General features: G+C 33.8%; 1 protein-coding gene across 1 annotated transcript; it reads left to right on the top strand.

Annotated features, from left to right (window-relative positions):
- The first annotated feature begins 25,599 nt into the window (after window positions 1-25,599).
- LOC132717681 (serine/threonine-protein kinase SIK2-like) lies at window positions 25,600-52,766 on the top strand. Its single transcript, XM_060701215.1, has 9 exons — window positions 25,600-25,898; window positions 29,601-29,717; window positions 33,563-33,626; window positions 39,140-39,255; window positions 45,603-45,648; window positions 50,088-50,212; window positions 50,737-50,860; window positions 51,732-51,952; window positions 52,590-52,766. The coding sequence occupies exons 1-9, from the start codon at window positions 25,776-25,778 to the stop codon at window positions 52,668-52,670; spliced, it is 1,017 nt and encodes a 338-aa protein (XP_060557198.1). The 5' UTR covers window positions 25,600-25,775; the 3' UTR covers window positions 52,671-52,766.
- The last annotated feature ends 3,276 nt before the right edge of the window (window positions 52,767-56,042 follow it).

Genomic DNA, 56,042 nt, shown 5'->3' with positions numbered 1-56,042 from the left:
CCTTCCAGCCAATCACGCAACCTCCGAACGTTGTCGTTCCCAACGATACTCCCTGCGTCAGTACTTGGAGCAGAAAAAAACATTTTCCATATGCCTGTTTCTTCACACTGCATTGGTCCTGTAAAGTCCCCATTCCGCCAAGTTAGCTGGACGAATCGCAGACAGTCAGAACCAACCTAGAGAAGGATAGACGAAGTGTCATACTTCAATTCTTCCCTATCAGCTTCCTTTCCATGGTTTCCCACGTTGTCCATGCACCTGCCCCACCCAATCTCGTACCCTCGGCCTGTCTCTGTTCTCCTCTCCTTCCTACTTCTTGGACGTTATCAGGGGCTCGCCTCCAGTCTCGTTGCTGCTCCATAGATTTCGTCACCAATAACCTTGTCTTCCGAACACCGTAACCGACGATTGTCCTTGTGCCATGAAGAGCTCTCCGCCTGCTGACAGTCTCCTTCGTACCACGTTCTTCCATACGGTAACATCCCTCGCTTCCCGATCTGACTCATCTGGGAGTCTCTTAGTAAGCACCAATCCTTGTCTCGCCGTCGAATTCTTCTTACCATTAAATATGAGTTGTAGTTCTTTTTTCCCAGACAGTCCAACACTGAAAACTGCGTGGATCCAAGCCACTTGCGAAGATCGGCTGGTGATCTCCTAAGCTTTCTATGTAGCGACAGTAACCCATACAGCAGCATTGCCAGCATCACCTGCTATAAAGCATGCTGGTACCAACCAGCCTAACTTCCCACGTAGGGTCTCCGTCATCTTCTTCACCCGCTCCACCGCGTTCCTAGCTTCTTGACTGTCCTTGTTCTACAGGCTGCAATCAAACCCACTCCCAAGGCACTTTATGCGTCTTTGATGATGGATCCTCCTCTGCTTGTTCTGTACTCGGATCACGAATCTGTCTGTCCGTCTTGCCTTTCAGATAATGAGACCTACTTACGAGCCCTGAATTTCATTCCGCCCAGACGCCGACCTCCCAGTCTCAACATCCATCTACCGACGTGTTTTCCGTCAACGTAGCACAAATAAAACCCGCTTATGGCAGGGTAATACCTGATCGTCTTTGGACCGCGGTCTCTACAATGCGCAGCATTGAGCAGCACATCATCCCCATGACGAAAAGATACCACAGAAAAATACATCCGGTGACTAAACCTTCTCAACTCGCCACTTCTCAGCTGTCCACCAACAAGAAAACCAACTTGATCAGCCGGCAAGTTAGCTGGTGATTGATTTTCGGACATGGTTTCACTGTATCTGGAGCTGTAAGATCACTATAGGAAAATCCGTATGCGTTGGCAAGATCGAGCCCAAATCTACTTCAAGTCTTTCCTTCCCCGCTCTTCGCCCTCTTGAATTAGTTGGTATAGCGCTAGGTCTGCTCTACACAACGAAAACAGATTACTCCACCCTTCTGACTAAGTCGCAGTACCTTGCTCGTCAGCAAAGAGGTAAGCTTCTGCAGGGATACCAAAATATCTCCCTCCAACATTTAGTAGCAATGGTCCCGAACTGAGACTGGTCTTGAGTTCCTTTCCTGGCCCCTGAATATCCCTCTGGCTTCCTCCAGCTCTGTACTCCCGCTTTCCTCCAAAACCAACCTGAGGAGTCCAGCCTCTTCAGTAGAGTGGCACATCTTGACACTTTACGGATGCGTTACAGCACCAGGAGTAGAGCCCCATCGAGCCTTTCTTACACTCCTTCACCTCTCCCAAATGGGTTCATGTACCATGCGCTCTGGCATGAAGCAGATCTATCCCAACATCCTAGGCTCTTCTCTGTTACATCTGAATGCTATCATGCACCGTACTTCTCAACCTCTTCAAAGTCGTCATCTAATGTTCCTGAACCTCTTTGTCAACAGGATCTTTGGCAAATTTAGGTTGCTGTGAACGCAGCTCTCTTACTATTCGCCCCTCGCTTTCTCCTTTCGTCTCAGCTCGCCACGCAAGACTTCAACTGTGTCCAGTGTGTCACTAGTTCGGACAGCCCAAGCGCTGCACGCGAACTATCTCGCTACTGCATATCTTTCAGCTGGGTAATTCTGATTCTTCCCTCAGTCTCTATCAGGTCCTCCTCGCTTGGAGCCTCCTTGCGTTACGTTTCTTCAAATCCCCAAAACCCCTCCCTGCAACAGATATACAAGCGGTTGGAAATGGGTTAACTTCTCGTTTTTAACTGACCTTGCAATGGAATATTCGAAGATATTTCGATATTCCTTCTTCAAACTGTTCCCATTGCCATTCTCAGATGCCCTGCCACCTTGATCTGGTTCTTGTAGGCATTGGCTGTCGGTCCAGACGGCCTTCTTGCTCTTGGTTCAGCGCTCTAGTGTCCTGCGAGTATAAATTCAGTAGCTCTAGAGGTCGTCTTCATCCATCATTGGATCCCCTGCATCGTGCGCGCTCTAGCAAGTTCATCGAGTACTTGTACGGCTCCTGACGCGATACTCCGGGCTCTCACTAGCCATACGCATCGCTCTCAAATGCCTCACGCGCCTGCAACCAAACTTCCACTGGTGAATGCTAACCCTCGTTAGTTGCAGACTTTGCCACAAGGGCAAGTTACTGTCCCTGTCTAGTCGTAGTCGATAGCCACCGTTGTCTATTCCATAAAATCCGTCCATGGAGTCTTTCATCCTACCCCCCCTCCGGAAGACTCTGAGGTCTTTCATTAGTGAGTCTTAGCTTCTGGGGGTCTTCTCACGTAAGACCTGACACTCGGATGCTACCCCTATCCCCGTCATCTGTCCTGGCTCAACTAGTCCCCAGTTCACCAACTATTCCTTTGCCATCCAGTCTTCCTAGAATCACTGGTTAACCAGATGATCAATGTGGATAAACACTCTAAACGGCACCCTGCTGGATCTGTTCTCGACGCGATCTCCCGCCATCGTCAGCTGTGCCCGCCACATGTTCGCCCTATCCAATACATCCTTAATGCGCTGGCCCACTTTCTACGTGACTGTGAGTTAATCGCATCCAGCTGTCCTCCTCGCGTCGTAGCCAACAACCAGCTAGACCCCGCTCAGCAGCCGACTCAGCTTCTGTATTGCCCCCCTCTCGCCAGTTGTGCCAACACCTGTACATTCAATCTACATACAGATTGCCACAAAAACCCTCTAGCGCCTACCGCATGGAATAGCCAAGTCGCCAACCTCGGGGTCGGCACTGCTCAAGTAGTTCATGTACTTGCCTTCTCCTCTCATAGCCTCTTCACATCTCGTCTCCCAATACTCAACTCATGACAACGAGCTTCTCCCTGTCTCACACAGTAAACAATTCTTCGTCTCAACTGTCTGGACGATACCCGGAACACAACTTCTTCCAGATCTGGACGACATATTCCACCGTGCGCCGTTCAATTGATCCGATTTCTTCTTGAAGCTTCTTCTTCGCAGTTTCACCCGTCCACAAAGTCATGATGGGGCCTGCCTGTGCATTACTTCTGCGTGCCTCTTCTTCTCCCCCTCCAGCCAATCCTCCAACTCTCTGATGACGTTTCGTTGTCCCAGCACCGATATCGCCTGGCCAGTGCTGTGACAGGAGAAAACATCTTCCCAGAGTGGCCTGTTTCTGCACAGACGCATGTTGGTCTATATCCCCATCCTCACTAGTTACTGGAGCATGCATCAGGTCATGGAACGACCTGAGAGAAGGATAGACGAAGTGTTCATACTTCCAGAGTCTTCCCAGGTCAGCTTCTCTCCATAAGTTCCCACGTTGTCCATGCACCCGCGCACCCAACTCTACCCTCGGCCTGATCTCTTTCTCCTCTTCCTTCCTACTTCTGACTTATCAGGCTCGCCTCTCAGTCTTTGCTTGCCCATAGCGATTTTATTCACCAATACCTGTCGCCGACAGCCTTACCACCGACATGTCCTTGTGCCATGAGAGACTCTCCGCCTGGCGACCAGTCTCTGCGCGACCACTTCTCCATTACGCTAACTATCCCGCTTCCCGGATCTGCTAATCTCGGATTTCTCTTAGGTACACCAGTCTGTCTGTCGCCCTCTTGATTCTTCTACCCAGGAAGATAGGGGAGTTGTAGTTGTTGGTTCCCATACATCCAACACTGGAGAAACTGGTGAGATTCCAACCACTGCGAAGATGCGCGTGATCTCTCTAAGCTTCATGTTGAGCTGGGACCCATACAGCATCATGCCAACAGCCTTGTATTAAGGCATCCTATTACAAACCAGCCTTGAACTCGCAGTAGCTTGCTCGTCTACTCTTCAGCCCGTCTTCTACCTGTTCTACTAGCTTCTGACTGTCCTTGTCACTAGCTGCCATCAAAAACCACTTCCCAAGCACTTTATTGTCTCTGATGGCAGAGATCTCCTTCTGCTACCTCGGAGCACAATCGTCTTCGTCTGCCTTCTATAATGAGGACACTGACTTACGGCCTTGAATCATCGGGCCCATACGCGACGTCTTCATCTGTCAAACATCCATCTACCTGACCCGTTGTTGGTGTCGTCACGTTGATCATCCATAAAAACCCTCCGCTTGATTGGAAGTAGATACCTACTCGTCTTTAGCAGCGGCGTCTCTCTAATCAATCATGGATGAGCAGATTCATCCCCATGACGAAGAAGATCCACAGAACAGCTACATCCTACTATAACCTTTCTCCAACTTCTGCCACTCGCACTTCTCAACCAACAGAAAAACCGAAGGCTTATTCCGGGGCGGCGAAGAGCTTGATGATTCTGGACATGTTTCGAAACTCTGTAGCTGCTGGACCTGTGATAGAGCAGCTGCATGGCGAATAATCCGTCACTGCAAGCATCAAGCCCAAAACTACTGGTCAAGCTTTCTTCCCCCTCTTCACCCTAATTAGTTGCTGATACGCTGTGCCTCTACACAACCGAGAAACCATACTCCACCCTTCTGACAAGTCCCAGTACGCGTTGCGTCGTCAGAAAGAGTAAGTTCTTCTGGCCAGAGATAGCGAAGAATATCTCCCCTCCACATTAGTAAGGAAGATGTCCGGAAACTGAGTTGACAGTCATTGCAGTTCCTTCCTTGGGCGTGGAATATTCCCTCTGCTTCCTTCCAGGCTTCTGTACTTCCCTTCCTCCAAACCACTGAGAGTTTCCATAGCCCTCTCAGTATGATGGCACATCTTTACACTTGTACGCATTCTTAGGACCAGGATAAGCCCCATCGAGCCTTCTTGGACGACGTCCTTCACCTCTTCCCAAAATGCGTTCAGTCCTACCAGCTGGCACTCGGCATAAGCCAATCTATCCCGTCACAGTCCCTAGGCTTCCTTTTACATCTTGAATGCTATCATCAACTCTCAACCTCTTCAATGTTCTCTAATTTCCTGAACGCCTCTTGTCAACAAGTCTTTGCCAAATTTGTATGCGCTGCTGTGAACCAGCTGTCTTTCTGTTCACTGCCCCTCCCGGCCTTTTTCTCCTCTAGTCCAGCTGCCGCAGAACTTCAACTTTGCCGCCAGTGTGTCACGTACTCGACAGCCAAGGCGCTGCACTGACACTGCCGTACTGCTTCTTCAGCGTCTATTTTCTTTCCTCAGTCTCTATGCGGTGTCCTCCGAGCTTCGGCTTATGACCTCCCTGCCGTTTCGTTTCTCCAATCCAAACCTCTCCCTTGCAAAACAGAGTATACAAGTGTGAAAGGCGTGGAGTTAACTTCCGGTACTACTGGACTTGCATAGATGGATGATTCGAGGATGCATTTCTAGTAACCTCGTCAAACTTTCCATGTCCTTCTCACATCCTTGCGCCCCACTGATCTTGGTATTCTTCGTAACATGCGCTGATCGTCAGCACGCCTCTTGCTCCGTGTTGGCGCATGTCCTCCAGTAATCAGAAGCTCTAAGAGGGCGTCTTCACCATCATTGCGATCCCCGCGTGGCATCGTGGCCTGTCTCTTGATCGCGAGCAGTTCATCAGTACATTGGGTAGTCTCCTACTGGAATACTCCCGCGATACTCACTAGCCATAACTGCTATGCGCTCTCAAGTGCCTCACCGCTGGCAACCAGACTTCCCCTGTAATGCGAACCCCGTTTTTTTTTTGCAACTTTGCCACAAGCGCATACTGTCCCTGGTCTGACCTCGTAGTCGATGCGCAGGCCGTCATTCCATAAAACCTCCGTCCATGATTGAGTCTTTCATTCCTCCCCTCTCGGAAAGCACTTGGGGTCTTCATTAGTGAGTCGTAAAATATACCAAAAAGAAACCCCTGAATATTTGACCATAGCGTCTTATCCCTGTGAGGGGGACCTGAAATGCAGAAAAAAGTTAACCTACCTTCCAGATTTTATCTATATTTTAACTGGCATTAGATATTTGACAAAAGTAGTCCAATCACTGATGCAAGCAGTTTTGATATTATCCATTATTATTCACCAGTCCATTACACATATCTTGTTTCATGTTTTCACTTTTTTTTTTGTATATTGTATGGTTATACTGTTTATATTTTATATATATTTTCCGCGTTTATGATATGTATACCAGTTGTATATTTTATGGCTCTACACCAATATATACTTTCATAGTGAATGGTTGTTTAGTAAAAATTGTAAAACAATTGTATTATTTTCTACATCAAATGTGCTACCAAATATATAATTTCATCGTTCATCATATTACTGTGTAAAAATTGTAAAACAAATGTACACAATGCAACTATATTTTATGCTTCTACATTAAATGCCAAGACAAATACATACTTTCATCGTGAATAATTGTTGTGTGAAAAATGTGAAACAATTGCGTATCAAAATATGCTTCTGCATAGAAAAATATATACTTTCATAGTATGTGAAACTTGTAAAGCAGTTGTATTTTGTATGGTTTTGACAAATATATACTTTCGTCGTTCATGTTGTACAATTACTGTGTGAAAACTGTAAATCAATTGTGTATTGTATGATTCTTCATTAAACACCTAAAAATATATACTGTCTGTGTCTGTGTATGATTGTTGTGTAGTAACTAATAACGACTATCTATGACTTCTAGAATATAAAGCTATTGAAAAGGCATTGTCTGTGTCTATGTATTGCCAAATGTTATTTGTCGAACTTGGGATTGCAATTTCCCGTTAATTTAGATGTTGTAAATATTAACTTACAGCAGATAGCACCTTTTCATCTGCAAAAGTCAACGGAATTTTTGTATACTAGTGTATTAAGATGAGATAACAAGATTAAAGTTAAGCACTGAAATTTCTTCCCCAGATGCCAAGCTTCCGCTGGACAGATAACTGCCGAAGAAATGCAGTTAATGATTTTACATATTCTATATTCATGTATATTCATCGTAAGGTATCAATCGATCTAATTTTAAAAAATCTGGTAACAAAGTAATCTCTCAGAAGCATTAATCACAAAAAATTACATGAAAATTGCAGACTCGGTTTGATTGAGTCTATACATGAAGAATAATGAATGAATGCAACATCCCTCACGCCCCTAGCATAATGTCTTTTAATTTAAACTGATCTAATAAAGACTGTGATAATCAACTTGAAATATAAACCAATTTTATAACAACTGTGATATCGTACTTGATTATATTACGAGGCTCGTGCACTGGTGCATAAGAACAATAAAAACTACAAAATTATACTTTGCATCAATCATTCCTCTATTGACAGTAAAACAAATTATGACAAAAAAGCAAATGCCACTTTATAAGCAACAAAAACTAATGCAATCACAGCTGCAACGGCGCACGGTAAACGCATGACGTCCACGTAACCGTCATAATTTTACAGCGTCATACACATTTTCACAACTTTTCAAAGTATTCCCAATTACATTCGATGCATCGCCTTTCGCGCCAACCCACTTCCTAAATGTGACCCTGTAAAAGTCACTTAAATAGTACGAATGATTGCGAATACTGCATTATGAAGATCAAGAAGTGTTTCGAACTTCCGTCCCTTCAACCATCTTATTTATACTTTGATATTGTATTTGAACAGTAATCGATCCAATTAAGACTGTGATATCAAACAACTTATTAAAACTGCGATATTATCTTAAAGTATCAGAAAATCACACTTTCTTTAGGTATAAACTGATTCAGATAATCAGACTGTTATCTCAACCTGCTCTGCTTTAAGGTAGACCATAGGTAATGCATTACCTCCACTTTGAAGAGTATTCAAATAGGCTAGAATCGCTTGTAAACTACATTGAAATTGAGGGGCATGGGTTCAAACCCCAGAAGGGGCAACTTTTTTTCTTTCTTTTTTTCTTTTTAACATTATTTATGTATCTCTCTGATCCCTTATGGAAGAAAAAAAGTTTGATTTAAATTATACAAGGTTAGCTTTTAAAAAAGCTAGTAGCGACTCGCTTCGTAATTTTATTCCAGGGGTGTGTTTAAATGTAAAAATGACAGTTCTGTACCTGAAGAGACTTCAGCGAACATCAAAATAAAAGTGACATATAAAGTTACGGAAGCCAGTTCTCTCAGTTTAACAGAGGGGAATATGAGTATATATGAAGATGCATGTAAACAGATAGAATGAAGTCCCTATGTCTATGCACATTTACTATATGGCCTGTTGACCTTGACCAAAAAATGTTAGATAGGTAGAATTCATAAAAATGTCTCTTTATACAAAGTTAAGTTGTAATATGTTATTTAGTATTGGAATGAGTGACAGACACAAGTCCTATACAGGAATATATTACTGAAGAACTCTCTTGGGTGTGGGCGAATTTAGATTCATGGGGCATGATTATTTGATTTGTACAAGTTCTCAAGTCTCGTAAAACCCGGCCAAAATAGACCGGGAGAGACCGGAAGCGACCGGACCGGACAATAGTATATCCCAGTAAATACATACACAAAATACCGGAAAGGATAAAATTACCGGAAAAAAAGAAAAAGAAAATATGCACAGAACCAGATGTACACTTATGTTCATTAACCAATTAATTGTTAATTATTAACTTACTACAGAGAAAACAGGTGAAATCGCTAAATCAAAAGTCAGTGTAAATATGATTTATTGAAAAGAATTCATGAAAACAAATATTTTATCATCATTATCATCTTTGCGCTCAAAGCAATACTTGTTCCTTTTTACAAATGGCGTGAAAATTGATGAAAAATAGATGAATTTCTGGTAAAGCTTTATGCACAAATTCATGATTTTTCTGTGATAATTAGGGGTGTCACGTTCATCCGTTTAAACGGGTACGGTCGGTTTTTAGTTAAAAACCGGTTAAAAAAATTCAATAACCGATAGCTCAGGTTAGTATTTGACTAAAGGGTGGAAAAGTTTTAAATTGATGTAAATTTAAGAGAGTGATTTAAATTATACAAGGTTAGCTTTTAAAAAAGCTAGTAGCGACTCGCTTCGTAATTTTATTCCAGGGGTGTGTTTAAATGTAAAAATGACAGTTCTGTACCTGAAGAGACTTCAGCGAACATCAAAATAAAAGTGACATATAAAGTTACGGAAGCCAGTTCTCTCAGTTTAACAGAGGGGAATATGAGTATATATGAAGATGCATGTAAACAGATAGAATGAAGTCCCTATGTCTATGCACATTTACTATATGGCCTGTTGACCTTGACCAAAAAAATGTTAGATAGGTAGAATTCATAAAAAATGTCTCTTTATACAAAGTTAAGTTGTAATATGTTATTTAGTATTGAAATGAGTGACAGACACAAGTCCTATACAGGAATATATTACTGAAGAACTCTCTTGGGTGTGGGCGAATTTAGATTCATGGGGCATGATTATTTGATTTGTACAAGTTCTCAAGTCTCGTAAAACCCGGCCAAAATAGACCGGGAGAGACCGGAAGCGACCGGACCGGACAATAGTATATCCCAGTAAATACATACACAAAATACCGGAAAGGATAAAATTACCGGAAAAAAAGAAAAAGAAAATATGCACAGAACCAGATGTACACTTATGTTCATTAACCAATTAATTGTTAATTATTAACTTACTACAGAGAAAACAGGTGAAATCGCTAAATCAAAAGTCAGTGTAAATATGATTTATTGAAAAGAATTCATGAAAACAAATATTTTATCATCATTATCATCTTTGCGCTCAAAGCAATACTTGTTCCTTTTTACAAATGGCGTGAAAATTGAAGGTTTTTTGACGCTATGTAAGATTAAATTTGATTGGCTTAATTATTTTGGATTCCAGCCCAGACAGATAAATTTTGTAGAAAGCTGGAAGCCAAGCTTAGATTAAATTTTTGGATGTAGAAATATGACATTTGTTAACAAACAGAAAATATGTGCCATCGCTAAATTTTGCCAACAGATTGACTATAATCATTCAGATACACACAAAAGGATTAAATAAACAAAGGACAATTATCCTGCCATCAGGACACTTGTTTTTAGCTGGCGCAAGCAATTCAAAAACTGCAAATACAAGATCACTAACGAGAAAGGGCGAGGATGAAAGTTGGAAATTGACGGGACGTTAGTGACGTCAATTGCAAAAGCGCTACAAAAGAATCCACGGTAAACGGTACGCGAACTGTTTATCGTTGTTTGTATCTGCTACGGGTCTACTTATTCAGTTTTAACCAAAGTAATGTAAATAAGACATTTGTTATAAACACTTTTTATTGTATTTAACTAGATATACGCGCAATCAATGAATTTATGTAATAGTTAACGGTAATAATTAGTAGTGTTTCCGAAAACTTGTTTTAATAAACGATAGACTGTGCTAAGTAGAAAAAAATACTTTTCAATTGAGAAATATCCTTATTGTTCTGTATATAATCATATTGTTTTAAAGCATACGATGACATGAGTAAATCAATAAAATAAATTGATTTTGCTTTAACATTTTCAGTACTATTGAGTTCCAAGGTTACTCAAAAAACACGAGAAAACCCGGAGAATGGCCGGCTATCGGACATTTATTTTATTTTGTTTATTTTTGAAACAGTGGAACGAGAATGTGATCGCTTATTCTTGCTTCATCTCCACATATGAGGCAAAGTAAAAGTTACATGACTCATACACCTAGAGAAAAGGAGGACTACTTTCAGAAAGAATGACGCTTTTTACGATTTCGATTTATTTTACGACGTCATGAACGTCAATTATTGTATTGTTAGCGTGCGCCGCGTTTCGAACCCCTTGTCATTTGAAAATTTCACAGAAATTTCATCTGTTTACATTTTGTTTTGATTTTTTCTCAGTATATAGAGAACATGTTCCGATATTTGTCTCATGCAAATTTTTGTACGTAAATTTAAAAATGTGAACTGTAGAGCTGCAGTCCTATTACTTTTTGAACAACCCTCGTATATAATAAGTACAGAACTTAAAACTTTTCATAGATCTACGCCATTTTGTAAACGTATGCATGTGAAGGTTCATATCTTGCTCTCTGTTAGTCCTAATTGAATTAAAAGAAAGGATTATATTTTTAATAATGTTATTATATCTAAAGTTAGTGAGTTCAGCCAAGTGACTTTAAAAAAAAACTTAACATATTGTCAATATTTATAACTTTTTGGTTTGTATAACAAGTATATCCTGATGTAGTTCTCTTTGTTTCTAAAATGTTTAATTTGCTTCTGAAGTATACTTTGTACTGTACTAATATTTTGTATAAATAAAGATTAACCAATTAAAAAAAAAAAAAAAAAAAAAAAAATTTGGATGGATTCGGAGTTTTAGGTTGTTTCTAAGTAAAATCCTAACGTAATACCGGCTCGCCGTGGCGAGCCGGCATAATTATTTTAGGTATTTTTTTTGCTAAATAATGCCAAAATTTATAGCAAATATGATACCAGATATTTTCAAAGTTCGATAAAATAAAAACTACACGGTAAAAGTATTTTATATTTCCCATGATCAACTAATATACCTTTGAGAAAATTTAGGCAAACTTTGAAAAACAGACCCTCATTTCGATAAATTTTAGGGATATTTTGAATAAGGCATTTTAAATAGATAGGGAAATGGTAAAATTAGTGTTAAAAGTGGGTGGGGTAGGGTAACATTTTATACATTTTAAGAACATTTTGTTTAGAAACAAACATTTTGCTTGTGTAATGTGTTACCTGAATGTTATTATTTGTTTCTTAACAATAAGCAATGGAAAAACATTTTTTATAATGATGATAATACAGATTATTTACAGTTTCCTCATTTCTGAAAATAAGCCCTTCTAATGGCAAAGTCTTAGTTCAGAAATATATCCATAACTCATAAACCACACGGTAAATTTTATTTAAATGTTGCATACAGGTGACATTGAAGACATATAACTGTCCTATGTTGTCAATTTTTCAGTTCCTTATGGTGCCCATTACCCATGGTCTACCTTAATAATATGATTCTGATTTTCTGTAGGTCAATCTGGTCAGATGTCTTGATTCCGAGTTATTACTAAGAGCATGAGGTACACAAACGTACATGCGACTTATTTTAAAAAAAAACTATTTGTTCACTTATTTAATTAATCTGGTGAAACAAATTTAACATAAATTTACAAGTGCTCCAAGAATACACATAGTCTAGTCTAGATGGAATGTTTATTATGTTTATAATATGACGTATTTACATCGATGATGTCAAAATAAATTTTTACGTCACTTTATTATTAAGTCGGTGCTTAACTATTCGCTACCTAATTTGTTCGTAATTGAAAACGAAATAAAAATAATAGAAATGACATGTTGATTCGAGACTTGTAATGGTATGAGATAAAATAGACACTACACTTAACAAATCTTATAAGTGTGCATGCATATATGGTCTCATAGGTGTATCAATATTTGCCCGATCATGCTGAAATTTTCAATAAATACAGAAAAAAGGCAGGCTATTATTTTTATTTGTTTTCTTTTTACATTCAAGATAAATTTTAAGATGCATTTCTAAAAAATGTGAGTGCGTGTCGAAAGTCGATGTTGCAAAATGATGTTCTTAAACCGTGTGTGCCACTCTGACTGTGCATTACAGACTTGGAGCGTCGTCGCATCAATGTAACATACCGTTGGAGATTATTTTGGGGTCGGCGAGGAATGTTATAAACGCTGCCAGTTACTCTGTTATGAAGATAAGCCTTCTTAAGCCTTGTTATTACATTGCGGTGACCACCATGCGTTGCGCAACCTCCAAATGATATAAACATGTAATAAGTAAAAAACAAATATGCAATTACGTTCGTTTTTGGAAGGAACTGAATTTAAATGATTTTCAGCTTTTACAATGCAATGGAGTTTAAATAATTATATACACAAATTATTTTTACCAGTCTCTGATTGGTGTTCTCCAGCGTAGACCAATCCTAGGTTGAATAGATAATGTACCCATATGTTATGTTTTTCTGATATGTGGATCTCTGTTGTATTCGAAAATATCATTTGCAATTTTCTTTCACGCATTCACACAATTTTTTCGTGCATTGTGTGAATTTTGTACGTTCACGGTTGAACGCGCCGCATAATTAAATTTGACAAGTTTGAGCACGGGAAAAGTGTGGAAATGCAGCCAATAGTCAGAACCCAAAACTTTGTAAAAAAATATTGATGTACGAAAAAGTTATAAGGACATTAAAGGTGCACACTTTATGATTTGTTAAGTGTATATTTCTAAAGTGCTGAATTTGTTTCTATGTATCTCTCTTTTATTTTTAATTTTTTATAGAAATGACAAATCCAATGATAAATGAACACTTAAATACTTTAATTGTACAGGCATGAGCTAAAAGAGCGGATAATGAACATAATGAACCGATGGACAAAGATAAATGATGAATTGGAATCGGAAAACAAATTTCACATGTCAGTGAAATAGTAGCAAACAGTAGCATAAAATTGCCAAAAAGTCATTATTATCTATGATTTTCCAGGTATTTCATGATCATTTATAGAAAAAAATCATTCCGCGATAATATAATGCTTTTAGTAAAATGTTTTGTCCAGTAATGAATTTGTAGTACGTATTTGCACTTCACTAAGGTTGTATATACATATTAATGTTATAATTTATAGTTGCAAATGCCAGTAGTCAAAGTCAAAGCAACATACATCTGCAGATTCATAGTCTTGTCAAAGTGTTTTATTATACAGAGGAAATTGGAATATTACTATATATTAAGTGTAGCGATGGTACATGTGAAACCAAAGTTTATGGATGACCGTAATGTGCTTCTTTAGACAGTATTAAGGCTTCCTTTATTAGTATACATTTGTACATGTATAGGAATTAACAATCAAGGTATGGAGCGCATTGTCGAGAAAATTAACAATAAGGTTTTCGAGTTACGTATACCTACAAGTGACTTTGAAAATTGGAAAAAAAGTCTATTCAGCTCTTCTATATTTCATTGATAGTTACTATTAATGTCATGACATTTAATTATCTGATTATGACATTTAATATGTGGAAATATGTCTCAGTCTAACAGAAGATCTTATGAACTATAAATAGGAAAATCATTTTACCTGGATAATTCAATACTTTAAGATGACAACGTCATCAGCCTATTTTACCATTATATGTGTAATGCCTGCAGAAGAGTCAACTTCTGCATCAAATTACTCTAAATTGCAAGAATAATTCCTCTTTTATGCTTCCAACATAGTGATTTCATTTGTCCCGATTAAAAGGAAATAATAAGGTAGACAGACTATCCTCGGAAACAAATCTACTATCGTTACTATATAGATGTATCCCAATTCCTCTCTATTAAACAACAATTTGACAAAACTATAAATCTGTCGATAGTTTCATATATAAACTTATGTTGCTTTGACTTTGCATGCATACTGGTATTTGCAACTATAAACTAGATTTTTGACATTATACATTTCAATATTTGATATATAATTTAATACATATTTTAAAATTTTAATATTTAATATCAATTTGTATACATACAAAGTAATAGATTTTAGAGAAATGTCCTTGTTAAACATGAGAACTCGGCGATTGAATAAGAGTTGCAGTGAGCTCCAAGCGTAAAATCAGCCCGTTGCCTTGTTTTCCCTTAATATGAATCAATCCGGTGCCCTAAAAAATTTACAGGGCTGTCAAAAAATACGTACTACAAATTCATTACTGGACAAAACATTTTACTAAAAGCATTATATTATCGCGGAATGATTTTTTTTTATAAATGATCATGAAATACCTGGAAAATCATAGATAATAATGACTTTTTTGGCAATTTTATGCTAATGTTTGCTACTATTTCACTGACATGTGAAATTTGTTTTTCGATTACAACTCATAAAAGACCGTTAACAAACCTTATAAAGTTGTTAATGAATTCCTTAAACATTGCAATGTTCTGTGCAAGTAGAATATTTAAAGACTTAAAGATGTAAATGTGTTTATTTTACTTATTTCTTTACCTCGTCAAGCTAAAAATCCATTTTATCTGAATTAACCGGTGCCAACTAATCCAAATCAGTTCAGGAACGAGAAAATATTCCAAACCAGCCCGGAACGATTACGCACCGTGTTTACAGGGCATTAATGCTCACCTAAGTCATCTGATACCACAGGTTTAAAATAACTCAGCAATGACTGACATGGGCTCGGTGGACATGGAGAACTAGGGCTCTCTGTAGCCCTTTGAAAAATCATCCCTAAGGGCTTCTTCTGCAAGAAGAAATTACAATCAAATTGAAATATTCTAAATATAAGGAGATAGCCTATACTTAAAGCTTATGGTTTCAACTGAGGACAGTGTGAAAATGAGACGATCAACTTAAGACATGATGTGTACTGAATATAGGCAAATGAAACATTTTATAAAATGTAGACTACTTAATTATCTATACATTACACTTATTCTCCCCTTTGTTCTAACAAAATGCTCTGCTCAGTCTGTCTCTATTTGTAGGCTAAGGCCTTAAATATGTGTCCTGAAGAATAACCTAGACAACAACTGTTAATATTTCTATCAAAGATTTTCAGGATTGCTAAATTAGCTCTCCGTTCAGGACAGTGATATTGACTACTAAGTCTTACCTATATAACGCTTATTCTTTCTTCCTTCTTTCATAGAAAATACACAGCCTGTCTGTATACATACTACCTTTAATTTGTGTCCTATAGTATAATGTATCTACCATCCCTGGCCTTCATATTTCTATCTGCTTAAGCATCTCCATTCAGGGCAGTAATACTCACCTAAGTTATCTGTTTTACATGTTTAAAAGTACTAGGCTGACATGGGCTCGGTTGACATGGAAAAGGGCTCCCTGTAAATTTGAAAACTCATCTCTGGTACTTTTACCTGTAAAAACTAATTGCATAATTGAATGACTTGTAACCATCCATGGCTCAAGCGAGCTTGAGAAGTGAAAGAAATAGTTTCCTAATATCAACTAGTCCTAGTTTTCAGTTCAGAGAGACAATACATTACATTCAATACATAGGAGGGTAATGCATTTATAAAAACATCTTCCAAAATGGTACAAAATTATTTCCATTTAAATTAGCAAGGTGGTAAACTTATGCATTTCTCTCAGAAGGGTTGTCATAATGTTACTGTTATAAACTTGCAAAAATTTATAACAATAATTTTTTTTAAATGAAATGTTATGGATACATAATTTGCATTGGAATTTTTTCCAAATAGTGTATGAAATAAGTTTTTCTTTGCAAGTTCCAGATTTAATTCGTTGCGATGTCGGATGATTTGACTTAGATAAGACAGTTAACTTTGAATGTTCGACCTATCTGTAGTAGCATGTATTGTCTCCCTTTGTCCATTTAAATGCCTGCTTTGTGTTACTTGTTTTACTTGTTTGAATATTAAACAATCAATTGTTATTTTAATGATTTTCATATTAAAAAGCTAAGATATAGCAGGCAGCAATAAAGAACTTGGTATAATTGCATGGATGTTGAAGGCAGGCTTGGGTCTATATTGATGACCTTGGCAACCAGCATCCCCAGCATACATGTTTTAAGCAAGTTACTACATGCTAGTTTAATTAAATATATTTAACACATAAAGGTGTGTAATTTAGCTACATGTATAAAATAAAACCATATTAAATAGAGGATATTTGTTTGTTTGTGTGTATTTATTTGGTGATTTGTAATTTGAATGAATTGAAGTAAGTTTTCGTCTGTTTATTACTTTTGAAATTGAAGTTTTTTATCAAGTTCAGCTTTGCTTTTCTCTAAACAGCCGTGACAATGTCAGAATTGTCAGCAAACAATAAAATTGAGGTACCAAATGGTGAAAATCTTTTTTTTTTTAAAAAGTAGTGTCATTGAAAAGTCTGATTTCTTTTTTTTGATAATTTTCACTTTGAAATTAATTATCAAAATAAAATTTTTAAGGATAAATCTGTTACTAGAATCCACTGAAAAGCATAAAATAAACTAGTGTAATAACACTTTGAAGTGACAAAACTTGCGTTACATACAAACATAGGCTTAGGGTAGCGTTACGCTATAGGTAATGAAAAATGACTTTTTAATTGTAAATTGTTCTTAATTTGGATATGTGATGGATTCAATGCTAAATTGAACTGAATAAAACAGTATTGCACTCCTTCACTATCATCTTTTTATTTGTTATCAGGTATGCTAATAAGGCACTATACCTTTTAATTAAATCAGTCCAAGCGTCAAAAGAGTTTGACCCCACATCTTATTTGATATGGGCTGTCCTTCAGAATTGCGCAAACAAGCAAAACTTAAAATTGCAATTATTTAAATTCTAAAGCAACGACATATTTTAAATTCCTATATTTTATGAGTAGACCAATGTATAGTTTAAAGCATAAATGAAATACATGTGATGGAATATATTAAATTAAGCAAAAACACTCATTAGTTAAGAAATTTCCCCTTTTTATACGAGATATACAAACAACTTTGCAATCACACCTATCACGCGTCAAATTAATTTAGCTCGAGTAAAATCCTTAACAGTAAAATGTAATAACGATCACAAATGATACGAGTTCAGTTGTGTGACAAGGATACAGACACAACTATTGCGCAATTCAGAATGTTATAAAACGATTAATATAATATGTAAAAAACACTGTAAAACTTAATTCCTAAACAGTTCAAATGAATACATAATTATTATATCGTTTTTATTTACTTCCGTTTCATTTTACATACGTCTAGATAGGTGTGTACATTTTAACTAAAACGCTAACCTTTCACAAGTGGTATGATATCAACAGACATTATACATTTCCAAGGTAAATACATCATAAAAGCCTTAAAGGCGTCACTATGATCCGAAATACTTAATACAGCATTGTAAAAGTACAATGAAAACACAATTCAAAAGGTGAACATTATATACTGTTCTTTGCAGAAAGGTATTGTAAAGGACAGCACTCAAGTACCGACTTTAGTAGCTTGGGTATGTCAAGAACGTTGCCTTTGCTTTGCTGTTCCATATTCTCGACTTTTATGTAAATCAACACCGTCTTGGGTACTCTTACGAATCATCGAAACAGTTACATATTGTAATAAAAAAAATCTCGAATGACAAGAAAAATAAAATAATATAAAGTTTTAATTGTTTTTTTGTTTTGTTGTTGTTTTTTATTGTTTTTTTTTGTCCGCCCTGTCATTTTCACTGGCGGGCTTTTGTCCGCTTTGTCATTGTTGGACGTGAGGGCTTTTGTCCTTCACTCTTCGTAATATTATAAGTTACAGAAATAAACTGGTGTTTTCTTCTTTCATATTTTCTGACATCAGATGTTGTGCAATATTAACTTTTATGTTGTTGTAAACCCCTACTTAAAAGACCACATATCTTTCTATTTTTTCTCAGTAATACAATTAATAGCTCATATTGCTTACAAATAGGCATAACTATAGAAACATGTATAAAAACATACTTCAGAAAAATTTCATACTGTAAGATTCCATACATTTCAAGGCTATGATGAAAATGAATTTAAATGTCAAATCCGAAAACGATTAAGCAAATGATTTTGTCAATATGGTAAACAGAAATATGCCAATTATGCAGAGAGACAATTTTGATAAAGTGATAGAGTTACATTTACATGAATTGTGAATGTTTTAAACAAGTTAGTATTTATAGATCTTTAAAAATTAACGAAAATAAACAAAATAACTCTGCTGAATGCTAACAAACGCAAATCAAAAAACAATTTTTCTCAAATTTTTAACTAAAATTTATTTTAATCGATGGGAATTGTTCCAAATTAGAGATTAAAAGCTGACTCTTTTCTTTGTTCAGAAAAAATCCCATTTGTTCATAGTTCTCTTTTTGCACTCACAAAATATATTGAATTAAACTTCTACCACTGTTATTTGAGCTCAAGGCAAAAGGTAATAGTTCATCATCTCTTGGTATGTAGTACCAAGTTCGATACCCAGTTAATGACCAGAACACCTTTTAACAAGACAAAATACGTGGGGAAAATGCAACATCTTATTTAAAGTAGAACTCTACATCTAACAAGGATTTGAACGCTTTATAATGTTCACATCTAGAAGAGTTATTAATGTGATTATACCAGTCCTGTGTAAGACAATCACATGTTTAAATTTAGTAATAAATATAATGACATCACCCAAATCTTGAGACAACTATACGAACCCAAAACCAAACTTACAAAGAGTTTCTCGAACCTCGGTTGCTCATTAACGTCTTCCAACGTCATGTTAGTCTTCAAGTTTCTAGGATATCTATGACTCTGCATTTGCAAAGTAAAATAATCAACATATAATAGTAAACGAGTACATTCGCCTAGTGCAAAGTCATTGTTTGTTGGTTAATTAACACCCATAAAAAGGCTTACAGTACTTCATTTGAACACTCTCTATAATATCGGAGTAATTAAATCCCATACCTCTGATCCGTACAAAAGTATAGGTCAAACACCTCTAAATAATTAAAATATCCAAATTGTCTTCGATATCCTCCTATTCAATAGACAGATTTTGTTGCCAACTTATACTGTGCTTGTATCCATGGTGAACAGGAGGCCCATATATTTATAAACTGATGAACTTGGTGTTAATTTACGTATACCCAATATCTGTGTCTCTTGCTGTTTTAAAGGACCACCTCTACGAAATAATGTTATTTTTGTCATCCCTATTTTGACACTCACTCAAGCCGACCTTGTCAGAGAAAGACTTCATAGCTATAAATTGGCGTTGCAAGCTAACAACAATGTCAGCTGGGCTTGCAACAGTTAAATGTCCTTTCATTTGATTACTGTAGCACTCTTGACTTTATTGGGTAATTCAACAAGTTCTGCCATGGGGGTTGAAGTTTTGTATACTGCTACGTTTTATAAAAATGTTTCCTATTTCAAACCTTTAAAGCTCCCCCTCTCCCCTTTCTGGAATGCATTTTGTAATTTCTCTGTCCAGTTTCAAAAAGCTGGAAAATAACCTTCTTATGGAACCTGTCGCAGACAATAATAAGTTTGCGATGTTTAGGGAACTCTTTTACCAGATAACATTTTCTTAAAATAGAGAGAAATAAAGAATCCCTAACGTACATAACGACAAAGTTGAAAATGTTGCACGCTCGGTTTGATTTAGCATGTTCATGGACGGTAATGGAATGTGCAAGTTACCGTCAACGCACCCTAGCACCGGCATAAGCAGTATTCAATATTCAACATGAACTGTTAATTTTGGGATTTTGAAACATCCGCAGTTAATATGTAACCTTCAATGTGATACGTTAGAAAAGTAGCATATGGTTCCCAAGTAGAAAATGCGTTTTCCCTAAACGATAATACAATGGGCGGAACTAAATAAAATGGAATTTTGAAAGGGGATCAGAGGTTAAGACGTCAATATCACAGATAAAACGTCAAAAAATAAATTTAAAAAGCAGGCCACATATCCTAAGGATGATTCAACAGTATTCAACCACCCAACAAGAAAAGAACCGCATGGAAAGAACTAAAATACCACAATCACAACGATAATGTCGTGCTGAACGATCTTTTAGGATCGAAAATATAACATCCTTGATTGAATGTACGGGGCGACTTTTTACAGACTCCACATTGCACAAAAAAACGCTGGCGTGGCGATAAAATAGGAAGAAATAAAGAATTCCTAAAAAACATACAAAACGACAAAATTGAAAATGTTGCAGACTCGGTTTGATTGAGCCTGTTCATGGACGGTAATGGAATAAGCAAGGTAAGCCTGGGAAACAGAAAAAGGCCGCAGGGAGTTAAGTAAGGAGAATTTAGCGGATGGTTTACAACTTATTGTTTGTACTGATGGTCTTTTTGGCAATAAAGGGCCGTTTTGTTACCTTTCTGAAGCACACTGTTTGCAATTGGTCTCTTTGAGGCTCAAAATTGTGCACCAAAGTTTCATTTTTAGTCAGTTAGAAATAACTCAAATATCGCAGTCTTAGTATGTTTTCAGACGTTCTTGTACAGTCTTAAGACGCTGTTTCTTTTGCTCCTTAGTGAGCAAATGTGGTAGTCACCCCTTTCAAAACCCTTTTTTTTGACCCAAACACTTTAATTTTTCGCTTTGGTTAGCAACCCTTTACAATAGAGAACAACAGCAACAGATGGGTCCTGATCAGACGGCGGATGCGCAGGTGTCTGGGTCCATGTGGTCGCAAACCATTATGTTGGGGTTTTTTCGTGAGCGGCTCATAATAATTAACCTCATAATATTGCAGTTATTGTAAAACAGTTTTGCCATTATTTGAAATATTTAAAAAAAAACTGTGTGGATATTCATCTAGAGCAATGTAAAGTGCAGACTCGGTTTGGTACATGAGAGATAATGAAAGATGTAACATCTTTCGCGCCCCCCTTGTACCGGATTAAACAGTATTCAACCATCAACTACCGGAAAGGCCAACACTTGCCTTAAGTAATTTTCTTAGCTACAACGTATATATTAAAACAATAACTGGCACTTATTTCGTAGAGATTATAATCAACAAGATGGCAAAACAGGGATGTGCACAAAGAAATGTCAATAGCAATATTAGATTATATTACATTTTATATGAACACTAAAGCCTAAGGGCTATAAAGATACATTTTGTCATCATTTTGCTGTTTGTTAATATTTCTCTATAAAAAATAAAAATGTCTCACTTATAGTTCTTTATAATATGATAAAAAATTTAATTCATACATATTTACTTAGGCTCTCGTAGATACCTTAGATAATGTCCAAAATGCCAAAATAAAAATGCTGCAAGCTCGGTTTGACTGTTGATAGACAACAGTGGTATATGCAAGCCAAACACCGGCTTATATGCAGAAGTCAATATGAAAATGGCGGTATAATAATGGAACTTGGTAACATCATTTCTGTACTCAAATAACTTTGATTCATACATTCTTATTTCAGCATATTAAGTTTCTTACCACTTGTCAGTTACAAACTGATATATGATACATAAGGCATTAGTTTACCCTCCTAATTCCTTTACATATTAAACTTTTGTAAAATACGTCTAAAAATCAAGCTTTTCCTTACCATTTTAACTATAATTTTAATTATAACATCTTAATATATTTCTATGAATTATATTTTTCTTTATTTGCCGCTTGTTTCTTCTTTCATATTTTCTGCCATACACTTATTTTTGTTGTTGTCATCCGCTATTAAAAGACCAGGTATCTATCTACTTTTATCTCAGTAATATAAAAAATAATACATGTCGCTTATAAATAGACATAACTATAGTAACGTGTATAAAAACATACTTCAGTTAAATGTTTTATAGTATAAGTTATCTATATAAAAAAAATAATTGAAATGTCAAATACAGAAAATGTGTAATTAAAGCACAATAGTAAAATGATATAGTGTGTATGTGGTAAACACAGACAATGTGCCATCTCTGCAGAGAGACAATTTTGACTGAGTGGTAGAGATGCATTTACATGTATTGAGATTTTGCTGGTTGAATTTGATCTCAAATATATTTTGTTCCAATCGCCGTTCTGCTGATCTTCTACGGCACTGAACCACTCCACAATGTGGAAATTCCACTCGGATAGAACTGTAGCCGTGGACAACATTTTGTAGTCCTATTACAATGTACTGTTCATTGCTTGCTATAGCTTGTCAGCGATTTCTGGACAAAACAGGACTGCGTTACTTCTAACTTTCAGACAAAAATGTGTTGTATGCGTAATAAGCCAAATAACGCGGCAGAATTCTGATACTCACATCAAAACCAACTTTTGAATTAACATGGGTATTGTTCCAAATAAGATTAAAAGAAAATTTCAGTGTTCATAGTCAAATATAGGAAATTTTAAGAAAATAAATACATAACAATTGGTAACTGTACTTCTTTTTTGATGTTATTCATTCCGTAAACTTTTATGTCGTTTTTTTTTTCGTTATGAGCTAAAAAGTACAATACAGAGAAATTGGCGGAATCACATAAGTACTGACTGTCCGTCCGTCCGTCCGTCCGTAACAAAACTGCGGTATAACCTATGGGCACTTTAGGTTTGCCCTGTCTGTTCATCTGTCCGCCAGAACTGGGGCATGTGATAACTCAAAAAGTACTAAATACATTTTATCAATCGGTTATGTTTTACCAAAAATAAATAATATACATCAAAAATGTCACCAGCAGATAACTGCTTTAAAATACTTATAAAATACTTATTGGTGATCACTAGCCAATTATTATGATAAAGACGTAATCGTGGCTACTTCAGCAGAGAAAACAAAATTATCTGACACTGACAGTAGTTATCGTTATTGACAGTTAACATCTCCGTTCATTGTGTAAATAGAAAATCAATGTTTGGCTCCTAATAAGTCTAGATCCCTACTATACAGGCCCTACTTTTCTATTTCCTTGTGTTTTGTGAAACGAAATATCATTTACGTTTTAAACATACCAATATTATTTTAGATTCGTTATAAATACCGGTGTGACTTGATTTTAAAAATAAAAGAAATCCAAGTCAAATGAAGACGTTTAGATATATAAGTAACTTGACATTAGTCTAGTCTCATCTCCATGATCTCGGTCAAATTTATATAGATTCGTTTATTGACACGAGGTCGTCGATTAGTAAAAAATTGTCTGTTAAAATTCTGGCTTTAAATGGATCAACGAGAGCTCTACTGTTGGCACACCATTTGGTACAAAGGAACAAAATTATCTTGAGCAATCTACTATAAGGCTTTAACCAATTCAAGGGGCCCGGTTCTGAACATAAGTCCATATTTTCAATAGTTAATTAGAATTATATAATAGACGTAGACTTATAGCTGGCAATTTCATTAGCTCTTATATAATGTTATGTTTTAGATAAACAAGTAGCGACAAAACAAAATTAATACTACATGTAGACCAGTGCGCTTTGTACAATTGGTGGAAATACTGGCCTAGATCTATTTAGATCTATATATGGTCTAATGAAAAAAATGAAATATTTCCACACAATGAGAAGAGAATCCATTTAGAGATCTCCGGAGCTCTTGAACATGTCGAACTTCCTAGGGTCAGAACGTGAAAGGTTTTCCACTTGGTTCAAGTTCATATATCAAATAAGACAAAATATGTTTTGATCAATATCGTTAAAATGTTTTAATTTGTATAATTATATTCCTATTAATCTTTCAGTAGATATGCACAAACTATATTGTTCTTGAGCGCATTTTGATTCCAAACGTATTTCAAACTTCAAGCATTTTTGTTGCAAACATATTCAAGGTTATTTTAAGACAAATAGATCTACCAAACTGCAAAATGATTCAACGAAAATCATATAAATTGTTTATTAATTAATGTTGACAAATTTAATAATTGTGCTATTTCACTTTCTTTTACAAATTTATGCTATTTCATCTAGCTTTGGTATTTCTGGGGGTTCCCTTATTTAGTATATTCATTAGTGCCCTCTTCTGCATCTATAGGCCAGGAAAGGATAAAGCTAGCTAGGCTGCTTCAGTTGAGAAAATGTGTCATCATATTATGACCAAGTTAAACTGTCATTTTATCATAAAGATTTAATAACAATAATATTGTTGTTAAACTGCAGCGAGAGATTCTAAGCTAACTCTCTTACTATCAGCAAAAACATTGACTGTAAATCTACATATAGGATCTAAATTTTTAAAACTTGAGCGACAGTTTTAAATTGTATTGTCAATACCCACAAGAAACTTAAATTCATCTGTTTCATTTACAGTAAGCAATTGTTTAATTATATCTCTATATAGAAATCTAGATCTATTGTTAATTTTTAATTTACATAGGCGATAATATATAAATCTAGTCGCTAGAGGTTCTAGATTGTCTATTTGTTATTTTAATAATAAATCTGAACTTAATAGTAGCCGACTTGATGTTATACCAAAAGTAGATCTAGATCAAAATCTAGATCTACACCTAGATCACTTAAATATAATTCTTGATCTAGTCTAGATTCTTTTTTAATCAAAGGTCATTATCTGGTCCAGAATCATCAGACTTGAACGTTAAGATAGATTAAATCGAACGTAGAAGTTTCCCCCCTTTAAGTTAGTTTGTTCAACCTTGCGCTCAATAGTATTTGATAGTGAACACTGAACAACTTCATGTATTTGAACTAGCGTTTCCAAATGCGTCAAAGTACGTCACCCCCTTAGCAACCATCGGATGCGAAACTACAACACGAATCAGTGTTCCTAGCTTTACTTTAACTCTGGCGTAGTTCTGACGTCACGGGCACTATCTACATGTAGAAGTTATGTTGAAAACAGTGAAAAGTGATAGAAAACTTTTGAATGTCTGTGATTTGCAATATATGTCTTGGACTAGACCACCTAGGTAAACAATGGTCATGGCGGAGAGATCTAAGGCGCAAGTGCGGGTCGGATTTTATGAAATAGAACGCACAATTGGAAAAGGAAACTTCGCTGTGGTAAAATTGGCTAAGCACAGAATCACGAAAACTGAGGTGAGACAAAGGTGTAGTGTTATTTAAATCACGACAACCCATCTGTCTCGATAATTTGGCCAGTTCACATGCACATTATCGTTATCAGATAACAAAAAGTATGATCAGCATTATATTGAATTTTCATTGTATTTATCGTGTTTATTTTCTTTAAAAACCGGAAGTTGAATTTGAGTAAAAATGATGTTGTACATGTGAAATGTATTTAAAATCATATAAACTAATGAAGTATTTGGACTGATGTACCGGTGTTTGATTTATCTGCTTTATTGTTCTGTGTATTTCATTAATTCTTGAGTAGATCTACCATATGATAATTAAGCTTCTTCAATTAATAATTGTGTTTTTAATATAATGGCTATAATTTCTTGTCAAGTTTCAATTTGAATGAACTAGACTACATGTATTATACTGTTGTCAACAGAGCAAAGTTAAGATATCCCCTGCAAATTAAGATTTGTAAAGGAGACTGCACCTTAATGTAGATTTTGAACATTTATTTGAAATTTTACTAGCAACATGAAAGCGTTTTTTTACTGAATTTTCTCCAATTTTAATTATGGTCCTTTCCATCAGAGGGGTGTGTGGGATAAGTTGGCTCTAGCGGTTCCACCTATGCAGGGTTGAGCAGTGGTTTCACTTTGTACAAAAAACAGCCACAAATAGAGCTTAAAACACATTGCAGGGGCATTGGTACTGGTAGGGATTTTACCATCACCACAATATTTATTTCATCAAGTGTCCACTAATAGAAGTTCCAGTAGTAGTAGTCTAATGATAGAACTGGGGGGGGGGGGATGACCAATGCCAGCATTAACAAAAATGTTTTGATCAATTTTATGCACAGTGTTTTAATGGAGACTTTTGCATTCTGAATTTATGATTTTATCAATGTGATAACATTAGTATATTATTGTTATCAATGATATTTATCAACAGTTTGTTATGTATATAATTAATTCATACAATAAGTCATTAAGTGCATTTTTGATACATTTTATACAATCCCCATCATCATTTATAAATGTGGTTCAATGCCATCACATTCTGCTGAAATTGGTTACCATTTGTAACCTGAAGGCCAATGAAATTTTAGTTGGTGGACCAATGTATCAATTAAGGAGTGTATCATTGTTGAACTATTGTGAAAGATTAAGAATATGTTAAAATTTATTGTTTTCTTGTCAAATACATGCAAAATACAAACATATGTCTATTATTAAAAATATAAAAGTTTTAGCTTAAATTTTAACTACTCATTATAATTAAAACTAAAATATATGTAAACATGTATGTAATATGATGAATTCTAATGCTCATTTCAATGGAAATCCAAAATTCAATGCAGACTATAAAATACTTTTCTCTCGATTGATGGTTTGATGTCCTTTTAGGGTTTTTTTTTCTCAGCAATTTCTGGAACATGACCCAAGGTCAGGAATTTTTACAATGTTTTAGACAAATTTGGAAAAAAAATGACAACATAATGAACATATTGTATACATCAAATAAGACAAAGATATATTTAGTTAATTTATTTTCTTTTATATTTTACTCATGAGCACATATTACAATTTAATAAATTATATTGCATTGTGGAAGTTAAATGTAACAAAATGACAATAATTTTACTTATTCCTTGAATTTGGAATTTCCTTCTTGAAATTGGGAAAAAAAACTTTTTGGCATTGTGAACATGACCGAATACAGGTCATCCAAATGGGCCAGAAAAAAACAACCCTGCTTATATTGGGCTATTTTGTCAGGATAAACATTCAGTTCAGATGGCAGATAATTATATTAAGACCAAACTATGCCCCTGGTTGTAAATGATGAGTATATCCCTGGTTGTAAATGTTAAGTATAAAATTTATAATATGACAGAAACAACTTTATGTACATCTATATTGTAAATGCAGAAAATTCAGCAATATAAGTTAAAAGTCTTAGTGTCCACAGTTTAAAAATGGGTAGGTAGGAAAACCTAAAACAGAATCCTTTTTTATGTAGCTCCTTTTTTTTCTGCATGCATATATGACCTGGCTGCTTTAAAACTGAAATGTCAGGAAGTGAAAAGATAAAATGTTTCACTTGACAGCTTTTGCACATAACAAGTCTCTCTTTTGTTTTCTACTCTTCATCAAAGTTATCTTGTTTGTAAATATTTGTTATAACTTAACATTTTTGTTGTTTCAATTTTAATGCAATTCTTGATGCGATTTTTTTAGTCCAACAATATAAAATTTATGTCTACATTAGCTGCCTGTATTATTAATGAAATAATTTTTTTGTATCAAATTTAAACTTCAAAACTTTTTATTTTAAAGTAAACAACTCTATTAAAGAGTTCCTTTTTTAGTGAACGGTTGAACCGTTCTCAATAAAAGGTGTAGGAAGTTTGTTGTAATATAGAAATAACCTATATATATGACCAATAATGTATACAAATGCCTTCCACCCACACCATGCATTAAACTTAAATCAATCCCCATTTATTCAACTTTATAATTTACAATACAGGCATGCTCTACGTATTTAAATAACCGTTAACGCTATAGATCAATTGATTTTGAAACTTTTCCAAATTTTGTTTAAAACTTCCATTGTATGATTATTGGTCACCTGCAATTTGTACAGGGAAGTTGTGAAGTTTACAGCAAGATAACGCAACCAACTTAAGACATGTGATATCACATTCACATTTTACCCTATTACCAGCCTAAATATAATAAATGGGCTTGCCCGACTTCCAATTTGGACAAAACCATTCATCATTTTAGGGGGAAATTTAAAAATGTGTACTGACTCATTAGTGATCAGTGCAGACAATGATCAGATGGCGCTGTTCTCTGTAAATGACTTGCCATGTATGTATTGCCGTTTTTACAAATGTTAATTGTTATATACCTTATGTTTGTATCATGTATGATGCACTGAGAGAAATAAAGAATTTGAATTTGAAGTGTCGGTTGATCATGGTCTGCACTGGTCACATGGGTAGATTCACCTGCTGCCAACAGGGTAAAGCTTAACATAATTATATTAATTTAGGATATCAAAATTCTGAATAAAATAAGTATACAGGTATCAAAGCAGTTCAGTACTTCTTATATATATTTTAATTTATTATTTTCACCTTTCAATAAACTATATTATACCTTAAGTTACATATATATATATATATATATATAATTATATATGTATATATCTATCCGGTATCAGGACTAGGTTGTTTGAAATACACATAATTTTCAAATTCATAGGAATATATAATGTATTATAATGTTAATGTGTTATAAAATCTGAGAAAACAAACAAATCTGGACAGTTTCCTATTCATTGCACAAATGAAAGTTAACTTGGTTTTATTAATTGTTGGAAATATGCTAAGAATAGATCATGATGTTATCCGGAACTTGGCATTCCAGCTAATCTGATGGTACAAACTTACTTTTACCATTAAAGCTTCATGGTGCACTACCTGTCACAATAGATTAGTCAACCTGTTGTGCTTATTTTTGAAGCTGTAACTGTGAAAGTTTGTTTGTACCTACAAATTAGCTGGGGAAAAACCCCCAAATATTCATAATTCCCGAATTCGTCTTTTGAAGCAGTACATTGTAAGATACATGCAACTGGTGACAGCTTTCATTATGTGTACATGTTCTATATCTTGACAGTTCTTACTTCTCTTTGTTTCAGGTTGCCATAAAGATAATTGACAAGACCCGACTTGATGAAGCAAATTTGAAAAAAGTTTATCGCGAAGTTACAATCATGAAGCTTTTGAATCATCAACATATAGTCAAACTTTACCAGGTATGTCCTCTTTCCATTCTTGTTGTGTCCAGTTATTGTTGTCTCTACATACTTATGTTCTGCTCCTATCCTTTTCCATCTTATTGTTTTATGGCTTTCGGTAAGCCTGTTCTTGTTTTTATTGTATTTGCCATGTTCTGTATGCATGTCTTGTTGTTTGATGCTGTAGCTTTCTACCTTGTCCTATAATTTTGTCCTTAGTATATCCATTTCCTTTTTGTTCTGTCCTAGTTATGCTGTTCCTTATTCTATCCATTTCCTTTTGTCCTGTCCTGGTTATGTAGTGTCCTATTGTTCATTTCACTGGATATTTAAAGAACTCATTCAACCGCCTCCGTGGTCAAGGGGTTAGAGTCAATAACTTCAAATCCAGTTACCTCTCTGGCGTGGGTTCGATCCCCGGGAGATGCTTCGGTAGTTTAGCGCGGAGGAAGCTAGTCTAGTACTGGTGTAACTCTCAAGAAACGATGGTTTGGAAACTACCCGTCTATATGACTGAAATACTGTTGGGAAAAGGTGTAAAATGAAACAAACAAACAAATTCAACAATTGAGGAACAAATTATGCTATGGAACAAGTTAAAAAAAAGGTTTTAAAAAGGTTTGCAATTTTTAGCCAAAAAACATAGTGCACAAAAGTTGGGTTTGACTGCTGTTTTAGGTTTGAACAGAATTATGATTATAAAGTTTGACTTGGGCTGTGGATTTTAACATTTAACCTTTACCAGAATGTAGTTGTGTTTAATGTGGGCTTTGGGTTTTAATTTTTAGCCTTTCCTTACCTTGACATTGGATAATGGCCTTTAAACATTAGAAGAAATGTAGTATTATTTGATGCCATGGAAGCTTGCACACATGTTATAATATACTTATAGATTTGTAGTAAAGAAGATCACAGGGTATTGTACTTTATATAGATTAGCACTTGAAAGCTGTTATATTTATAAAACAATCTGTTGATGTGTAAACACATTAGAGTCAAAGACATAACATGTCAGTAAACCATAATATTTTGTGTTTGAGAAAACAGTCTGTTTTCATTGGCATTTTTTATCATCCACATTTTTCTGAAATCACTATTGTGCATAAAATATCTATGAGAACTTTTGGCCAATTTTTAGCTCGACTTTTCTATGAAAAGGGGAGCTATCCTACTCGCCCCGGCGTCGGCGTCGGCGTTGGCGTCACACCTTGGTTAAGTTTTTCGTACCACCCCACTTTATTTCAGAAGTATTACAAGTATGGCTTTGAAACTTACCATACTTGTTCACCATCATAACCTCCATCTACAGACAAGAGTACATAACTCTGTCAAGGTTTTTGACAGAATTATGGCCCTTTTTTGACTTAGAAAGTGTATTGAGCTTGGTTAAGTTTTTTGTACCACCTCACTTTATTTCAAAACCATTGGAGGTATTGCTTTGAAACTGACCATACTTGTTTACCATCACGACCTTCATCAACAGACAAGAGGACATAACTCTGTCAAGGTTTTTGACAGAATTATGCCCCTTTTTGACTTAGAAAATACATTGAATATGGGTAAAATCCACTTATTGCCTTAACCCTTTGAGATATTGCTTTGAAACTTTTAATGCTATTTCACATCATTACCCCCATCTGTACGCAAGAGAAGGTAACTCTGTCAAGGATTTGCTCATGGCCATTGTTCACTTTAAAAATACAGAGATTCTTGTATTGCCTTTTACTGCAAAAACTTTTTTTATTGGCAAGCAATAAAAAAGTCGAGCGCGCTGTCTTACGGACAGCTCTTGTTAAATATGGTAGGACCATGAAAAATGGAGAATATTAATAACAAAACCAGCATAATAGTCTGTACAAACAAATAGTATTAGCATGAATGACATGGCAAATTAATTTGCTTGTTGCCAGTGTAGTGCCATGCCAGTATTCATGTTGCTCCCACAAATAATGTTTCTAATATAGTGACTGTTTCAGCCGACTTTCAGGACATATAAAACCATGACCAATCCTTACGGAGCATGCAGAATTTTTCCATTTTTGGCATAGGTGCTAATCGTATACATTCCATTCTTATTTATAAACTTGTGTTAAACATTTTACTTCTGAAAAACAAAAACATATTTACATGGTAAACAAGGCCATTAGGAAGTAACTGTCTTCCCTGGTTTAAAACAACTCTGATTGAAAATGTTTTATAGCCATTGAATTTATGTGATTTTCTCAAAATCATAATAACATTACATGGGTTAGAAATCTTAATGTAGCCAGATTATGATGTCTGTTGCCAAGTTAATAAAATATAATATAATGGCATTTGTGAGCTCTGTCAACATTTTACTTGTATAAATAATACCCAGGTTAGAATCCTACTATGGCAATGTTTAAATACTTTGCATGTCAGTGGTTCTGCTTGGGTATGTGTATCTTCATGCTTGAAATCTGTGATTATTATACATGACCTCTAACCTGAAAACCACCTCATCACTAGGGCATCTTTTTGTGGAAGTTTGTGAGTTTTTGGCTTGTGACTTCCATAATGTAATGCTTTTCCTTTTTACCTATAGTAACTTCCAATGTTAGGCATTTTGCAGTCTCTGACCTCCAAAATTTTTACTTGCATCACTCTATTTATGATTGGTTTTTGAACCCTTTGAAACTGTAAGTTATAATTAGCCTTTGCCACCAGTATAGAGTCAGGCCAGTCAGCACACTCATACACTCAGACTGGGTGACTTGGAGAATACTGTTGCCAGACGTTTTCTGATTTTCATCTTGGTATCCCCAAAATTGTAAGGAGTAAGTTTTATAGGGAATTTGCAACTTTCAAGTTCAATCAAAACAAATCACTAAAGGTTACAGTCATAAAATATTTTAGTGACTTCCATTTTATACAAAATATTAATACTATATAATATTATTATACTAAGGAACTGCCATTAATCTAATAAATCATGTTCAGTTGTAAAAATAACTGTTAAACATTACTAAGAAATCTTGCTAAGCTATTTTATGATGTAGATTTCCTGACAGGATTTAGAATTATGACAGTACATAGTATTAAGTAATAAGTTTTGCTAATACTCTGTGCACTAGAGTGAATTTTTTGCTACTTAAAGTCTGAAGGCATGGTAATTTGTTCTTAACTTTCATGAAGTGAAAGATAGTGACAGTGTTGCTTTTCCAAGGGAAGACTTTTTTCTGTGAAATAATTTTCAGGAAACTTGGAATAATTGATAGATCATGCAGTATTTGTCTCAGTGTCAAGTGCTTTCTAAAAATACCGAGACTTCAAAAGCCTAATGTTGTTAAACCTGTCATGCTGGTTTTTTTGAAGCAATAAAAGGCTATTGAATAAGCATCACAATAAAAATGTTTTTTTTTATAAAAAGGTTGAATTGTTGATATTAATCTAAAGCAAACATTGTATAGTGATATTATTGAAACCAATTATGTATTTAGTAGCTGAAACACATATTTTGGTTATGAAATGTCATTATAGCGACCAAAAAAGATTTTAGACACGAGGTTGTTGGTAATTACCTTAGTCCTAGTAACTACATCATACACTTATAAAACAGTTGATTGTCTTTTATAGATGTTGACCATTGTTAAGACAATCTTAATGTACGAAAGTATGGTTTATTTTACAGTAGGAAAGTATGGTTTGTTTTACAGTAGGAAAGTATGGTTTATTTTACAGTATGAAAGTATGGTTTATTTTACAGTATGAAAGTATGGTTTATTTTACAGTAGGAAAGTATGGTTTATTTTACAGTACGAACGTATGGTTTATTTTACAGTACGAAAGTATGGTTTATTTTACAGTAGGAAAGTATGGTTTAAGTATTGTTTATTTTACAGGTTATGGAAACAAAGAATATGCTGTACCTTGTATCAGAGTATGCTCCAAATGGTGAAATCTTTGGTAAGTCTCTTTTTATAGTTTCACAGCAGGTTTTTTTCCCTTCTATAGCAGGGACCATTTGAGGTTAGTTCCTGAAAGAATAATTCTTTAAAATCATGCAGTTTTTCCCGAAAATTGAAAAGTGTCAAAAGTATTGACTGCATTCTTGGCATACTTTCTGATGTCTATAGGACAAGGGCCATAATTAAATGACTTGTATTGCTAGAGTTATTTCCCTTTCTCACAATCACACAGAAAAGAGTCTTTTAAATGAATACCAATATCATGAAATATCTTAAAATGTGAAAGAAAATATATTTGGTAAAAATTTATTGAACTTGTTAAATGAAATTTTATTTCATGGCAATTCACAAGAGTGCCTATATAAGGATTACAGGCCCTAATGAACCTACATTTAAGACAACATATTGAAATCTGCAGATAATAATGAAACAGTGACAAACACTCTCTTGCGTGACAAAAAATAAGCTAAAAATAGATTTCTGAAAACTGCCAAAAGAAATCTAGAGGGGTTTCTGGTAATAAAGATACTAGTATCGACATTGGGGATGTTAAACAGATACATTACGGTCCTTAGTGTTTGAAATTATTTGTTGTCCAATAGAATTGCAGTATTTCAAACGAATCTTAACACATTTACTTTGGTAAATCAGCAAACCGTTGATCAGTCTAGTAAATCGACTGTTTGCAAAAATAATTTAAAACACTAAGCTGGTTAAAATTTGTTAGTATGTATTTACAAAATTAAAATGGTCACGCGGCTATGCCGTGCCTGAACAATTTAATTTTGTAAATACATACTAATAAACTTAACCTATACATAAATGATAATCCCTAACATATGTCATTAGCATCTGTAAAATTAAATGGACAATCTGTAAAAGACTACAGCTTTTTGTTCATACATCATGGTCTACTGAGCTACACGTAATACATTTGGAGTTTCTTTATATGGGTAAAAGATGCATCACATTTTTAAATTGCTTTTACGTCATTATGGCTATGCAATAGAATCCAGTAGAACTAGAACAATAGCCTGACCAATCTTAGTGCTCAATTCTCTGTTAGATAATTCTAGATTGGATAGAAAAATATAATTTTGTAACGAGTACTGGCAATCAATAGAGCTATGTTAGGATTTGACGTCACGTTTGCCATTTGCCTTTGTAAAACTGATTACTGTTAATTGTATAATAAGAAAATGCTTTCAGGCATACAAGTTTGCAAAGATCGTTAGCGTGCTTGAATATTGATGCGTCCAGTAACGTATGGGAAAAATTGCTATTGCTGCATGCTGTTACATTTCATTTTAAGAAATTTCTCACCTATCCAGTACTTGATTGCATGAATTGTGGCGAACTATGGATGTCAATATTAATGCACACATTTTATATGCAAAATCTTTAGTTTATTGGCCTCCTATTGGTGATAAGTGAATCTCTTAATGTCACTTATTGGGGTTAATATCAATTATAATGTTAAATTTTACGACTATTGCCTGCGCATTTTGATACTTGATAATATAAACTGTTGTTAATTTCTCAGTTTTACAATAGGCCCTTGTACTGAATAATTTGCTATAATCACCAGTTTCTTTGTTTACTATCTAGATATTGTTGGGTCTTTTTATAGACAAGTCGACAGTATACATGCTAGATTGACGTCATAACTCGTTTGATGAATTGCCCATCTTAGCTGGTTTGTGGTAAACTGTCACAATTTCAAAGCATCTTCCTTGATCAAATCAGTTCACATATTGACTGTTCTATTTTAATAGCTTTGTTACATCATGTCGAGTATTTGCATAACAGGATTTATTCTCCTTATAGAAATTACAAGAGAAAAAAAATGTAGTTCTTGTTAAATGTTAGTCTGGCTTTTCTGCCACATTTTTAGGTGCATTTAACCCATACCAGGCATAATATGTTAACTGGAATAGAATTTTGCAACCAACGGACTGAAGTCTAAACATCTTAAATGGACTTGTCCATCTTTCAATCTGGACAAACCCATTCATGGTTTTTAGGGAAAATCTCATAACTAAATAGCCAACCGAGTGCAGTCACCATGATCGGATGGCATGAATGCGCAGACTGACCTGATGGTCTGCTTTGCTTCAATTGCAACCACAAGTTAAGGATGAAAGACTTCAACGAGACATAAGTTTGCTGTTATCAAATGGTTGACCTTGTGGAAATATTTTTTTTAAATTTGCATTTTTTTTAATGATTATTTAATGAGTAGGTGGCGTGTTATTTGTTTTGTTTGGGTTTTTTTTTTAAATTAGATTTTTTTGATTTTTTTTTAATTGGCTTGTTTTTATTTAAAAAAAAAATCTCTTCAGTAAATGACTCGTCTTTGTCAGGTCAGTGTGCATGCACTCAAACTGGGCTTTAAAAAGCCAATTTAGTTTCAAATTTCCCGATATATTAAAGCTTCGATAAACATTATGAAAAGAAAATTAATTATTTAATTTGACTTTTGTATGATCAGGATTTTTTAAAGGTGTTATTTAGTTTAATAAACATCTTTTTTAAGTGTTAACCCAAATTGGTACATCTTTTACATAGCCTCTGTGAAATTGGCACCACATGATTTTTTATGAGAAGTTAAAGTATCAGGTGTGATATATGTGTTTTATTGGCATCTCCTCCTGATATTTATATACTATTTATAGTCATCTCTATACTTAACTCTTATTGATAGGAAAAAAAATCATGGTGATTGGAACAGCAAAGTAACTTCAGTTGTAGGCGAAAACTGTCTAATAAAACTGTTCCACACGACATAATGACGTGGGTAATTCAAACAGACATGGCATGTAAGAGAAATATAAAAATAAGTTAAATGTAAGACCTGACTGATAACTTTGTAATACAGCTTATAATGTAAGGTATTTTAAGACCACATGGCACAGTGCAGTGGTTAGCGCATGGCACTGTGGTTAAGGTATCAGAATTTTAATCATTAAATGCAACTTACTGTATAATTATAATGCTGGATTTGAAACTTGCCAAGGGTAGTTATGCTACCATTTTATTTCTTATAACCATTTCTACAATCTCTGAATATAAATGCAGTACTTAATTTAATTATTTTTTCCATGACTTTTAAGTATTGTTAAATTTAATGCTCAATTCCATGAAATAGAGTCTTACTAAGAATTTTTGTGACAATAACCCTGGCATGGACCTTAGACATCTGATAAAATTAATTTTCTAACAGTACTTGAAGTGATGTTAGGAGAAGTTGAATTATACGTTAGACCATCCTTAAAAAAATGTTTGTTTGCACTCACGAAATTTATTTTGTTATGAACTTCAATTGACATAACACATTGTTTGGAAATATTTAAAACATTTTATGAGAGAGACACTCATTTTAGTGTGAAAGTTTTTGATATCATGTTTGAAAAGTCACATATTCATAGATAAAAAGCTGAGAGATAGAAGAAATAAAATGAAGTTCTTATTAAATCAGCATTTAGTTAATAATTTATATTATCAAAGCCTATAATTATTGTCAAGCATTTTGAAATTCCATGTCTACGTTGGGAGTACAGTTCAATTAAAAAATAATAAATTAAATTGAAAAAAATCGACCTACCTGCCCGCCTTGGAAATTCTGGGTCGGGTAACAGCAAACAAACATTTTTTTAAGGATCATTTTGGATGGCCTTACTACATAAATCTTTGCTGTTTTAATATTATTAGAAATATTAGATTTGTTTCATTCTCTTTTAGCATTTTTAATAATAGAATAGTAGACACTTACAATGATTGAGATTGAAAGTTGAGTAAGCTCAAATTAGCAACAGTTAAAGCTATTCTGCACGATTTTTTTTGTGAGGAAATATCAGGCGTACACTTAAACTTGTTTGTATTCTGTTACCATAGTAACAAAATCATGATTTTAGGATAAAATGACGTAAGTTCGTCTGTAAAAAGAGACTTTTCTTGACACAATTGCTTTTTTTGTGAGCTTGTTATTGTGATAGGGTAATTAATTCTATGTGCCGAGGGTATATTGATCTCCAAATGATAGAATAATTATCTGCTGTTAATGTGGCATTAGAAAAAGATGTTTCGCTTTTTTATCTTTTGCAAAGCCTCATTATCATTTCCTGCTATTTTTGTAATTGTATCTAATTGCAGAATAATACATAATTTGAAAATCATGAGAAATACTAAGTCTTGTTTCCTCATCAAACCATTTATATTATTTATTTTATTTTGAAGCTCTGTGAACTGGTTTTGCCTTGAAGCTCTGTGCACAGAACTGGTTTTATTTTGAAGCTCTGGGAACTGGTTTTGCCTTGAAGCTCTGTGCACAGAACTGGTTTTATTTTGATGCTCTGGGAACTGGTTTTGCCTTGAAGCTCTGTGAACAAAACTGGTTTTGTTTTGATGCTCTGTGAACTGGTTTTGTTTTGAAGTTTTGTGAACCTGAGTTTTGTTTTGAAGTTTTGTGAACCAGTTTTGTTTTGATGGTTAACAGAACTGATTTTCAAAGCTGTCTGTTAATGTTAAGTTAATTAATAAAGCAGATCATTAATGAAGGCATCTGTGGGTCATAGCTTTGGATTAATTTAGAAAGATCTTGTTATTCTGTGATGAAATAGTGGAAAAGCTTGTCTTACATGTACATGACCAATGAACCTTTATTCATAAGTACAGCTGTGGTGATTCTTTTAAAATATTGGCTGTAAAGTTCCGTTAAAATTGGAAAAAAGTAATCTTAAAATAGCAGACATATTTTTTCAGAAAGGTACTAACCTTTCACCTTATCAAGACATTTTTGGGTTGTTTTTCGACAAAAATTTATCCCTCATACATAAAAAAGATAAAAAAAAGAAAGGTTTTTTAGTTATTTAAAAACTAGCCCCCTATTCCTGTGGTGACTGATTCTTTTTAAAAAGTAAAATCCAGCTTTTTTTTTTTTTTTATTAAAACCTCAAAATTTTAAATTTTCCATTTTTTATTTTTTGCGTTTTCAATATATCATCAGATGTATGCAACAAATGTGTTATTTGTTGTTTTTTTGTGAAATTTATAATGTCAAAAACAAAAACAATGCATACTTTTGGTATTGTTAAATTTTCTGACCTAGAGCTTGTGATAATGACTTTCATAGGAAACAATTACACAGAGCTAGGCCAGCCAGCATGCAGTGTATCCGGACTCTGCTCCTATAGATTTTTGTGTTTTGATATAGAAATTGATTTATTTAAACATATATGCTTGATTGCGAAATAGGTTCTTGAAACTTCTATTAATAACTTTCACGTCCGGTTCCTTGAACCTGACCAGTACTGGTGTCACATGAAGAAACATGATGGTGACCTGATTAGGGCTCCAACCCATGATCCCTGGGTTAAGAGGCAGTGTCACCTTAACCGCTTGGCCACCACTCCCTAGAAATTCATTGACAATTCCAATATTCAAAGTATTAGAAATATCATTATCAAGAATCAATAGGTTAAATGTTTAATATTTTTGTTATGTCCATTACAGATTACATTGCACAACATGGCAGAATGACAGAGCCTGAAGCAAGAAAAAAGTTTTGGCAAATTATAAATGCTGTAGATTATTGTCATAAAAACCGGGTGGTTCATCGTGATCTCAAGGTAAGGTTTTATTCTAACTATAATAGCAATATTTTGTGTCTCTAAGTTTGCTTGCGATCTGTAACTGTCCGATCACTAGTTGCCGATCACTAGTGGCCTCTTCCATGAATATGAAATTGCCAAGTCTTGGTAATTAATTTGAAATTGCCAGGTTTCTTCTTTATAATGGAAAGTCTATACAATAAGTATTTAGCTTAAGTAAATTTTAGACGGCACAGTGTTAGTAAGTATCTAATGTTGAAAGTTGCATATTCAAACTGGAGCTACATGTATTTCATTTCATAAAATTAGTTCTATATAATATATAACCTGATATGATATATGATGATGATAATCATCATCATAAACATCATCATTTCTAAAATAACAGCATCATATAATAAATAATTATGATAAATTACACAACTTGTGAATTGTTTTTAAGATAAAGTTTGCTTTGGTAACAAAGAAGTTTTTGAAATTAAAGATGTACAAAGGGAGTTTTAAAAAATCTCACTTGTATTTATAAAACGGATGATTAAATTAATTTTTATCTTGTTTTAAATTAAGTGACCTATAACGGGTTATTCAAGAGACACTATATACTATGTCTCTGGTAATTCTAAGAAATTTTAACTGTAGAATTTACCAGATAGATGGTTGTTTTTTTCTCAAAGACACAAGATAGAAAACAAACATAACAGAAAAAATAGAGAGAAACTGATGATAAAAATATGTAAATTAAACCAATAAACCACTTTTTTCTCAACGATTTGAAGCTGGAGAAAAACTTGAGTGAAATAAAGAAAATGAAAGAGTAGATTTTATTGATACCAATGAATGGCTGAGCATTTAACTTAGTGCCAATCACCACTGATCAGCTGTTTGTGTATTGACTAGATGAGTGGTGGGTTTTTTATTGGAGGGAAATTATGGCTGTAGAACTGAAGCTAAACTATCTCAAGTGCGTCACAGACTACGTCAATTAAACAAATAGAATCAGTGCGGTATTGATACTTTCAGAGCAGAAATGGCAGTCCTGAACTTTGATATTTTACATGCTACGTCATTGCAGCAGGGTATCATTTCACATGGTGCTACCATTCTTTATTTTCTTCTGCTAAATTAATTTGTAAGAATTTATTGTTTTCCTTTCTCCCTCAAGGTACAACCGGTTAACATATTGAATTTGATTATTTTTTTCTTCAAATTTCTTTCATAGTTTGTTTTCAAGTTATTTTTGTTAAGAGCAACAAAGTGACTCTTATTTAGAGATGTTGATAAATAATTTAGTGTGTAACTGTTTATATTGAATTGTTTTTTTATATATTGATAATAAACCCAAAGCATTCAAAGTTTAGATAGATATTAAGAAAAATTTTATCCGCCTATATGACTGAAATACTCTTGGAAAAAGGCGTAAAATGAAATAAACAAAGAAAGATTTTATACATTGTCTTTTCACTTTCTTAGAAATATTTTCACTCACATGGAATAATTGTCTGTTACTAAATAGGTTGCATGTATTTCCATTAAAGTCATGTGTTAGTTTATTTATTTCATAACTTTTTTTTTCCTAAAAAATCCTAATTGTATTGCATAATAAATAAATATCATGACTCATGTTGGAATTTTGCTGTTAAATTGTTGTTGCTGTTTTTGTTTTGTTTTGTTTTTTTGTTGATTATTTTGTTACTCAACATTTTCTCCAGAATAATTCTCGGCAATAAATTTAGGATATAATTAGCGAAATTTGCACAAGAATTTAATATGCTATCTATAATTATCATTGGATTTTATGCATTGACATTTAAGATTTTGTAACTGTTTTGAAAACAGACTTATTTGTTTTCAGTTTGTGTCGATGTTTTATTATTATTTAAGATAATTGTATTTGAAATGATGCTGTATAAAATAGAAACATTGTATATAATTGAAATATGAAGCATTGCAACTTTGTTGATAATCATCATAGGTTATAAGCTAGAACAAATAGGGCAGGGGGAATGTTTTTTTAGATTAATGCAGAAAAAGTAAGATCTTTAGAATTGCATAATATGTTTGAATAATTTTTTTTTTTTTTTTTCGACCATTTGATTTCTACTTGATATATTCCTATTTTATGAACCTTTTACAATAATGGTAATGAAAAATGTGAATATTTTTCTTTAAAGTAGAAAAGAAGGCCAATATTATCTTTTTTTAATCCTTGCGAAAAGCCTGCATTGATCGGATATAATGATATAACCATCTCATGCAGAGTATGTGACAATAGGAAAAGAAGCATGTTTTGAAATAACAACTTAAAAATGTGCTATCAAAGGTTACAAATCAATGTTAGAAAGAGCTCTTTTTTACGTCACTGTGGATTCGAAAGTAAGGTAATATTCGAATCGCAAATACCGGGTGCTATTAATATTCATAAAGTTGAATGGATGATAGAAAAAGGCAACAAAGAAATGTTTGTACATGAAACTTGTCCAGGAGTTATATATAGTATGTGAATGAAGATTAAAATATTTTAGTGTTTGTAGAAGAACAGGTTTTGTTTGTTTTGGGTGTTATACGTATTTTGAGGTTTTTGGAGGAGTTGAAAAAAAAAATGACGCAAATATGTAGATGAATGTCATTGACCGCATACACGTGTGTGAAATGAATCATTTAAATAATGCAACTAAATTTTTTGAAATTTGTTTCAATTTTTTTTTCTCTTTTTCAAATTACTTGAAAAAAATCACAAATTGTTGAATTTTATTAGGAATAAGAACTGAGATATTAAAAGTTACCCATTCAGAAGTTTACTTTATTTAAAGAATAGCATTGCAGAAGATGTTCGTGTAAGCTTACATTTCTTTATTTAGTTATTTACAGGTAATATTTTACATCTTGTGTATAAACATGAACGGGCGGAATACCCTAGAAGATAAAAGAGGTTTAACCTTTATCATGTAAACCTGCATGCATACATTATGTTGACAATAAAGCATTTCGGGGATGCTTTTTACTGTTTTGTATTTAAAAAGGAAATTTGAAATGTAAATATTACTATGATTATATCATCATAGGGAAACCTGTATCCATAGACTGCTAATTGAGGCAAAAAAAAGTAAAACTGTTTTCCCAATAACCTGGGGTAGAGGGGTTATTAAAGTAACTATGTATAATTTTCCCAATTGTCTTTTAAATGAAAATTTTCATCGGTCCAACCAATTTATTTCCTAATAGAAAACATTGGGTTAAAAACAGCACCAAATGTTATGGTGAAATTAAAGTTTCAGGTAAATTTAGATTGAAATGATTACACCTAGTATAAAGGTGAAAAAATACAAGGGAATTTTTTACTTCGGAAAAAAACAAACAACATTGTAGAAAACCAAATTTTGAAAAATTATTCTTTTGTTTTAAATAATATTTTGGTTTTCCCAATTTTTATAGAGCCCTTAAAAGCAAAAGGTCAAAGCCCCAATTTTTATGTAATTTTTACAACCCCAATTACAGAAAATTTTTCATTGCTTGCTTGTTAGGGGATGTTGTAAAATTGTCCAATTAAGTCATGCATGTCCGGTTGTTAGGGGATGTTGCATGGGTGCAAGTTTTTATGCATATGCCTGAAGCTCAGGTTTTTTTTGTGACAAATTTCATTAGCCTGATATTCATGGCAGGACCTGTTGTAAGGGTCTAAGGATTGGTTTTTTCCTAACAATGACTATGTGTGTGTAATTTATGGTATTATACATACAACAGGATATGCCTGTTATGTATATTGTAGGTACAAACATTGACAACAAATTTTTTTCTTCCATTTCACAAACTAATGGTATTGTAATATGGTTAAATAATTTATTCAGTTTTTAGTAAACACTGGCCAGCCTTTCCCTATTACGTAGAAGCTGTCCCTTCCCAAGTTAACGTACTTTACTGATAAACGTAAGTGTATCTGAGGATATATGTAAAACTTTATAAATATTAGTTATAATTTTGCGTATAAGAAAACCCCCTTTTTAAAGAACCCATTTAAATTTAATTATGATTTTAAAAAATATAAAGTGAACAATCTGATCAATATAATTACATTAGGAAGTCTTTTTTTGCAAAATTACTATGAATAATAAAATTATCAAAGGGACTTGGTCAATTTCCCAATTGGACAAAACTTTGATCATGTTTTAGATGTTTAAAAGGGAAAAAAGAACGATAAAATAACAGAGGCCATAATGTTTAGAGTGCACCAATAGTCATCAGGTCAAAAAATTCATCGGGTTGCACCTATGTGATCAGGGACCAATTTTCGTCAGAGTGCCCAATATGTCTTTCAAAATGCACCAATATGTCATCGGGTTGCACCAAATGTGATCAGAGTCCCCAAATAGGGTAAAATGATCAGAGTGCACCAATTGTAATCAGATGCCCCAATATGTCAAGAGGCCCCAAAATATGTAAGATGCACCAATTGCCCCCAGAATGCACCAATATGATTTGATCGAAAGTGATCTAAACTTTACTATTGGGTCGAAGTTAAAAATGAGTTGCTGCCAAAAATTTTTAACAGTTATAAAATGAAAAAAATAGATTTTTAATGAATGTGCAAAGTTTAATCAAAGCATTCAAAAACAAATGACGGTCCCAAAACCAAATAATGGGTTTTGCACCACATGGATCAGAAGCCCCATTGTCCGAAGGCCCCAAAATCCAAAGATCCTTGGCGTTACAAAATACAATAAAATGCCCCCCAACGCTGGATCCCTGACGCTGCGCAAACCCCATTTATTTGGTTTTTCATAAAGCGGTTTAAAAAAATTAACTAAACTTTACTTTTGGAAGCTCTCAGCAATGCTCATTTATTGCTACAGAAAGCATTAAATTGAACAGATATTTCAACATTACATCCTTTATCCTTTAATAAAATTAGGTTAAAATTTTCTCTCACAAATTAACAATAATTACAACACAATTAGAGCTCTAATATTAACAGACATTGATAGTATTTAATGTTATCAAACTTAATTTTACCTCATTCTACACATGTGATAATTTCTAAGCTAGCAACACTGATTTTCAGAAAATAGAAAACAATTACCAGGACCTAAGATTTATGTAGGAACATTGCATTGCTAAATGCACATTTTTTCACACATTATTATTACATCTGCAGATTCTAAATGGCATTAATCAAATCATTTGCACTTCACACATGGTCTTCAGCAGACATTAATGTTCCAAACAAAGTAAAGATGCATTCACCATATGTTAAATAAGTTTAGGTATACAACATGTACTAGGCTCTGAGAGCTTCTTCGGCCTTTTGTTTCCCAACATGCACCAGTTCAGATAAACGTTCATTGCGGTATATATTTTAATTAGGAAGCTATAAGCTTATAGACACACTCCAATCTGCTCCTGGAACCAACCAGTACTAAGCAATGAATGTAAAGTTTCTTGCTCGAGGAAACAACGGCTTGCCGAACACATTGTGGTCAGCAATCCTTAGTTTACTAGTCCGACGCTTTAACCGTTTGGCCATGCAGCCACTCGATATATATTTTAGGTAAAAGACACACTATAGAATCTTTTTCTGGAAGGTGACCATTACTAAACAATGAGGGTAAAGTTTCATTCTTAAGGAACCAAAGTTTGGACTTTGATAGGGTTTGAACCCATGCAGCCAGCAATTCCTTAGATTACAAGTCTAACATGTTATCTACTTGGCAGCATTTCACCATCTTATGATCATTAATAAAAGAAGTAAAGCTCAAAAAAGTGGGGTAAAATACATTGGCCCTGAATTGCAGTCAATAATTCAGTAGTAATGATTCAAGTTGAATTTTATTTCAGTAAATTTATGTAGACTCTATTCCCTGTAATGTTTATGAAATAATCAATTGTACTTAATCTAGAAACCTGCTGCACTTGATTCATTATCTAATAAGGCAGGAAGTGACATAGCTTTTTGATATTGAAACATTGTTGGGAGGGCTATAAGTTGTCTCATTGCCATCATGATTCTGCACAATTGACAGTTATATAATCTATAATCTATTGATTGAACAGCTATTTTCATACAAAGAAGCTGAATACGTTCCATAGGATACTATGAACGGAACAAATAAAAATGTGCATAATAGTTATATAATTTCAGCGTAACGAGTGCAATAGAATTTTCCTTGAGACCGAGTTCATACGTACTGCACAGATACACGTGCAGGCTGACATAACTAAAATTGTGTGAGGAAACACACAAAAGGTTGGTAACTCAACCAAACAAATACGAGGAAGAAAAGTCAAAAAAATCTGAACAGTAATCTAAATATAAACTGTGTCTATATAAAAACTTGGTTAATCTATCTATAATCTGTGTTTGTCTATTCCAGGCAGAAAATCTTCTACTTGATGCCAACATGAATATCAAAATAGCAGGTAATACTTTATGAATCTCTTTGCTCTATACATTTTATTACTTTTATATGACTGCCAAATTACATCATTTCTTACTAGCTTGTAACATCATTGTATTACCTTGTATATCACACAATGTATGTGGGTTGATTTGATTGTTCCTCGAGAACAAAGAGAATCTTAAATAAAGATATATTTAACATAAACATCTTGAGCATGTTTCTTTTTTTTTCTCTTTTGAATATCACATTTCTGTTGTCAGTTTATTTCAACTTATTTATTCAACCCTTCCCACATTGTATTTGTATATATGTTCAATATTTGGAGCAATCCAAACACCATAGTAATTTTAAGAGGTTACAATAATTATACAAAATACATCTAACATAAAAAGTTAGCAGTTGAGGGTTAAACATGATGATGTTAAAGAATGCAAGAATTTTTTTTATTTCTAATCAAACTTGCCAGTATTTGTCACATGAGAAAAGAGTAGGGATCAAACCCACATTATCTAAATTGAGTGGCAGACAGTGTTATAATATTCATCTGATGTGTTTAACTTTGTTGTTTTGCCTCTTTAGCATTATTAGATTTTGAAACCAAATCAAAGGGAGATTTATAATGTTATGCATTGAAAAACATCTGCATACTTGAAAAGGTTTTACGTTATTGATATTTAAACTATGTTGTGGTTGCTTCTTTTTTGTGGGTGGACAAGAATTTTGATGTTTTTAATCTGAATTAGAATTAATGTTATGTGGGAATATTTGAGTGCATCATGCACTGATGATGAACGTTAATTGAAGATATGAGCCGCGTCACGACAAAACCAACATAATGGGTTTGCGACCAGCATGGATCCAGACCAGCCTGCGCATCTGCGCAGTCTGATCAGGATCCATGCTGTTCGCTTACAGACCCTATAACAAGTAAAGAAACTGATAGCGAACAGCATGGATCCTGATCAGACTGCGCGGATTATGTTGGTTTTGTCGTGACACGGCTCATATGTTTTTTTGATGTGTAATGTTTTTTTGATGTGTAGTTTTGAGATTTTATCAGATTTGTAACAGTTATGCTCTAGTCTCATTCAGGGGTGGTGTGTATGAGGCAAGCGGATTAATATTTAATTGACCAGAAATAACTTTACTAGTAGGAGGCAATAGATCAGTGGTTAATAAGTTGTCTGCCTCTGATGGGTTTGCTCCCACTGGTTCTATCATCACCATGTAATCTTAGTCATGTGATACCAGTACTAGTTATGCCAGGAATCACACCCCAACTGGTTTCTGTAAGCTTTCATTGAGCATGAATATGATTGAACTATACTTCTGCAAAAATAACCGAGAAGGCAAAATAGGTCAGCTTTGACCATAATCAGAAGTCATGAATGTGGCGGCACATCTATGTCTGCAGTGATTGTAGGACCACCAGCAGGCTGATGGGTTCAAATAATAAAGAACATTGATGTCCTGTTGATACAGAAATTCCTTATATTGAAAATGTTGGGTCCAAATAAAAACACTAAAAAACTTTAATGGCAGCTCAGCCTCAAAGTTAAATGCTAGACAGTTCTAATACAGATATTCAATTGAATTAAAACAAAAAAAGTGAAAGAAATTCTGATTTGCAGGTCTAATTTATATCACAGCTTTATTCTATTCTAACTACATTTCAACCAAACTACAGGTAACCCTTTTATAAGATGTAACAAAATTACATTTTCATGCCTGAAACACTTCAAAGTGTGTAATCAGTGAATAAATCATAAAAGTGTTTAAAAATAAGCCGCATGAACATTATCATACAGGGGGAAAACATTCCAACAAAGTCATTCAATTACAAGTTTAGGTTGTATTTGAAGCATTCATTTTCTCATAAAAATCGGAGTTGTTACGTCATTCACACAATAACTTGAGAATGATTGATGTAAGACAAGATGCTCGCAACCTTTTACACTTGTAAACAATGTCAGGATCTAGTCATTTCACTTGTTAGCTAGCTCTCTACTGAACTTATGTTTACCACTGAAAAAACAAAACGAAAAAATATTATAATGTAAACTTTAAAAGAAAATGTTCATAAACTTAAACAATATCATTTTGAAAAAAATATTCTGTGACATTTCAAAGGTGATGCCTAATTAGCAATTTGAAATTCTGCGTAATTAATAAGTAAATGTGTCATTTAATTGATCTATGCAAGTTCATATCTTACACAATTTTCATATTGCAATTTGTGACAAGTTCAAACTTTGTGTTTTAACTCTGAAAGACTTAAAAAATGTTAATTAAAGTCTCGAAAAAATTGTATAATTAACTCTTTCTGCTTTGAATTCTTGACTTTAAATTGTAACTGAAGGTGGGATTTTGATTTTATATATTTCAATTTAAGTAGGGGAATCCCTGGTTAAGTGGTTAAAATTCTATACCTTCACGGCTGTTGGTACAAATCACATCATTGTCAGGATTTATTTCATTTGTGGGAGCCATCCAGCTGAGTAGAACACTGGTGGTTCTTTTCTATCCAGGTGCACACTCAAATCATATAAAATCAATCAATTCGAATCCCTACAGGGACTTTGGATTCTTTCATGTGAGGAAGTTATCCAGCTAGCTTACGGAATGTCGGTGGTTCTACTCAGGTGCCCGTTGGTGCCTGAAATAATTCACGGAAGGGCACCTGAGGTCTTCCTCCACCAGTAAAGCTGGAATGTCGCCAAATGACCTATACTGTGTTGGTGTGACGTAAAACCCAATCAAACATAGAAACAAATCATAATTATAAAAATCAATCAAATCATAATTATAAAATCAATCAAATTAATAATGTCAGGGTGACTTAAATCCCATCAAATCAAATCATATGAAATAAAGCAGCTTATTGAGGTCGTATTATAAGACAGCAGGCTTGCCCAGCTCTATATTCTTGGCAGTTTTTATTATAACTACAAGCCAATGAAAGGTAATACTTCATAACATTGTAATGGAAATGAAGAAAAAATACATCAAATTAATTTCCATATAGTTTGAAGCTAATTTATTGTCTACTCTTTTAAAATCTTTTGTTTTTTTACAAAATATTCACAAAATAAAAAAAGAAATATTCTTATACAGTAGTTAAATGAAATACATGTACTGTATTTTGATTTCTTGATGTTCAAATTATCCAAATGAGTGAATGGTGATAATATTCACCAAACATTTTTTGTTATATATTTTTACACCCCTGTTGAATGTGGAATATTTCTTGTCTAGCACATGCTGTGGACAGAATTGGTTTCTAATGTATATATTGGCACAGTATCTGTTTACCATACATGATACTATATCATTTTACAAATGGACTTTAATTATACATTTTCTGTATTTGACATTTAAATTTATCTTCATATAGCCTTGAAAATGTATAGGAATGTACCGCAGTATGTTTTTATACTGGTTTCTATAGTTATGTCTATTTCTAAGCAACATGTATTATTTTTTTGTATTATTGAGGAAAAAATAGATATGTGGTCTTTTAATTAGCTGATAGGAACAAATTAATATTAGTTCTATTATTACACAAAATATGGTGACAAAATTATGCCTTAAAAACAAAATCTGCTGGAAAAGGAAAATATAAAATCAGACAAGAAATATAATATGTAGGAGGAGTATATTAATATGCCTAATAAGGATATTTGAATTAAAAGATTTTTATGCTGTATATTGTAAAAATGCAAAATAACATCCAAGCTCTTGTTTAATAAATTTGAAGCCAAATTGAACAAACAACCAGATATAGGACTTAATATCTGACTTAATGTCTATTTTGAAGTATATATCATTCTGCTGTTGTTATTTTCTCTTTCTTTTTGGGGGAAAAAAAAACATTTAAAATTTTTTTAGAGACACATGTTTTTATCTAAATGTTTGTATTTTGAACTTTAGTTGATATCACTGAGATCAGTAAATTACAATTTCCAAGTTCAAACCAGGACGTGCCCATTACATAAATAAGAGGATTAAAATTTTTTTTATGACCAAAAAAAAACAAACATAATTATTTGCTCATAAAAAAAGACAAAATTGTACCTTATTATTAGAAATGAAGACAAGTTTTCCTACAAGATCAAGAAATATTGTTGACCTTTTGAGAATATTGTAATATATATTTGAAGATAGTTTATTGTTATAAATTTGTTAAGATTTGTCACAACAATGTGGGAGTAGATATATGACAAATGTTACGTTGAAACTTGAAGTTTTTATGTTGCATATTTTACTTTCCTCATAAACGACTTATAGTACTTGCAAAATTGACAAGTGCATTTGAGATTAAAAAAAAATATAAATATGATTATGAGTGCTACTGTAGTTTTATTATTATGTAAAAAAAGATTATATTGTGCTGATTTGTGCACAAAGTCATACACAGCAGCTTTTAAATGCCTACATATTTATATATTTATTTTTCAGATTTTGGTTTTGGTAATTTTTTCACTGGAAAAGAGCCACTGGCAACATGGTGTGGCAGCCCTCCCTATGCAGCTCCTGAGGTTTTTGAAGGCAAAAAATATGTTGGTCCCCAAATCGATATATGGGTAATGATGAGTTATAATTATAATCTGTATGTAATAAATACTAAAACTAGCATTTATAGATATGCCTGTACATTTTCCTATGTTTATTCCCTTGGGGTGTGACATTTTCTTTCCCTTACTGAACTTGAAAAAATCATAATGGTTGGAAAGAAAGAAAGAATTAAATGTGTTTTCATTATTTTTGTGTTTGTCTGACCTAGAAAGCTGATCTAGAAAGCTGACCTAGATTGTTGATGAGATAAAATTGATGCCATAAATCAAGTGGTCAGGAGATTTATTCTGAAGAAAGGTCTAGAATTGAGTTAAGAGCTGTTAAGTACTATAGAGACTGTAGAACAAATATATACCAGCATTTTATTGTGTTTATTGTGGTGATGTTTTTGTATGTTATACTTTACCATAAAGTTTGATGATCTTATTGTATCATTTATATTTTTTGTGGTCTTTCTTTTTGTACGTTTTGATGTATGGTATTTGACCATTTGATGATATTATAATACTGTATTATTATTTATATTTTACAGAGTCTTGGGGTGGTGTTATATGTGTTGGTATGTGGTGCTCTTCCATTTGATGGACAAAATCTGCAAATTTTACGGTTCCGTGTTCTGTCGGGAAGATTTAGGATTCCATTCTTTATGTCATCAGGTATGTAAACCCATTATAGCTGTGCAACTTAAAACCCAATTTAAAAAATGGTCACTTCAGACTTTCAAAAATGTACCAGTATCACAACTGTGTCCAGAACTGATTCATTCTCATACCAATTTATTATAGTCTTTGTTAATGCAATTCACACAATTTTTCCAATATCGTTTTCTTTTATTACTTTCTGTATAAGAATATATCACCATAGCAATGGAGTGTTGCTAAGTAATTTACTCTTTTGTAGAGTTTTAGGAAATTTAATCATGATCATAAGTATGGTTTTCTACTAAAAGTAGATAAATGGTTTCTGTCAGGTCCATTTGAAGATTATGGGAAATCTAAAAAAAGACCCATATTTGATGTAACATTGTGTAGTTGTTATTTTCCAAAGAGATAGGTTAGAATTTGTCCTGCTGCTGGGTTTACCTAGAATAACATGAACAAATTATTTATTTTTTTTGCCATGAAGTTAAGATTTGACATATGGCATGGTCTTGTTGGACTTTGCTAAATGTTGATATCATTTACGAGGGTCAGAGTATCTTATTCTAGGGATCATTTTAGTTGCATAGTCTAAATGTAGAAAATAACTTTAATTCCAGCGATAAGCAATTGAGCATGTTGCATTTTCTACAAGACCTCTACAGAAAATTTGATGGTCATGCCATGAGGATAAAAATGACTCCTAGATGGGTCACTTTTAGAAAAAAACTTCGTAAAACTGGGAGATAAAGAGCTTAGATATTTGTCTATTGGATCAATACAAAATTTGTATAGATTGGAGCAAACTAATTAGTAAAAGCTATAATTTGCAGCTAAATTTTAACAGATTTGATTTTAGAAACAATTTTTCTAATTATTTTTTTTTCAGAATGTGAAAATTTGATACGACGAATGTTAGTATTGGAGCCTGGTAAACGTTATACCATGGAACAGATTAAAAATCATCAATGGATGCAAATGGATGGGGGTGCACCTAAGGCTGCCCCACCTAGCCCAATGATGGGATATGGACCTAAAGTTGGTGAATATAATGAACAGATTCTGAGACTCATGCAAAGTTTGGGTATTAGTCAACAGAAAACAATGGAGGTGAGATTCAGGATTTGTTAAACCTTACCATGCTAAGTGTAGGTTAAAGTTTATAAGTATGTATTTACACAATTTAATTGGTCAGGTGCAGCACAACTGCACGGCCAATTTAATTTATAAATACATACTAATAAATTTTAACCAGCTTATTGTTTTAAATTATTTTTACTCACACACATGAGTTTATAAAAATTTATTTTCGTTTAATTGTGTTTGAAGCTATAAGCTTATTGAAACACTATTGAATCTGTTCCTGGAACCAACCAATACTAAGCCATGAATGTAAAGTCTCTTGCTCGTGGAAACAAAGGCTTGCCCCTGACAGGGTTTGAACGTACACAGCTGACAATCTTTAGCTCACTTCCAAACAATGAGATCCTTTGAAAATATTCCTATACCAATATCAAAATTACATACAGTTATTAGTTACTTTTTAATATGGAAATAAAGAGATGGATATGGTTGTATATCATATACAGTATGTATTTTATCTTAAATTGATCATGTTATACATTGTATATTTTAACAGGCACCATGTTAATATCTTATGCTGGTAAAGAAGTAGTGTTACACTGTACTTTATCGTGATTTTATCTTTAATATTTCATTATTATTCTAATGGCTTATATTTTCATAGGCATTGAAGAATGATGCTTATGACCACTATACAGCCATATACTACCTGCTGCTGGAGAGATTGAAGCAAACATCGGAGTAGTTTCCCTATAGACCAGCAGATTGACTGTCACCGACGACGACCAAGTACCATAGCTGAACAGGCTATATTACGAGTGGGACCTAATTATCAGCCACAGTTAGTCGGCTTAAAAACAATTTGGACAATCTACAGACAGTGGAATGAGCCAAGGCGAGAGAGTTTTCATGAATGAAATAGAACATATACAGATACCTGGTGTTTTCTGTTTGTTTACAAGATGTATTTGTCACAGCCTACTAGTGCCTGTACGTCTCAGCCCATCACTAGTAATGTTATAACTACGTCAATTGACGAGGGTGTGGAAGCTGATATTATGGACAGTAGAGACAATGACGATATTATAATGCATAAAGGGCAGACTTTTGTGAGAGATGGTTTTGGGTTAGGTTTAATACCAAGCTCAGCGTTTGGTGATTTTTCACAGTTAAGCAACACAAGTTTAGCGTCTCTAGGGACAAGTTCAACTGGGTCTCCTTTTACAAGTTTTGACTCGTCGTTAGAAGCTGACCTTGTATCTAGTCTTAGTGGTTTTTAATAATATAACATATCCAGTGTCAAGTGGTAGTACGCCAGTGGACAGTTGACCCAGCAATGGGTAAACATAGTTCAAGCCAGTGGTGGCACTTCTGTAGTGATTCAGGGACAAAATACTGAAGACATTATAAATGACAGAAGTCAGAACACGTCTCCTGTTGATTTCCCGCGAAGGGAGACGAGCAATCAGACGGTCTCGTTGCCCAAGGTATAATTGCATTTAGACAGAGATTAAAAGAAAGCATGAAATGCCAAGGAATGGTTGAATTACGAACTGAGCATCAACAGGTGCATAATGTGTATGGGATAAAAATGGCGCCAAGTAGTTTAGTACAAGATCATAGCAGAAGACGTGAAACTCACCAGGTCAGCAGTACGTCGGACAGACTGACAACCAGCAACAGAAAAAGGCCCAGACGACCACTCATGAAAAGAATGAGTTTACCATCAGAAACTGTAGATCTTCCAGCCACATAAACTGTTAGCAAAATAAAACAGAGTATGCACCCTTGAAGCAGAAAAATGGATCGAGTGGTGAGTCAAGACAGTGTTCAGCAGCCAATGTTCGGAGAGAGTTCGAAGCCATTGCAACAGCAGTTACTGCAGCATCGATTACAGCAAAAACGTCAGTCGTTCCATCAGAAAAATGTGGGGTAATCCACTTCACCATCAAATGCAGCAGCTACAGTTGGATACCCAGTTAGGGATGTACCCACCACATTCTAGTCAACAATCTTCTTGTGATAGCAATGACTGATATGTATTCACCACCCACACTGTAGTGTTTCAACAAATAATGCTCTAGGCTCATACTCAAATGGTGATCCTAGTCTCATAGTTCGACCTCAAATCATACGTAAAACTTCATATAAATTAGCACAACAGCAGCCGGTTCTGCCTGAAAGCCATAATACAAGTGACTTGTTTACCATGGCAACGTGCGATATTAGAAAGAGAAGGTCATCAGTACATAATCAGAGTGATATGAGTGGAAATCAAGGTCTCACAATGCAACCTATGAGTGATTTGTCGGGTCGGAGGTCAGGTTACATAAATTTTTGTACAACCCTACAGAATTTAGGAAACACAGCAAGTTTTCAAAATCAGCCAATTTCAGAACTTGATTTTAATACAATGTCCTTTTTGACTATGATAATAGTGGAATGGACACAGAATGTGATCAAGAATTTTAGTTTAGACAATTATGTTCAAGAATGAAAATCCATAGACCAGCAAAGTCAGCAGTCATGACAACAATATTTTCAGATGGTCAAAATTTCTACCCGAACTCTCCCAGCAGCAACCATTCAATATGACTGTTAAATATGACCCAAATGGAGGACACAGCAATGGACCTTCTCATAGCATTTTAAACACCTTTACATTCACAGTTCTTGACATATTTTTTTTTTGGGGGGGGGGGGGGGGGGGAGGGAGGGGGGTCTTTAATATGAAACATTGGAAGTTATGTGATTTAATCTATTATTAAGCAAGATAAAAAAGGGAATAATGAACTTGTTTTTTTTAAACTGAATAAATGTGTACTTTTTTACTTTTTACTAACTTTTGAATTTTTAATTAATGAAAGTTATGTTAATTCAAAACACTTGTTACTGAACTTTTGGTGTATATGTTCCTTGATTACCTATGTATTTAAAACATCCATGGTGGTTAATAATTTTGAAGGAATAATATATAATGTTTTGTTTTTTTTCACTTTTTTTATTTTTCAAGGCATATTCATATAGGACGGATGAATTACATTATGCACATTTTTTTTTTTTTTATAAAAATATATTTCCATTAAAACACTGGCAATATAAAATTGTGAATTGAAAGTTTAAGTAAGGCTTTTTCAGAAATGATGATACAGTCATGGGGGCGGGTATCATAAGATGTCTGATCTTTTTTTAAAGGGGCTCACTGAGGCTTTCATTTTTTTGCGGGGGGACTGAAAATTTTATTTTTAAAAAAACCTTTATAAGGGCCATACCCAATAGTTGTATGAAATTTCAGATCATTTGCTCACCCCATTTTTTAAAATTATTTTTTTTTTTTGTGCAAAAAGACCAAAAAAAGAAAAGCATGTAAATACTTTTAACTCAAAATTTGGCAAAACACACAGAAATCAATTTTTATTAATTTTTTGTGTATTTCTATATTTTTCTTTGCAGATTTTTTCCAGTTGATCTATGAAAGAATTAAAATTTAAATTTTTTGGTTTTTTTATCTCAGTGGAGTTTCCCTTTAAGACCCTAATAACTAGTATTACAGACATTAAAAGGAAAATTGAATTTTTTTAATAAGAATGTGTCCATGTAAATGTTTTTGGGCCAAAACATTCCAAACTGTTTCTATATAAAGGTTTGATTGAGATTGATAGTCAATTTTCATTTGAAACATAAACAAATTCTTATGGGTTCTGTATGAAAAAAAAAAAAAAAAAAAAACTTTAAAAAACAATAGAAAATACCTTAATTTAAGCAAGTTGTCTTGGTTAAAGTAGAGAGAACTATTTGCAAAGGCCATACTGTTGTGTTATTAAGTTATATTTTGTGTCCAAAAATAAAAAATTTCAAAAAAAAAGTTTGGTGTCAATGTGGTATTTTTTATACAGTGTTATATAGCCATATCAACACTTTTCACATATTCTAGTGGAATTTTTTTCCAGATTAAAAACTAACTATATAGAATTTTTTGAAAATTCCAGAAATTAATGTTTAAAATGGACTAAAATTTAATAAAAAAAATTGAAATATTTTTATTGGTCACACATTTTTCATATGTTTTTTTTGGGCACAAAAATACATAATTTTTTTTAATTTCCTAATTTTTTTC

Source organism: Ruditapes philippinarum, unplaced genomic scaffold (assembly GCF_026571515.1).
Source record: "Ruditapes philippinarum isolate M1 unplaced genomic scaffold, ASM2657151v2 ctg3872_1_1_1_1, whole genome shotgun sequence".
Lineage (NCBI taxonomy): Eukaryota > Metazoa > Mollusca > Bivalvia > Venerida > Veneridae > Ruditapes > Ruditapes philippinarum.
The sequence above is the reverse complement of the archived record's forward strand: the minus strand, read 5'-3'. Positions and strand labels throughout refer to the sequence as shown.

Excerpts from the sequence above, each read along its gene's own strand:
- LOC132717681 (XM_060701215.1), top strand. The coding sequence starts at position 25,776 with ATGGTCATGGCGGAGAGATCTAAGGCGCAAGTGCGGGTCGGATTTTAT. Across the intron at positions 29,718-33,562 it reads ATATAGTCAAACTTTACCAG|GTTATGGAAACAAAGAATAT; the intron begins GTATGTCCTCTT and ends TTTATTTTACAG. Across the intron at positions 33,627-39,139 it reads TCCAAATGGTGAAATCTTTG|ATTACATTGCACAACATGGC; the intron begins GTAAGTCTCTTT and ends TGTCCATTACAG.